The 72,089-nt window shown below is 44.5% G+C and overlaps 4 protein-coding genes and 1 pseudogene across 4 annotated transcripts; 2 read left to right on the top strand and 3 right to left on the bottom strand.

The window, feature by feature from the left end:
* The first annotated feature begins 13,728 nt into the window (after window positions 1-13,728).
* Window positions 13,729-15,388, top strand: LOC123185915 (uncharacterized). The gene has a single exon (XM_044597724.1). It carries the CDS (start codon window positions 13,925-13,927, stop codon window positions 15,338-15,340), a length of 1,416 nt encoding a protein of 471 aa, XP_044453659.1. The 5' UTR covers window positions 13,729-13,924; the 3' UTR covers window positions 15,341-15,388.
* Window positions 15,389-34,736: 19,348 nt separating this feature from the next.
* LOC123190188 (protein CELLULOSE SYNTHASE INTERACTIVE 1) lies at window positions 34,737-36,763 on the top strand. The gene has a single exon (XM_044602784.1). The coding sequence runs from the start codon at window positions 34,916-34,918 to the stop codon at window positions 36,515-36,517; it is 1,602 nt and encodes a 533-aa protein (XP_044458719.1). The 5' UTR covers window positions 34,737-34,915; the 3' UTR covers window positions 36,518-36,763.
* Window positions 36,764-40,158: 3,395 nt separating this feature from the next.
* Window positions 40,159-43,004, bottom strand: LOC123191845 (uncharacterized). Its single transcript, XM_044604421.1, is given in 3 exon segments — window positions 40,159-40,653; window positions 40,836-41,430; window positions 42,310-43,004. Coding segments are annotated over 3 exon segments (1,326 nt in total). The 5' UTR covers window positions 42,546-43,004.
* A 1,816-nt stretch (window positions 43,005-44,820) lies between these two features.
* Window positions 44,821-46,219, bottom strand: LOC123191844 (uncharacterized; annotated as a pseudogene).
* A 4,663-nt stretch (window positions 46,220-50,882) lies between these two features.
* Window positions 50,883-52,043, bottom strand: LOC123191843 (uncharacterized). The gene has a single exon (XM_044604420.1). It carries the CDS (start codon window positions 52,041-52,043, stop codon window positions 50,883-50,885), a length of 1,161 nt encoding a protein of 386 aa, XP_044460355.1.
* Between the last annotated feature and the right edge of the window lie 20,046 nt (window positions 52,044-72,089).

The following is a 72,089-nucleotide window of genomic DNA, read 5'->3' as shown; positions in this document are numbered from 1 at the left end:
GGGAGACATGTAGACATGACCGAGATCGCTCTCTGGTCAATAACCAACAGCGGGATCTGGATACCCATGTTGGCTCCCACATGCTCCTCGATGATCTCATCGGATGAACCACTATGTCGAGGATTCAAGCAACCCCGTATACAATTCCCTTCGTCAATCGGTATGTTACTTGCCCGAGATTCGATCGTCGGTATCCCAATACCTCGTTCAATCTCGTTACCGGCAAGTCACTTTACTCGTACCGTAATGCATGATCCCGTGACCAGACACTTGGTCACTTTGAGCTCATTATGATGATGCATTACCGAGTGGGCCCAGTGATACCTCTCCGTCATACGGAGTGACAAATCCCAGTCTTGATCCGTGTCAACCCAACAGACACTTTCGGAGATACCCGTAGTATACCTTTATAGTCACCCAGTTACGTTGTGACGTTTGGCACACCCAAAGCACTCCTACGGTATCCGGGAGTTACACGATCTCATGGTCTAAGGAAAAGATACTTGACATTGGAAAACTCTAGCAAACGAACTATACGATCTTATGCTATGTTTAGGATTGGGTCTTGTCCATCACATCATTCTCCTAATGATGTGATCTCGTTATCAATGACATCCAGTGTCCATAGTCAGGAAACCATGACTATCTGTTGATCAACGAGCTAGTCAACTAGAGGCTTACTAGGGACATGTTGGTGTATTTTATTCACACATGTATTATGATTTCCGGATAACACAATTATAGCATGAATAAAGACAATTATCATGAACAAGGAAATATAATAATAATGCTTTTATTATTGCCTCTAGGGCATATTTCCAACAACATGATGCCTGGCCTTGACGACCCTGACGGGAAACAGCTCGAAACAAAAACAGAGGATATTTGCGTGATACAGGATTCAAAACCTTCGGGAGATTATATAATGAATTTTTACCGACCAAATTACGTGTCGTCTAAGAAAACGGAGTCCGGAGAGCGCACGAGGTGCCCACGAGGTAGGGGCGCGCCCAGTAGGGCAGGGCGCGCCCTCCACCCTCGTGGAGGCCTCGTGTCCTTCCCGGACTGCTTCTTATTTTTCTATTTTTTTAAATATTCCAAAATGGAGAAATATTGCCTTAAAAACTGTTTTGGAGTCGGTTTACTTACCGTACCACATACCTATTCCTTTCCGAAGTCTGAAACGTTTCGGAAAGTGTCCTTTATGTATTCCTCCAGGGTTACGGTTTCAATAACATTGGTTTCAACATTTATGGGATTACCTGAGATATAATGTTTGATTCTTTGACCATTCACCACCTTCGGATTTGTGCCTTCGAAGTTGTTGATTTTTATGGCACCGGAACAATAGACCTCCTTGATAACGTAAGGACCTTCCCATTTAGAGAGAAGTTTTCCTGCAAAAAAATCTTAAACGAGAGTTGTATAGCAATACATAATCACCTACATTAAACTCCCGCTTTTGTATCCTTTTATCATGCCATCTTTTAACTTTTTCTTTAAACAACTTGGCATTTTCGTAGGCTTGGGTTCTCCATTCATCGAGTGAGCTAATATCAAATAACCTCTTCTCACCGGCATGTTTAAAATCATAATTGAGCTCTTTAATAGCCCAATATGCCTTGTGTTCTAGTTCGAGAGGTAAGTGACATGTTTTTCCATAAACCATTTTATACGGAGACATACCCATAGGATTTTTATATGCAGTTCCATGGGCCCATAATGCATCATCAAGTTTCTTGGACCTATTCTTTCTAGACCTATTGACAGTCTTTTGCAAAATTAATTTGAGCTCTCTATTACTCAATTCTACTTGACCACTAGACTGAGGGTGATAAGGGGATGCCATTCTATGATTAACATCATACTTAGCAAGCATTTTACGGAAAGCACCATGAATATAATGTGAACCACCATCAGTCATTAAATATCTAGGGACTCCAAATCTTGGAAAAATAACTTCTTTAAGCATTTTAATAGAAGTGTTATGATCAGCACTACTAGTTGGAATAGCTTCTACCCACTTAGTAACGTAATCAACAACAACTAAAATATGTGTATATCCATTAGAGACAGGAAAAGGTCCCATATAGTCAAAGCCCCAAACATCAAATGGTTCAATAACGAGGGAATAGTTCATAGGCATTTCTTGATGTCTACTAATATTACCAATTCTTTGACATTCATCACAAGATAAGACAAACTTACGGGCATCTTTGAAGAGAGTAGGCCAATAAAAACCAGATTGCAATACCTTATGTGCAGTTCTATCTCCAGCATGGTGTCCTCCATAAGCTTCAGAGTGACACTTGCTTAGGATCTGTTCCTGTTCATGCTCAGGTACACAACGTCTAATAACACCATCTACTCCTTCTTTTTAAAGATGTGGGTCGTCCCAAAAGTAATGTCTCAAATCATAGAAGAACTTTTTCTTTTGTTGGTATGTGAAACTACGTGGTATGAATTTGGCAACAATGTAATTAGCATAATCAGCATACCATGGAGCACTATGAGAAGCATTTATGACATTTAATTGCTCATCAGGAAAGCTATCATCAATAGGTAGTGGGTCATCAAGCACATTTTCTAACCTAGACAAGTTGTCTGCAACGGGGTTCTCAGCTCCCTTTCTATCAACAATATGTAAATCAAATTCTTGTAGCAAGAGAACCCATGTAATAAGTCTAGGTTTAGCATCTTTCTTTTCCATAAGATATTTAATAGCAGCATGATCAGTGTGAATAGTTACTTTAGAATCAACAATATAAGGCCTGAACTTATCACAAGCAAATACAACTGCTAAGAATTCTTTTTCAGTAGTAGCATAATTTCTTTGAGCATTGTCTAGGGTTTTACTAGCATATTGAATAACGTTTAATTTCTTATCAACTCTTTGCCCTAGAACAACACCTACAGCATAATCACTAGCATCACACATAATTTCAAAGGGTAAATTCCAATCAGGTGGCTGAACAATAGGTGCAGAGATCAATGCTTTCTTAAGTATTTCAAATGCTTCTACACAATCATCATCAAAGACAAATGGTATATCTTTTTGTAATAAATTAGTCAGAGGCCGAGAGATTTTTGAGAAGTCCTTAATGAACCTCCTATAAAATCCGGCGTGACCAAGGAAACTTCTTATACCTTTGATGTCCTTGGGGTATGGCATCTTTTCAATAGCATCAACCTTGGCTTTATCAACTTCAATACCTCTTTCAGAAACTTTATGCCCCAAGACAATACCTTCATTAACCATAAAGTGGCACTTTTCCCAATTCAAGACAAGATTAGTTTCTTCATATCTCTGCAAAACTCAATCAAGGTTGCTCAAGCAATCATCAAAAGAAGATCCATAGACGGAGAAATCGTCCATGAAAACCTAACAAATCTTTTCACAAAAGTCAGAGAATATAGCTATCATGCATCTTTGAAAGGTAGCAGGTGCATTACATAAACCAAAAGGCATACGTCTATAAGCAAAAGTACCAAAAGGGAAAGTAAAAGTAGTCTTTGATTGATCCTTGGCTGACACAGGTATTTGAGAGAAACCAGAATAACCATCTAGAAAGAAAAAATGTGTATGTTTGGATAATTGTTCTAGCATTTGATCGATAAAAGGTAAGGGGTAATGATCCTTTTTAGTGGCCTTATTTAATTTGTGGAAATAAATTGCCATCCTATAACCTATAATAATTCTTTGAGGAATCAATTCATCTTTATCATTAGGAACGACAGTAATACCTCCCGTCTTAGGGACACAATGGACAGGACTTACCCACTGACTATCATCAACGGGATAGATTATACCTGCCTCAAGGAGCTTTAGTATTTCCTTTCTTACCACTTCTTTCATTTTAGGATTCAGCCGTCGTTGATGATCACGAACTGGTTTAGCATCTTCTTCCAAATTTATTTTATGTTGACATGGAGTGGGACTAATGCCCTTAAGATCATCAAGAGTATACCAAATAGCAGCACGGTGCTTCTTCAGAGTTTTCAATAATCTCTCTTCCTCATGCTCTGAAAGGTTAGCACTAATAACAGGATATATCTTTTTCTCATCAAAATAAGCATATTTAAGAGTATCAGGCAATGGTTTAAGCTCAAACACGGGATCACCCTTGGGTGGAGGAGGATCCCCTAGGATTTCAACAGGCAAATTGTGTTTCAGAATAGGTTCCTGTTTAAAGAATACTTCATCTATTTCCCTTCTTTCATTCATAAACATATCATTTTCATGGTCTAGCAAATATTGTTCTAAAGGATCACTAGGAGGTATGGCAATAGAAGCAAGACCAATAATTTCATCCTTACTAGGTAATTCTTCTTCGCGGTGTTGTCTACTAAATTTAGAGAAATTAAATTCATGAGACATATCATCTAAACCGATAGTAACAACATCCTTTTTGCAATCTATCTTAGCATTAACAGTGTTTAAGAAGGGTCTACCAAATATAATGGGACAAAAGCTATCTTGTGGGGAACCAAGAACAAGAAAATCAGCAGGATATTTAGTTTTCCCACACAAGACTTCAACATCTCTAACAATTCCCATTGGTGAAATAGTATCTCTATTGGCAAGTTTAATTGTGACATCAATATCTTCTATCTCAGCAGGTGCAATATCGTGCATAATTTCTTTGTATAAGTTGTAAGGTATTGCACTAGCACTAGCACCCATATCACATAAGCCATGATAACAATGGTCTCCTATTTTAACAGAAATAACAGGCATGCCTACCATAGGTCTGTTTTTATCTTTAGCACAAGGTTTAGCAATTCTAGCAGTCTCATCAAGGAAATGGATAACATGCCCATCAATATTATCAGACAAGAGATCTTTAACAATAGCAATATCAGGTTCAACTTTAATTTGCTCAGGAGGTGTATAAGTTTTAATATTACTTTTATGAACCACAGTTAAAGCTTTAGCATGATCCTTTATCCTAACAGGGAAAGGTGGTTTCTCAACATAAGAAGTAGGAACAATAGGATCATTATAAGTGATAGTCTTTTCTTCAACTTTAATAGGTGCAACTACTTTTACTTCTATGGGAGGATGATATTTAAACCACTTCTCCTTGGGGAGATCAACATAAGTAGCAAAAAATTCACAGAAAGAAGCTACTATCTCAGAGTCAAGTCCATATTTAGTGCTAAATTTATGAAAAACATCGGTATCCATAAAAGATTTAACATAATCAAACTTAGGTGTCATACCTGACTCCTTACCTTCGTCGAGGTCCCAATCTTCATAGTTGCGTTTAATTCTTTCCAATAAATCCCATTTGAATTCAATAGTCTTCGTCATAAAAGAGCCAGCACAAGAAGTATCGAGCATGGTGCGATTGTTATCAGAAAGCCGAGCATATAAATTTTGAATAATCATCTCTCTTGATAGCTCATGATTGGGGCATGAATATAACATTGATTTAAGCCTCCCCCAAGCTTGAGTGATGCTTTCTCCTTCGCGAGGCCAAAAATTATATATATAATTTCAATCGTTTATAGTTCCATGACCCCGTATCATCATATAGCCTATACCATGTCAATGCATCTTCCTTCAAAGATAAATGGAAGACCTTCTTCTTAATAACATCTCCGGGTACACCTACAAGCTTAAATAATCCACAAACTTTATCCACATATATTAGGTGCTCATCAGGATGCGTTGTTCCGTCTCCTACAAAAGGATTAGCTAGAAGTTTTTCTATCATACCCGAAGGAATTTCAAAGCAAACATTTTCTTTTTCAGTAGGTTCAGTAGGTTGAGGAGCAACTCTTTGCTCTACTGGCCGGTGCGAAGATACCCCGAACAAGCCCCTCAGAGGATTACTTTCCATAGTAACAAGTGACAGTAAATTTCAGCACACTATATAAATTTTCCTTACCAAATTCCACCTACCAAAGGCTCTTCACTCCCCGGCAACGGTGCCAGAAAAGAGGCCTGATGACCCACAAGTATAGGGGGTCTATTGTAACACCCCAGATGTAACTTTCCCAATTTGTACTCCAACTCTTGCCGTTTCCGGCGTTAAGTTATATTTATTTCCTCGGATTCGGGTTTTTGTCTCCGTGTGTTGTTTTCGTTGTCATGCACCTCATATCATGTCATCATGTGCATTGCATTTGCATACGTGTTCATCTCATGCATTCGAGCATTTTCCCCGTTGTCCGTTTTGCATTCCGGCGCTTTGTTCTCCTCCGGTGGTCATTTCTAGCTTTCTTTCGTGTGTAGGGATTAAACATTTCCGGATTGGACCGAGACTTGCCATGCGGCCTTGGTTTACTACTGGTAGACCGCCTGTCAAGTTTCGTATCATTTGGACTTCGTTTGATACTCCAACGGTTAACCGAGGGACCGAAAAGGCCTCGTGTGTGTTGCAGTACAACACCCCTCCAATTTGGTCCAAAACCCACCAAACTTTGCTCCATCATCTAGAGCGTTCGATCACGATCGCGTGGCCGAAAACCGCACCTCATTTGGACTCTCCTAGCTCCCTCTATGCCTATTTAAACACCCCCCTCGAAAATTCACGGATCCCCTCTCGAAACCCTAAAAAAATCCCTCTCCGCCGCCGCCGAACGTGTCCGGACGAGCCGGACAACGTCCGGATTCCGCCGCCGCCTACCGCGATCCGCCACGTGTCCCCCGCCGTCCACCTCCGCGCGCGGCCCGCCCGGCCCGCGTAGAGCCCCCGCGGCCCAGAGGAGGCGCGCCGCCCGCCGCCCTTCTCCTCCCCGACGCCGTTCGCCGCGCCGCCGCCAACCTTCTCCGCGCCGCCGTGGGCCGCCAGCGCCGCCATCACCGCTTTCATCGCCGGCGCCGCCCGCGGGAGGCCTCGACTTCGTTGCCCGAGCCGGCGCCGCCCCGTCCGCGCCCGGCCACGACCCCGCCGCCTCGTCCCGGCCTTCCCGCGCCCTAGCTCCGCCCGGCCGCCATCGTCTTCGTCAACTCCGGCGGGAGCGCCGCCGCCTCGAAGTCCGTGCACGATCCGATCCAGATCCGCTGCTACAGTAAACCCGAGCGAGGGTTGACTTTCTCTCCACTCCCCTTAAATTTTGGCATTTTTCATCGCGGTATATCTCTGCATCCGTAGCTCCGATTTGGACATATAGCATATCAAAATATTCGCCTCAGAGAGTGCATCATTTCGTTCCATTACATCATTTTCATTTGAGCTCATCTTGATGCCCGAAATGCTGTTAGAAGGGGGCTTCGTGAGTTAATTGTCAGATCTGCTACTTCATCTTAGACTTTTGTCATTTTTGCCATGATCATTGTGTGCATGATATGCCCATGAGTTGTACATATGTTTTGTTAAGGGTTTTGTCATCTTTCCAGAGGTGCAACCCATGTATTTTTGTGATGTGTGTGGTGCCTAGTGCAAGCTTGCAAAGTGAGGCACCCAGTAAATCTGTTTTCAGGGACTTAGTATTTTCACTAAGTCCTGGGATTGTTTAGTTCATGATGCCATATGTTCATGTTGTTTCCTAGTGATCCGTGCCTCTTTTGAGGATGATCAGTAAAGGAGTTTTGTTCATCTTGTAGTGCTCTATCCATCCATGTCTTTGTTTGCAATTATGGAGCACCCTAGCTTGAGTCAATTGAGCTCTACTTTTGCTTCGTTGTGAATCTGGGTGGATCGTCAACTTGTTTGCGATTTTGCCGATGTTATTGTAGTTGATCCGTGCATGCTATGCCATTGTTCTTGCCATGTCTAGCTTGCATTTTGTGCCTTCTTAATGGATGTATGCTTGCCTTGCCATGACTTGCTCCGTAGTGAGTGCATCGAACTCGTTTACATGCCTTCGTGAGTTATATTTCAGCATGTGCCAGTTTTCACCAAGTCTGAAAACTGATTATGTTTTTGCTATGTTCGTGTGCTTGTTAGTATATTTTGTGATCCCTTTTGGCTCAAGGTCACTAAGAGACTTTTGTTAAGCTTGGTGAGTAGCTCCATGGCATATTCTTCTTTGTCATAATCAGGTCCTGTAGCATGTTGTTTTATTGCTCCGAAGAGGGCTTCATGATCTGAAATTTCAGACAAGTGTTAATTTCACTAAGTCTGAGATCTGTTTACCGTTTGCGTTTTTGCCATGCTTGTTTGAACCTGTTAATGGATGAATTGGTCGTAGCTCAGTGCTAGTCTTTTGTTAAGCATCTTGAATGCTTCCCTTTCATGTATTTTGTTGCCATGTTTGGGTGTTGTAGCATGTTCATTTCATTGCATTTAGATGCCTACTTGCTGTAAATCGCAGACCGGTGCCAATTTTGAATCGCTTGCCATTTCCAAACCGTAACTCCGATTCGGGCGTTCTTTATATCGTTTTCAAGCGATTTCATCTCATCTTTCCAGTGGCACACTTGGATTTCCAAGTTGAGGCCAGGTTCATGCATTTCCTGTCATATCTTGCATTTTGCATCCCGCATCGCATCCCGCATAGCATACCATCTTTGCATCTTATTGTTTGTCCTTGCACGTGGTTGATTGTATTCTTGTTGATTGTTTGTCTTGTTTGGGTAGAGCCGGGAGACGAGTTTGCTAACGAGGAGCCCGTTGAGTTTGCTTTTGAGGATCCAGTCAACTCTGACAGCTTTGCAGGCAAGATGATCATACCCTCGAAATCACTACTATCTTTGCTATGCTAGTTTGCTAGCTCTTTGCTATGCCAATGCTACGATGCCTACCATTTGCTTGTCAACCTCCCAAATTGCCATGTCAAACCTCTAACCCACCATGTCCTAGCAAACCGTTGATTGGCTATGTTACCGCTTTGCTCAGCCCCTCTTATAGCGTTGCTAGTTGCAGGTGAAGATTGGAGGCGTTCCTTGTTGGAACATTTATTTACTTGTTGGGATATCATCATATTATCTTGTTATCTTAATGCATCTATATACTTGTTAAAGGGTGGAAGGCTCGGCCTCTCGCCTAGTGTTTTGTTCCACTCTTGCCCCCCTAGTTTCCGTCATATCGGTGTTATGTTCCCGGATTTTGCGTTCCTTACGCGGTTGAGTTATAATGGGAACCCCTTGATAGTTCACCTTGATTAAAGCTTTTCCAGCAATGCCCAACCTTGGTTTTACCATTTGCCACCTAGCCTCTTTTTCCCTTGGGTTTCCGGAGCCCGAGGGTCATCTTATTTTAGCCCCCCCCCCCCCGGGCCAGTGCTCCTCTGAGTGTTGGTCCGAACTAGAGTCCTGTGCAGCGCCCCCTCGGGGAAACTCGAGGTTTGGTTTTAGTTGTATGGAGAGCTCATCTGAGTGTGCCCTGAGAACGAGATATGTGCAGCTCCTATCGGGATTTGTCGGCACATTCGGGCGGTGTTGCTGGTCTTGTTTTAACCTGTCGAGATGTCTTGTTGTACCGGGATACCGAGTCTGATCGGAATGTCTCGGGTGGAGGTCTATTCCTTCGTTGACCGTGAGAGCTTGTCATGGGCTAAGTTGGGACTCCCCTGCAGGGATTGAACTTTCGAAAGCCGTGCCCACGGTTATGGGCAGATGGGAATTTGTTAATGTCCGGTTGTAGATAATTTGAACCTTAATTTAATTAAAATGAATCAACCGTGTGTGTTACCGTGATGGCCTCTTCTCGGCGGAGTTCGGGAAGTGGACACGGTGTTGGAGTAATGTTTGCGCAGGTTGCTCTCTAGTTTCTCGCTCACGCTTTGCCTCCTCTTCTCGCTCTCTTTTGCGAATAAGTTAGCCACCATATATGCTAGTCGCTTGCTGCAGCTCCACATATATTTACCTTACCCTTCCTATAAGCTTAAATAGTCTTGATCGCGAGGGTGCGAGATTGCTGAGTCCCTGTGGCTCACAGATTACTATTACACCAGATGCAGGTCCAGGTGATTCCGCTCCAGGTGACGCGTATGAGCTCAAGTGGGAGTTTGACGAGGACTCTCAGTGCTACTATGTTTCTTTTCCTGATAATCAGTAGTGGTGCCCAGTTGGGGGTGATTGGGACCGTGTCGCATGTTGGGTTTTCTTTTATTTTGGCGCCGTAGTCGGGCCATGAGTGTTTGGTTGATGTATGTTATTTATGTACTTGATTGACGTGGCGACTGTAAGCCAACTATGTTATCCCTTTTATTCATCTATATTACATGGGATGTTTGTGATGATTGCCTGACTTGTGACATATGCCTTCAATGCGATTATGCCTCTAAGTCGTGCCTCGACACGTGGGAGATATACTCGCATCGAGGGTGTTACATCTATCGTTTTCCTTTCGATAAGTAAGAGTGTCGAACCCAACGAGGAGCAGAAGGAAATGATAAGCGGTTTCCAGCAAGATATTCTCTACAAATACTGAAATAAGTGGTAACAGATGGTTTTGTGATAGGATGATTTGTAACGAGCAACAAGTAACAAAAGTAAATAAAGTGCAGCAAGGTGGCCCAATCCTTTTTGTAGCAAAGGACAAGCCTGGACAAACTCTTATATAGAGAAAAGCGCTCCCGAGGACACATGGGAATATCGTCAAGCTAGTTTTCATCACGTTCATATGATTCGCGTTCGGTACTTTGATAATTTGGTATGTGGGTGGACCGGTGCTTGGGTACTGTCCTTACTTGGACAAGCATCCCACTTATGATTAACCTCTATTGTAAGCATCCACAACTACAACAAAGGTATTAAGGTAAACCTAACCATAGCATGAAACATATGGATCCAAATCAGCCCCTTACGAAGCAACGCATAAACTAGATTTAAGCTTCTGTCACTCTAGCAACCCATCATCTACTTATTACTTCCCAATGCCTTCCTCTAGGCCCAAATAATGGTGAAGTGTTATGTAGTCGATGTTCACATAACACCACTAGAGGAGAGACAACATATATCTCATCAAAATATCGAACGAATACCAAATTCACATGACTACTAATAGCAAGACTTCTCCCATGTCCTCAGGAACAAACATAATTACTCACAAAGCATAATCATGTTTATAATCAGAGGGGTATTAATATGCATATAGGATCTAAACATATGATCTTTCACCAAATAAACCAACTAGCATCAACTACAAGGAGTAATTAACACTACTAGCAACCTACTAGTACCAATCCCGGACTTGGAGACAAGAATTGGATACAAGAGATGAACTAGGGTTTTGAGAGGAGATGGTGCTGGTGAAGATGTTGATGGAGATTGCCCTCTCCCGATGATAGGAGCGTTGGTGATGACAATGGCGATGATTTCCCCCTCCTGGAGGGAAGTTTCCCCGGCAGAACAGCTCTGCCAGAGCCCTAGATTGGATCCGCCAAGGTTCCGCCTCGTGACGGCGGAGTTTCGTCCGAGAAGATGGCTTATGATTTTTTTCTCATCGAAAGACTCCATATAGCAGAAGATGGCCATCGGAGGGCCACCAGGGGGGCCACGAGGTAGGGGGCGCGCCCAGGGGGTAGGGCGCGCCCCCCACCCTCGTGGGCAGGGTGTGCCCCCCCTGATGAACTTCTTGCGCTCAGTATTTTTTATATATTCTGAAAACGTCTTCCGTGAAGTTTCGGGACTTTTGGAGCTGTGCAGAATAGATCTCTAATATTTGCTCCTTTTCCAGCCCAGAATCCCAGCTGCCGACATTCTCCCTGTTTATGTAAACTTTGTAAAATAAGAGAGAATAGGCATAAGTATTGTGACATGATGTGTAATAACAGCCCATAATACAATAAATATCGATATAAAAGCATGATGCAAAATGGACGTATCAGTAGGCGCGCGCGAATCCACCCACCCGCGTGCGAGACCTGGCCTATCCCACGTCACCCATGATTGCTCCAGTCAATAAATTTCTCACCGAACAGAGACACCACCCACACTGCGAACCTGGGCACGTGATGAACAAAGGCCAACCTGTCATCGACCTGAGCCGAAAAGTGCAGCATGCAGAAAAATGAGTGGTCGGATTTTTGACAGCGCTGTAACAGATCACGAGCGAGGCATCGTGCGAGGCGGAATCACCACACGACGCAGATAGCTCAGGTATGTGGGTAGCATAGCGAGGTTTATAGGGTAGATTGGCTTGATTTCTTCCATAAATAACTCATTTTCCATGGAAGCAAAATAAAGATAGGTATTTGAATCCTTTGTATTCATTAGTCATTAGTAGCAGTATCGCAGTGAATATCTTGATTCTTATGAAATATCTCGATTTAAACTCAGGTTTGATGAGCGTAAAAATAACACTCAACACACTAGCACATATATTCAGGATTACACAATGACCTCCAAACTTGTTACAATCTGAGTGTAGATCAAATGATTAGGTTTCTTGTGGTGGAACCGGCCTACCTGGTTTCAACTCCTAGACCTGGCATTGGTGCTCGTATTTTTTTAATTAATTTCAGTCCTTCCGGCAATGTTCATTCAGTGGAGGAGACGTTGTCGTCGACTACGGAAGTGTATGTGGTGACTTCATATTGTGTCGGCTCAATATCTCGAAGATGCTCCTAGGGATAAAGTGTGCATGTGTGCATTCATAAGGGCGAGCGTGTATACACGTATATGCGCATCTATGTTGTACTGTATTAAAAAGACCTCCATGCTTATTTTCCAAGCATTGTCAGTTTGAAACTTCGAGGATCATGAAATCCCAAACAACCACGCTTCTTTGGTACACAAAGTTTCCGCCAACAAAACCAGTAAATCTTCCTTTCGTTAGCATCATCGCCCCAATACCACAAAAATGCATCCATGATTTCCTTACATCTGTTTTTCGGAAGCTTGAATACAAACCTTCGTTGCCCTGCTCCGGCGAGGGAGTGGCCATGAGGATGACGCGTCTTCGACTCGTTTCAGTGTTAGTCATTGCTAGGTGGTATAAGGATCTAAATATAATTTTTATTATTTTTCATTGTATTGTTATAATTGAAGGTGATTAGATTGAGAGTTTTCCTGCAAAAATAACCTTTTTGAATAGTTAGCTTCAATCGTGGATGTAACGTGCCCATTGCTTGAGAGACAGTTTTTCCTGATGTTAATGGTGATATTGGAAGATTAAATTTGTCTAGGTATGGTTCTTCAGATCTTGCTTCGTCAGATCGGTTTTGGATTTTTTTTTCTCTTGGTCGCCGCGAGGAGGATTGTTCTCGCAATATCTATCCCGACTGCTACGTCCTCGACAATGGTGATTTGTACTATCGGCTTCCAGCGACTTCGACCTGGTTGTTCGATTTTTTGTCCCTCGAATACTGATGTTGGTACTCTTGTCGACGTTGGTTGATTACTTTATGGCGCCATGCATGCATCACAGCCTTGGCATTGCGGCTTAAATTAAAACATTGGGAGAATCCTTGTTGGTATTTACATGTCTGTGGTTTGATACTTTTGTTATGTTCCTATGGTTGCCTTCAAAAAAGTATAAAATTATGTCATGGAAGAAGGAAGAGTTTGAAAATCTCAAAGATTTGCTCGTTTTTTTTAGACTTTTTTTTTAATCGCTGGAGTCAGCTCATGTATCTCTATCATGTACAATTTGCTACTACAATATATCATGGTATTTATTGTCTAAAAAAGCTTTCAATTGTTTAAAACAAAGAAAAAATTATGGCTTCTCAGTATAAGATTAGCTTGCGTTTGTTTAAAAAGAGAAAAAAAACTGGTGGCCAACTGCTGGGAAGGAAGCAAATGTTGATAACTTGATCTCTTGGAACTGTATCCAGACTTTCCAGGGCTTTGCTAACTGACATGCACGATATATATCGTCCGTGGTTTATTTAGTTGTGTGTAGATACATTTACACGTTTGAAATCAAATATCTCAAACGGTGATTGACTCTTGATACGCACGGGTCGTCGTAAGCTGATCCTTTCCTTCGAGCTAGTCGTCTACTAGCTAGGTCGTGCAAGGTACCGGCCGCCGGCATCGACAAATCTATACGCAGATCGATTAATCGATGCGTAACGGAGATCGATGACCAATGCGTGCTTACGCCGCGCCGGCGGCGAAATCGCGGACGACATCCTCCGCGACGTCTTCGGGCGCCTGCCGAGCTACCAGGACCTCCTCCGCTGCGCAGCCACGTGCAAGCGATGGCGCCGCCTCGTCACCGACCCGGCCTTCCTCCGACGCATCGGCCTCTGGCCGCAGACGGCGCGCCACCCATCCATCCTCGCCGGGGTCTTCTACCAGAACGCGTGCCCCGCCGGTAAGCCCCGCCCGAAACACGGACACCCTCCGGAATTCTTGAACCTTCAGCTTGGCGGAGCACATAGTGATACTACCTTCAACTCGTTCGTCCATGGTGCGCATCTCACCTTTGCCTCGCTGGTCGACAACGACGATGGTCTCTTCGACTTGGCGAGGCCACTCGCATCGCGCCGTGGTCTTCTTCTCGTGAGCATCCTGCTGCCTACCATGTTCCACGACATGCGCGGTACAGGCGCCCGTGATAAGATCCAGCTGGCGGTATGCCGTCCTGTGGTCGACAAGCAGCGCAGTCTTCTTCCATTGCTTTCCTTCGACCTAACTGGATCTTTGGACTGGCACCTCACCGGCTGCGCACTCCTTACCGACGAGGACCGTGGTGTCATTGATTCTTTGGATCAACCACGACAACGGTCGTGGTTTCAAGTGCTCTTGACCTACACCGGCGACAATGGGATCATATATGTCTACATGTACTCCTCTGCCACGGATACTTGGAGCACGCCCACCAAGTTTTGCCAGGCTTCACAACTCATCAGGTGTGGACCATTCGCCGGCGTTGTCACCCATAACACCGTGCACTGGTTGTACAAGGACGAGACTAGTTTCTACACGCTCAATGTAAACGCTATCACCACGGATGTCTCTCTGACCAAGATCCCAATCCACGTCGAAGCTTGTCGGCAGTGGGGGCGGGTGTTGTTTCCGTGTGTCTCCGGGGAAGGAAAGCTTTCGTTCGTGAGTATGCGGAACCATGGCATATTAGTGCTCTGGACCAAGCAAGAACAAGATGACGGCGGCTATGGCCGTGAGGCTAGCTCGGGAGGGTGGTTGGGCTCCGACCTGATAAATCTAGGAAGCAAGGACGAAATAAACAATGTCTTCTACGCAGAGAGGAGAGGTGCCATGCTCATCGAGCGGTGTGGTGGTTCCTTTTTCACCATTGATCTCAAGAGCAAGGAGAAGGCGTCCATTGATATCAAGGGCGAGGAAATGGAGCCTCACAAGGGATATTGCAGGTTTCCAATGTATGATTGTAGTAGTACTTGGTGTAACGGAGTCTATGGTAGAAGACGGTTCGATTTCATCACACCAGTATTGTACGAGATGGATTGGGTGTTTGACCGTGGCATGCTCTCCACCTCTGATCAGAGGCAAGATGAAGACGGTTTAAGTCAATAATTTGTAATGAACATGTACCTAGCTACTACATGCAGAGTTTAGTAGTTCTTTCAGGGTAGATGTGATGATTCCATTTGTATTCACTCTGACTATTCTATTTGGCTCAAATAGACTATTCTATTTTGCTCAGTATATAACTGAATTTTGCGTGTCCGTAAAATAACTGAGTATGTTTATCTTGAAACCCGTGCTACAATGTCAACTTTTTTTTTCTGAGTTGACGCAACAATGTCAACTCAAAACAGAATGTCATGAAGGAACATCACTTCGTTTGTGTCTTTTTTGTGATGCAACACACGTACATGGGAGCAAAACTGAGCATGGAGCCGCACATATACGTTTTCCTGAGCTCGACGTGTTGCTTGTCTCTACAAAAAAGGTTGCGTTGTTGCCTAATAGACAGGTCGCACCAATGCCCTCAGAATAAAAGTAATTTTTGTAATCCAATAATCGATCTTGGTTAGGATGATTAACTACATTCGAATAATTAAACATTTCACAAATTAACCCGTCAATTTTGGATGCAATCTGGGATTTTTCTTGTGAAGTTTTGGAAAGAAATTGGAATGGAATAATATAGATGTATACAAAGGAAAAAATTCTCTATTGATGCAAACGTTGTACCTAGAGGATATGGATAGAGGAAGAGGGAAAAATAAAATAAAATAAATAAAAAATAAATCCAAAAAATAAGTCGAAGAGCCCAGATTCCAAATGAAGAAATGGAAACTCGCACTCCATCAGACTCTGATCTCTCCCCAGATAAAAAGAACAACTATCATCTCCTCTCGTCTCTTGAAGCTTGCGTGCATCCCGCCTTTGTATCCTTCTCATGTTCCTTCTTATGTTGCCTGCTAAGTAAGTTAACCGGATGTGGTTCTAGGCTTATTATGTTGATGAAGTATTGTCCAAAAGTTTTTGTTTATGAAGGACTACTCCTAAGGGAAATAATTAGGGAAGCGCTATGCATCGGTTGGATGATAATCTAAAAAGATCGCCCGCCTCGGCAGCCATTGGATGGAGCCCGAATACTCGTCTGATCTCTACCAAGCCTTTGCAACAATGCAAGTCTTGCGCTCGGCCCTAGGAGTCTTGTTGCAATCTTTCCCCGAACCATTTTTTCCTTTGAAACAAGACCAAGGATGCGCTCGGCCCTCTACAGCAGGAACCCTGCTGCAATCTCCCCGAACCATTTTTGGCTCGTGGCCGTGTCCGTTGCCGTTGCAACAAAACCCTTGTTGCAAACTTTCATTGCAATGGGATCGTTATTGCAAAAGCATCTATGGCCTATCTTTCGTCATTGCAGCAAGACCCTTCTTGTAAACCTTTGTTGCAACATGGCCCTGGTTGTAAAATATCTTCGGCAGTGCTCGTCACCACTGCAAGAAGACACTTCTTGCAAACCTTCGTTGCAACGAAACCGTTGTTGCAAAAGCATCTCTCACTCACAGTTGTGCCCGTCGGCATTGCAAGATGCCGCCCGGTTTACAACAAAGACGAACGAGGGGCACCTCCGCCTTGCAGCACCCCCGCAAGACCACGCTTGGAGGAGGGGCACATCTTATCGTGTTTTTCTAGAGGGGTATACCTGGCCAGCCGTTGGGTCGGGCCAGGCGTAACAAAGCCCGAAGCAGAAAACCTAGGCTCGGGCCAGCTGTCGGGCCTAGTTTTCAGGCCCAAGCCCGGCAAGCCGGTGAAAAAGCCCGCCGGGCCTCTTCCCTAAGACGCAAATATGGCAAGCCAAGGCCCGATCCAGCCCGGCATGTCCTTCAGGGTCAAAACATAGGCCCAGGTTCGGCCCGCGGGCAAGACCGGGCCGGGTCAGATCGGGTATCCCATGGCCAGGTAGCTAGAGGGGCACTAGGACTGGAGTGGTTGCTTGCCATGGCGAGAGGCACACATGGGAGGGGCCAGCTAGAAAAAGGCACACAAGCATCAGAATCAGGAGTTGGTTGTTAGGCCATGGCGAAGCTAGGGAGGCGAGTGCTCCTATAGGCGTCGTGTGAGGGTTGGTGGGGAGATAACGATGCGAAGGGGGTGAATAAGGTTGCAAATTGGGACGTGTGGGAGGTTGGCACATGGATGAGGTGTCAAATGAGGAACTCATGATCTTGCTTCAATCTGACAGCCACACACTCACCGAGGTTAGCGTCGTATCAGGCGGCTGATGTGATTTAATACGTTAGGGAAATCAAGATAAGATGGATATTTTATTGATACTGCATCGTAAGACATTTTTGTAGCAAAAGTAGCACTCCTAATATTTTATTGATAATGCATCGTAAGACATTTTATTGATAGTGTATCGTAAGATATTTTTGTAACAAAAGTAGTACTGCTAATATTTTATTAATAATGCATCATAAGACATTTTATTGATGATGCATCGTAATACATGGAGTAGTAGAGACTCGTATTGTGTTATTTCACTAATATAAGATGGCGTTTGGTTTTGGCCAGGGGGAATTTTTGTGAAGTTCGTTTCACCAAAGATTTGACCAACATTGACAAGAAAATTAAACTAGAATGGACAAAAGAGCATAGGCATGCTAATATTTTAGTATGTGATTCAATCAAATCCCCATAATTATATTCACCATATGTTTGATAATTGTCTTTATGGGATCCCTGGGTAATAAGATCACTTAACTTTTGCTAGTGTCGTCACTATTTTCAATCATTTACAAGACATGCACTTGTCTATCAATTTAGTAATTTCCTGTGTGTTGTGATCAATGTTGCAACAATAGGACAACAACAAGTCAGAGCAAGTAAAGCAAGTAGAGCATCTATGTCCCAACATGTGTGGCATTTAGCAATAGGCTTTGTAAGAGCAACACTGGTAGAATCGGCATATGTTCCATCACTCCATAATAACCGTTAACATGAAGGCTAGAGGGCCAAAACTTTACTCTAGTGGATTCTCCATACCTCCCTCTATCTCCATAATTTTAGGAGGGAGTTCCAAAAACAGGGTGCGAGCTTTATGTTCAAGGTTGTGAGGGTGCATTCCTGTGCACTTCAAATCCAACTATTTTGTTTTCACTGAACTTTAGTTCCTTCGTCCTTTTTTCATACAATCATAAAAATAGGATTGAGTTCCACTATCAAGGGATAATAGAACAAGAAACAAAAATATAGCATCCAGGTGGAAAGCTTCAACCAACAGGTTTTAAGATCTTACATCGCAGTCAATGCCTACTAAGGCTGGCAAGCAAATAAGCTAAAATAGATTAACAAAAAATAAGAACATTCAACAACATCCCAAAAGCAGACGTCTGGACAAACAAAAGTTTGTTCCAAAAGCATGTGAACAAACTTTTATACTTAAGAGCATAGTAATCATGATTTCTTAATCTTCATCCATCTCCTAGGTTGCATCCCTTACTTCTTCATTGTTGTCATCGCCGGCATCTCCAGTGATCAGCAGAATAGATCCTCCTCGTTCCCTTCTTCCATCATCATGTTGTTCCAGAGCAGTCCTGAGCAGAGATAGTAGCACCATGCTTCAACTGTTGGGGAACGTTGCATGGGAAACAAAAAATTTCCTACACTCACCAAGATCAATCTAGGAGATGAACATCTACGAGAGGAGAGATTGCATCTACATACCCTTGTAGATCGCTAAGCAGAAGTGTTAAGATGATGTAGTCGAACGTCTTCGCGATCCAATCACGATTCGTCCCGCGAACTCCCGATCCAAGCACTGAATGGACGGCACCTTCACGTTCAACACACGTACGTCTTGATGACGCCTTCACCTCCTCGATCCAGCGAGCGATGGTGAAGTAGTAGTTCAAGTCCTCCGGCAGCACGACAGCGTGGTGACGGTGGTGATGGTGGAACCTCACCAGAGCTTCGCTAAGCACTACGGAGAGGAAGAGGGCTACGAGGGAGAGAGGGCAGCGTCGTGGCATAAATGGGTACGGCTGCCCTCCCTCTACCCCTCTATATATAAGGGGAAGGGGGAGGAGAAGGCGCCCTAGGGTTTCCCTAGGGGGGCGGCCACAAGGGCAACCCTAGATGGGTTTTGGGTGGCCCCCTAGGGGGAGGCAGCCCTAGGGGGCGCACCACCCTTCCTGGCCTCGTAGGATGGGGTGAGGGGGCGCACATCCCTTTAGTGGGCTGGTGTGCCCCCTCCTCATGGCCCATGAGGCTCCTCGACGCTTGGGGCCCCCGAAACCCCTTTTGGTCATCCTGGCATAACCCGGTGCCCCCTGGAACACTTCCGGACTCCGATACCCTTCGTCCTATATATAAATCTTCACCTTCGGACCATTCTGGAGTTCCTTGTCATGTCCAGGGTCTCATCTAGGACTCCGAACAACCTTCGGTCATCACAAAAACAACTCAACTATACTTATATCGTCACCAAATATTAAGTGTGTAGACCCTGCGGGTTCAAGAACTATGCAGACATGACCGAGACACCTCCACGGTCAATAACCAATAGCGGTTCCTACATATTCTACGAAGATCTTTATCGGTCGAACCTGGATGTCAAGGATTCAGCTAATCCCGTATGTAGTTCCCTTTGTCTATCGGTATGTTACTTGCCCGAGATTCGATCGTCGGTATCTCCATACCTAGTTCAATCTCGTTACCGGTAAGTCTCTTTACTCGTTTCGCAATACAAGATCCCGTGGCTAACCCATTAGTCACATTGCTTGCAAGATCATTGTGATGTTGTATTACCGAGCGAGCCCTGGGATACCTATCCATCATACGGAGTGACAAATCCTAGTCTTGATCCATGCCAACTTAACAGATGAAAGAACATGCGGTGCCCCCATGTTTGGTTTTGGTAATTGATGACAATCTCTATGGACTAACGGTTACCTTGAGTTATATTTGAAGGTTTTGTCCATAGGCTTTTCTTGGAGTACATGTGTTGGTTTCAAGGAGAGTTTATGTCGACCAAGGTGCTATTCAAGGAATTATCCAAAGATTGGTCATGTGAGTGTTGAGCTTATTGCAAGCATGTCTTCAAGAAGAAAATTGTGTGATCATTCATGTCTACCTTCAAGACATCATCCAAATGAAGAGAATTGGAAAGATTCAAGGTTGATCAAGATTAAATCAAGAATGAATCAAGTTGATCAACTCACAAAGCGCAGAATATGTACCGAGAGGGATCAAATGATCCCATGGTATGGTAAGCATTGTCAATTTCGCTTTGTGTACTAACCCATGGTCTTCGTGAGAGTTCTTTGTGGGGTTAGGTTGCGGTGTGCAAGTTCAAATGGAGCATCATGAAGAGATCAAATGCTTGAATCTTGCCGTCCATTGTGGTGACAATGGACCCGTGAAGATGTGCGGAAGAGTGGCTCACCCATAGTGGAGTATGGGGGAGCAATCAACTAGTCTTCATCGAGCCAACACAATCAAGAAAGGTGGTCCAACTTGAGGAAGTCAAGATCGTCATCATCTAGCTCAAATGGATTATGTGCAAGAAAAAGGTTTGCCCTTGATAGGTTTTCCATTTTACCGGTCTCATAGTGGTGGTTGGAAGACCGGGTTATAGGATCGATTGGCGTACTATCAAGGGGGGCTCTCGATTGGGTAGCTTGATCGTATCGTTCGTAGAGAGCTCAAACCATTGCATCCTTGCATCATCTTTCTTGGTTCTTATTTGGTTCTCTTTGTGGGTATTAGAGCTTATGGTTATCTTGATGACAAGCTCGAGTTCATCGAAAACGGAGTTCACATGCATCTTCTATGATGTTTTCGATGTTGGAGGTTATGCCCGTTCTTCTCTGTTGGATGTTTCACTCCTCTATTTGTTAGGCATACCTCCCCTTGCCCGTTCTTCTCTGTTGGAGGTTATGCCCGTTCTTCTTTGTTGGAGGTTATGCCCGTTCTTCGCTGTTTTGATGCTACTCGTCGTCTTGTATCCAACAAGCTTGAGTTTGCTCAATTCGGAGCTCTTATGAAGAAGTTATGGCAGTTCTGATTTTCTCACCGCGGTAGTACCGCTTATAGCGTCAAGCGGTAGTACCGCTCTACTACCGCCTCGAGTTTGGATCCTGCACTTTTCGTGTCGGGTTTAGCAGTAGTTGCACGACAGTAAGGCACGGTAGTACCGCTCCGGTCGGGCGGTAGTACCGCTACTGCATTACTGCTGCCGTACTCTGCTCTGCCTTGCCTCTTTTGATCCCGTGTTCTGCTCCTCCAGCGGTAGTACCGCTGGGGTGAGCGGTAGTACCGCTTATATGCAGTACTACCGCCCCAAGGTTCATGTTTTGTTGCTCCTTTTCCCTGCTTCTTCCATCCGAGCGGTAGTACCGCTCGTGTGCGGGTTGAGCACATAACAGTTGGATTTTACCCCTTCTATAAAAGGGGGTCTTCTTCCCCAATTAACCTTATCCTTTGAGCTCGTGTTCTTCCCCCATTGTTGACTTTCTTCGAGCTTGCTAACTCTCAATCCCTCCATGGATTATTGCTAGTTTTTGAGGGAAAAGAGAGAGGAGATCTAGATCCACATTTCCACCAATCACTTTCTCCTCTATGTGAGGGGAACCCCTTCGATCTAGATCTTGGAGTTCTTGGTGTTATCCTTCTTGTTCTTCCTCTCATTTTCCTCCCTAGCATTAGTTGATTCGGTGGAATTTGAGAGAGAAGGACCTGGGCACTCCGTGTGCCCTTGCCATTGTATTTGGTGCATCGATTTGAGTTCTCCACGGTGATATGTGGAAGTTACAAGTTGAGAAGCTTATTACTCTTGGGTGCTTGGTACCCTTGAGCTTGTTCCTCTTGGGTGCTTGGGCGCCCTAGACGGTTGTTGGTGTTCGGAGCTCAATCATTGTGGTGTAAAGTTTCGGGCAAGCGTCAGGGTCTCCAATTAGGTTGTGGAGATCGACTCGAGCAATTTGACGGGTTCCAGTGACTGCCTCCAAGGGTTGCCAAAGTGTACGGGTTCGGTGACCGCCCCCAAGGGTTGTCATTTGTACGGGTTCGGTGACCGCCCTCAAAGGTCCCTTAGTGGAATCACGGCATCTTGCATTATGCGAGGGCGTGAGGAGATTACGATGGCCCTAGTGGCTTCTTGGGGAGCATTGTACCTCCACACCGCTCCAAACGGAGATTAGCATCCGCAAGGGTGTGAACTTCAGGATACATCGTCGTCTCCGCATGCCTCGGTTATCTCTTACCCGAGCCCTTTTACTTATGCACTTTACTTTGTGTTAGCCCCCATATTGTTTCTTGTCATATATCTTGCTATCACATAGTTGCTTATCTTGCTTAGCTTAAGTTGTTGGTGCACATAGGTGAGCCTAGTTGTTTTAGGTTTTGTGCTTGACAAATTAACCGCTAGGTTTATTCCGCATTTGTTCAAGCCTAAACCGTAATTATTTTAAGACGCCTATTCACCCCCCTCCCTCTAGGCGACATCCACAGTCTTTCAACAGACACCCTCGGAGATACCTGTAGAGCACCTTTATAGTCACCTAATTACGTTGCTACGTTTGGTACACACAAGGTACTCCTCTGGTGTCAGTGAGTTGCATGATCTCATGGTCATAGGAACATATACTTGACATGCAGAAAATAATAGCAATAAACTTGATACGATCATATGCTACTTACATAGGTTGGGTCTTCTTCATCACATCATTCTCCTAATCATGTGATCTCATTATCAAATGACAACGCATGTCTATGACTAGGAAACCATAGCTATCTTTGATCAACGAGCTAGTCTAGTAGAGACTTACTAGGGACATTTTGTTGTCTATGTATCCACACATGCATTTGAGTTTCCGGTCAATACAATTATAACATGGATAATAAACGATTATCATGAATAAGGAAACATAATAATAACCACTTTATTATTGTGTCTAGGGATATTTCCAACGTCAACATTGCTCGGTCTTCATCATTTTGCAGAGCTCCCGAATAGTTCATGAAAGAAACAACATAGCAGATAAATTCAGCGGGTGATCTTAATAATTTAAATTCAAAACAAGATCTATTTCTGAGCTTCCAAATCGCCCAACATATCGTTGTCAAGCCAACATTTTGGAGATTTCTACTTTGAGGTAGAAAACGAGGAATCCATTCAAAAGAAGCTCCTTTTTTCCTCGGTCCATTCATGTTTAATAGTGTTGCAACTCATACCACTCCCACATGCACTGAAATGCACTAACAAGCCACCTGAAACCTGCCAATTAATGCCGGCTGATGCGTGGTAAGCTTCACCCTCTTCTCTAACTTGCCTCGGTCGATGAAGGTACCCCGTGCGCCCCTGTGCTCGCACGTCGGCCGGGGTGACCACCGCCTGCCCGCATGCATGTCTCGCCCACGCGATGACCACCCAATTGAGATCGCATAGAGGCGTACGACTAGGGTGCGTGCCATACCAAGTTACCAACTACCGACTCGTTTTAAACCAAGCACCGTGTGAGACCTTTCGCTAACGGGATTGCTAAATCTCTGTCAGTCTCAGTCAATACTATATTCGTGAGATCTCACGTGAAAATCCGTTCAAAATTTTCTTTTAGACTTTTTCTTTTTTTACATGTTTTCTCACTTGACTGAGAGACTTGGCTAAGTCTCAATCGACTGAGATCTAGCCACATCCTTTCGCTAAATTAAAAAAATAGTCTTGCTAAATCTCAACCGAGTGAGACTTGGTTATGTCTCAGTTGACGTTATATTCATGGGAATACATTGGGATTTGTGTAAAATTTTCTTTTCAGATTTTTCTTTTCCTTTTTTATATGATATGTCACTTGACTGAGATTTGGTTAAATGTCAATCGACTAAGATCTAGAACTGGTTTCTTTGCGGTACGGTTCCTATCACTGTGAATGGACACACCAATTTGGAGAAAAAGAAAGACACTGCGCTTTGGTAGGAAGATCAGCTATTAATCCTATGTCACAATTGTGTGTGTTGGTTCATTCATCGTGTTAAACATTGTAACAAGTTATTGTAAACGTGCACATGCACCCGTATGTCACGCACGCCTAGCTCGTCCCTCTGTTTGTAGGACACTCCAAGTCTTATCTGTAGGGATAGATAGAGTTGGTTAAATATTCTATCTGTTTAAGTTTCTGCCTTTCCTTTTGTTTTTGTCTCCTATTTTAAACCGATGGTGTAACACCTACTAGGGGTTTTCCTCTGGAGGGTTGAGACGATTCACCACGTTTTACACAACGCACATGTTGTATGAGTCACAATCTTATGTGATGTATGTGTTCATTGCACACGCTCTAATGTAAGCAACCATGTGAAACGCAATAAGCAAATTCACATTTCCTATCCAATAAGTCACATCAGCCAGGGCGCCCATATATCTCGCATTCAACGAGTCTAGCTTCCAACTCGCTGAAGGGGCAAGCGAGATGGGTCGGCTCACATGCGCGGGATGCCACAACCTCTTTTTTCCTGATTTTTTCTACATTTCCTATTTTTAGTTATTTGCTTTATTTTTGCACTTTTTTCCTTTAAAATATTATACATACATATATATATATATATATATATATATATATATATATATATATATATATATATAGGGTCACGCTATTCGTCATCCTGGGTGAGGAAGAGTTATTCTTCACCCCCCTCTATTTTACCATCAATGCCCCGTATTTTTACGTTCCGTAAGTTTTATCTTATTTCCGACGTAAAAAAGACCGTAAGAAAATATATAATCGTTGTAAAAAATATTTTATGTTATGTAAAATTACAAACGTAAAAACATAGTGTAAAATACACATAAAGTGCAAATTTTCTTGTCTTATGACCTATATTTTTATTTTCTTATGCCAAATTTTACATAATAAATCTATAGGGATGTAACTATTTAAATTGCAAACGTAATTTAATTACGAAATAATCGTAAGATTACCTCGGGTGAAGAATAACTTATTCTGCATCCTGGGTGATGAATAATAACACTATATATATATATATATGTATGTATATATATATATATATATATATATATATATATATATATATATGACAAATTTTATCTACAAGCAGTGGTTGTTACCTCCTACTTATTTGACTGCCACGTGTCTCCAAGTCTGTGCAAGCCAAATGGGTTAGCTGATCGCACAAGGATCCATTAGCTCAACTAGCAAACTAGATAATTCAATTAAGTAATTAAATAATTGTCGTACGTAACAACCTACAACAACCTGCTAATTTCTTGGCGGCGTGCATGCATGTCACTTGAATGGATAAGTGCATGGTAGGTCCACTCTATACTCCTTGAAAAATTAGACTATCCTACTTCAGAATGAGTATATAGTATATGTATATTATCCATTAAGAATTAGGAGCGTGTACTTTTTTTGTATGACATATTTTTTTCAATTTCCCTAAACTTACTATGGTGTGTTTGTACATGACGTGCAAATTAATAAATGTAAACCTTCATAAGAGAGGGAGCATATTCACTCAATAAGGGAGAGAAAATTCAGAAATATTTTTTCATAGAAAGTTGTATGGAGTATATATACATGCAAAATGTAGTATGGAGTTTTAAAATAGTATGGAGTATATGATATTTTTACAAAGACTGGAGCATATCCACGCATGAATAATAAGTATGTGTATATGAACTTTTTATTGAGTATCGAGATTACAGAATAACCTTTTGGGGTCTATATACTGTAGTTTTCTTAGAGAAGGAGTTTATAGTATATATTTTGTCGAGTATGGAGTATGAAGGATGAAGTATGTAGTATGGAGTATGGAGTATGGAGTATGGAGTTTGGAGTATGGAGTGTGAAGTATGGAGTATTATTGTTGGAGTAACACGTTATGAATTACATTTTCGTCCTTCTAAAAAGAATATGGAGTATATCGTTATTAATATATATATGATCTTTTTAGAGTATGAAATATACAGTATGAACTATAAAGTATTTAGTTCATGTATCATCAAGCCACGTCCATGTCGAAATTTAATCAATACAGTTGCAATGATCACAAATAAAATAGTTTTTTTGTAGCAGCCATGCAAAAGTATGTAAGAGGAGAGGTAATAATATGAAGTATAGATATACAAGAGTATGTTGAACGTCATTACAAGATGCAGCTGATCAACAGATGAAGTACATGGCATGTACGACATGATGCAGATGTGATGTCAATATGTTATGCATGTATGGTGCATCATGGAGAGTAGCAAGCATCAATCTCTGGCTTTATTCGTATAGCTGACTAGCACGACATCCGTTCTGTCCGGCCGGGGTTCATGATCGGCTGGCCGTTCGGCGATGATGTTTCTTTGTGCCGGAGGAAAGAAAAATGAGAACTGCCTACGCCATCGTGAGGACGCCGGCAAAGTCAGAACTAGTGTATAGTTTTCGTGGTCGTTGCCATCGTCCACCATCTTGGAGCAGCCATGTCGGCGCAACTCTTCGTCGTCATTGGCCGCCACCCGCCACCAAGCCGGAGAAGTAATCTATCATTGCTAGTTGTTGGTGCCGAGCATGATAATCAACCATAGGTTGTCACCGTGCTAGAGATGAAGCCATACATCGTCGTCTCCATGTCACGCGGGAGCAGGCAGCGTTCGCTGTAATGAATCATAGTACCATGTACACATGGCGGCAGGTGACTACAGAAGCCTCTCGCAAAAAAAAGGTGACTACAGAAGCTAGAAAAAATAAGAAAACAATCAAGAATCTGTTAAAAAGAAACCAATTAAGAACAGTATGAATGCTTTGATGATGCATGGATCTGTTAAAACATGTATCCGAGCTCCTCCTCCTGATCCAGTTGGCTGCAGTTAACATCAGCGGCCAAAACAAAATTTGTTTAGAATGAGGGACAAAAGAAGATCATTTATCCGTGCATGTATGCGGCCGGCCGGTCAGATCAATATCTAAAAGCTAGCAAGGTTGTTCGATGGTAGTTATATACCTAGCCAAATTATGGGATAAGCTCACGATCAGTACGCCGTGGATAAGTACCAATTAATCTAATATAAATATAATTAATAATAATACCAAACGGGTCGGTGGAATCTAGTCTAACCCTCTATGATTCTGTGGTGATCTAAGAAAAAAACACACTCAGATCTAATGGTGGATTCTTAGGTGGTAGTTACCACTAGGTGGTAGAATCCATTTTCCCTAAACATTTGAAAAATTTAAACAGAATTTCAAAGATATTAATCAAGCATTCGAAAATGTTGAACATATATAATTTTTTTATCATGTATTAAAAAACCATGAACTTTTTTTATCACGTATGTAAACTTTTTAATCAAGAATTCGAACAAAAACTGAACAAGCGTTCGAAAAATGTTGAACAAGCTTATGGTAAATATTAAATGTGTATAGGAAAAAGGTTGACCATGTATTGAAAAAACGATGAATTTTTTTATCATGTATATAAAAATGTTAATGAAAAAATGTAGAAAAAGTGTTTGACAATTTTTAATCAAGTATTTGGAAAATTTTAAATGTATATAGAAAAAATGTTGACCATTTATCCAGAAATTGTTAATATTTTTATTTGAAAATTGCTAATCAGGAATTTTAAAGAATTCATACAAAAAATGTTGACCCTGTATTAAAAAATTCTTGCAATTGACAAATATTAATCAAGCATTTGAAAAAGTTTAAACTGTGTATAGAAAAGTTTTTGACCATATGTTCAAAAAAATTAATTTATATTGAAAAAATGTTAAACATGTATTAGAAAAATATTGTGACATATACAAAAAATGTAGAATGAAAAGTAAAATAAAAAAGAAACAAAAAAATGAAAACAAAAAAATTAAGAAGGAAAATGAAAAATAAAACCGGAGAAACAAATGAAAAAAGTGAAAAACAAATGGACAATAAAAAAGAAAAGAAAGAAAAGAAAACGAAAAATAAAAAATGAAGAAAACCGAAGGAAAGAAAAACCTATGGAATACCAGCTCTTTTCCTGTCAATTAGGTCGCTCTCTTGAATCCATTATCAACCGCATGCTAGGAGATTGTGGGATCGACTCCTGCTCACTCCGCTTTTCCTACCCCATTTTCTCTTTCAAGTGCATGTTAAATGGCCGACCTGATTACTGCAGCGCTTCAGCGAGAGATCATTCCACCTTGCTGAATCTGAGATATATCCAGGCAACTTTATAGCATTCGCTTGTAGTTAGAGGCTCCCAGGGAAGATCAGTAGTTAGATAGGGGGTCCTATACGGCGCGCAGGTCACTCGGCGCGCACACCGCTCCTGCGCTGGGCGTTCTTATGGGTCCGCCTATTTTTCGGGTTTTTTCATTTCGTGTTTTCTTTCTTTTTATCTTTTTCCTTTTTTATATTTTTCCTTTATCTTCTCTCTTTTTTCTTCCTTAATTTTCCACTTTTTTGCAATTTTCTTTTCAAAATCCAAACATTTTTTTGTTCATCGAATTCAAAAAAAATCATCAATGCAAAAAAATGTTCAACAATTCAGAAAATGTTCATCAAATTCAATTTTTTGTTCATCGAATTTAAAAAATGGTCATCAAATTCAAAATTTATTCATTGAATTCAAAAAAATTACATCAGATTCAAATTAGTTCATCCATTTTGAAAAAAAATCTTGAATACTAATTTTGTTAACCAAGTTCAAAAAATGCTCATCAAATTCAAAAATTGTTCATCAAATACAAAAAAATGTTCACCATTATTAAAAAGTACTCATAAAAAGTTGTTCATCAAAATAAAAATTGTTCACTAAAACTTACAAAATGTTCATTCTTTTGAAATCGTGAACATTATTGAATTCAAGAACTGTTTTTGACAATTCACGATTCATAATTTTTTGAATTTAGAACCTTTTTCTAAACCTAAATTGTTTTAAAATGTAAAAAAAGAAAAAGAAAACAAAAAACAAAAAATGCGGGGTTGTTCCGTGTCATGGGACACACAGGTTGCCAAATAGGACCTCCCATAGTTAGAGGCTCCCAGGAAATATCAATCGGTGCCTACCAACAGTCCAGGTTCAGGATGAGCAGTAGCCCATGATAAGCCTAAATTACCTAAATGCTACATCGTGCAGCTGCACAATTTGGGCCTGGGAGCGCACGCTCAATCCATCACATGACAGGGACATACGTCTAATACAAGACAGAGAAAATGACAATTAATGCGTCCGCACTTAAAAACGGTTGTAGGTTTACGAACTAATTCATGTCTCTTTCGTGCATTAAATGTCGTTTCACAAAATTTCAAAAGGTTATAACTTTTGAATGGATCCTCGAAATTGTGATGCGTTTTCACCGTTAGGTTTCTTGCGACTAGATCTTCAAAACTAGATATCATATGGATATATTTCGTTGATTTTCTTTTAAAAGCCAACTTTGATGCTAGATGAGGCAACTTGAGTGTTAAACAGAAGCAACTTGCTTTGCATGATGTGTAACAGTGAATTTACATAACAAGTATTCCATGGACAATTTAGAAACCCTGGTAGACAAGTTTTCACCATATATAGGCAATTGAGCATCATTGGTGGGCAACTTTGGCATTACATGGAGGCAACTTTCAGTATTAAAGGAAGCAACTCATGTTATGAAGGTGCATACAACATATATTATGCATGTACGGTCCTATTTATTACCTATCCATGATTTGCAAAAGTAGTTAAAACATCTATCCTAAGTTTGTCTACCATGGTTATGAAGTTGTCCATAGAACAATGTGTGGACTAAATTAGAATTTATATTATAAAACAAATAAGATAAGAAACTTCACTCCATGAAAAGCAAATGGTTATCAATGATAGGCAACTCACTAGCAACAACGAACAACTTTGAAACAAAGATAGGTAACATCACATCACTTTTCATAAGCAACTTTCTTTTTATGAGGGACAACTTTAGTGCTACAAATAGGCAACTTCACTGCATTTTGTGCCCTGGTTATTTGTCTAATATTCTCCAAACTTGCTCACTATAACTTCTAAGTTGCCTACTATTGATGCTCATATATCGTCGTTTCTAAATTCCCATAATACTATCGATTCATATACTATTGATAGTCAGTTGTCTGACATTTGTAGTTATTTGCCTATAGTTGCTTGGCATTCCTAATTAGTTGTCTACCAATGATGCCTAGTTGCATGTCATTGCTGCTTAGTTGCCTATAATACTATGAAATGTTGTCCATCCTCGTTACTCAAGTTGGCTATACTCCACATCATAGTGTTAGCATACTCACTATTTATGATAGGCAACTTAGAGCTCAACTTGGTAGTCGCGGTAACCAATTTAGAAGAATTTTTGTTGCTAGAATGTCATACTAGGAAAAAAAAGAAGTTGCTCTCATATAGCTCTAAAGTTGCCTCAATATCACCCAAAGTTGCTTAAAAAAATATTTGTCGAAACCTACCCATATGAGATCTAGTTTTGAAAAACTCGTCCGCGAGAAACCCAACGGTGAAAACGGATCTGAATTTCGACACATGAATCAAAAATTGCAACTTATAATTTTTTTAAATCCCAAATAAATGCACGTAGGACAAGATCGTAGCTGACTTCCTTACTAGAATGAAGATGTCATGTACTTTCCTTGGATTTATATGGTTTCAGACTCACGTGGGATGGGACGTGGTGGGGACACTAATTTGCTTCTTCTAGAAAGTGGCAGTCTATTTTTTTCTCATATTGACATGTGCTCGCCGGCCCCAGCTAGCGCATGGGCGCTGACTAGCCATGTCCTCTAAATTACATATAATCTTATAAAAGATGATGAGCCTAAATCAGATGGTCAGCGACGTCGAAACGTTGTGAGCAATATTGAATTCATGCTGCAACTAACTTATTCAAAAGTCCAAACTGATGGAGGGAGGTGGGCAATATACTTCAACACTCCCCTCGCATCTAGACTTATTTTGTTCTTAGACGTGGGATTTATATAGGCCGCAGAATCATTTTTACTAATACTGGCGTTGGTAGGGTCTTAAACTCAAGACCTCTTGACTCGGATACCATATTAAATTCATGATGCAATCAACTAATTCAAAAGTCTGAACTGATGAAAAGAGATGGACAATATACTCCAACAATCAAAACCACTGTTTCGTAAACTAATCGTGCAACGGGTGCTTCATCAGTGATCACGCTAGCCCAGTAATCAAAGCTTGCAGGGTCAAACCCATTGGCTCAGGCAGTCAATTAAGAACCCTTGTTCCACCCCAAACTGAATAATTATACCACTATTCTTCTATTGCATATTTTAAACTCTAAATAAACTCTTCGTCAGCCATGACATATTGACGTGTCGTCACCTCTTCGTGCATTCTGGGCGAGCCAGCAAACAGGCCGATTTTGCATCACTTCACAGTTCACTTCCGAACAAACAAAGTATGTGCAAAAACAAATTTCCCATACACGACACGTGAACCACACATCCAAGGAAACAGCTTCAAAGCAGAAATCTTTGCAGCTCCCGACTTTCTCCCGTCTTTTCCTTGTCCTCACCTCACCTCGCCATCTTTCTGCCTGGATGGCAAGCAGTTGGCCTACCCCTCTATCATGTCTTCCGGAGATTAAAATACGCATGCATGCATGTTCGCCCATGAAAAGGACGAAGCCGCGTTGCTTGTAGGGCCAGTAATGGCGGAAGCTGTTGCATGTCAGGATACTGTAGAATACGTGGGGTGCTGGTTGCTGAATGACAGTGAAGTATCACTGTATTGCAACGAGCCAAAGCTTGTATTGCTTCAGAAGCAAAACAGTGCACGCCAGTCATCCCTCATCCCTAGTGTAGAGTAACCAGTTTTTGACGTGGTCAGGCAAATCTAAATATGTCACACCTTTGTGTTAACAAAAAGGGAAAAGCTTACCGTCGTCCGGCGGTTCGTAGTGGCCGCATCCGTCACCTCCGTCGCATAGCACGCGTCCAAATGAATGCTTGCATGTCGTCCTCTATCGAACACCGTTTCGAAACAGAGGCTATATTTTAAAAACAAATGCAGTGTTGCAATGGTCTACGACGGGTCTAGTTTTGCAACAAAACATTTATTGCGGAATTTTTTTGTAACACGACCTCGGTTATAGAAAAAAGTTGCAACAAAATCCTAGTTGCAATTTTTTTTGTAACAAAATAGCCGTTGCAAAAAAAATCTGCAACAAGACTTATGTTACAAAAATAATTCTGCAACAAGACATGTGTTGCAGTTCTGGAGGCGCGCTCGGCTCGCTTGGTGTGGCAAACCCGATGGCTCGCGAGCAATCTGATCTTTTAAAGATATCAGCCGGTGGACACGTAGCACGCCCCTCACAAAAAATGATTTTGTATCTCAGAATAACTATGCGCTCTAGCTAAGAATAAATATTCTAGTAGGTCCAGTGACTTAACTGCCCATGTTAAGAATTTTATTTGGTAAGCATTTATTGGCTTACCAAAAAAATTACTCCCTCCGTAAACACATATAAGAGCGTTTAGATCAATAAACTAGTGATCTAAACGTTCTTATATTTCTTTATAGGGAGTATTTGGTAAATTAATAAGAGGTGGGACGGTTGATCCGGTTTTTGGGAAAAAATGATCAGAAAAACAGGAGATGAAAGAAAAAAAATCAAACAGGAAGAGGAAAGGAGAGGAAGGGAAAACACATGTAAGGTTAGACGAAGGATGAAGGACGAGCGGATAACGAAGCCCTGCATTTTTTTCCAAGTAGGAGATTTTAAGAAATGGCATACTACATCGCCGGGCTTACAACCCACCCTCTTTGAACAATCATAGATCTATGTTGAGATCTAGTGTCTCTGGTCACCATTCTCCGACTTCAAACTCAAAAGATTGTATTTTCTGTTTGTGCTACCACTTCCATGTTCGTGAGATGCAACTTCCAAACTACAGTTCCGAAGTCTTCAATTGTCAACATGGCGCCACCCCCATCACTCAATCACTTCTTGTATTTCAACTGATTTCAGTTTCAATTTATCACTGGAATTACTCAACCTGCACATACGTCTAAACTGTTAATTCATGTTGATATACTTTGAGTGGCAGGCTGGGAAGACAATCTTCTAGATGGTTCTTGAAATTTCAACTCAAAAAAAGAATAATTAAGCAACATGAAACAATGTTTGGTTTTAAGCCCATGTGATACTGTGAGTATTAAAAAATGCGACCATGGCTACCATATGCCTCACGAGGCAATGGCACCCGAGGTCCATGAACTTGTTTGGCCGAATTTTTTGAGAGAAGTGCGTATTTCAAACGCCAACTCTTGACCTAGTCTAATCTACAAACCTCAAATATAATACCATCTAATAATCAACTTCGAACTCTTAAAACCGGCCACGATTCAACCCTCTCCTTCATGTTTACCGGTTTTGACCCAGTTGACCAATTCCAACTCGTTTACCATCCAGTCAGCAAGCCACGTCAGGAAAAAAATCATAGAAATCGGAGAAAAATCTATAATATCAAAAAAAATATTGTCAATATTTTTTCCCAAATTTTGGAAAGAAAAAATAAATTTTGTCAAAATTCAAATTTCCTGAGAATTGGGAAACATTAAGAAAACAATGCTACGCATTCTATGGAAGTTTCAAAATTTTAATCATAAAATAAAAGAAATTATCATCAAATTACATCTTCTAGGAATTTTTTCCCTGTTTTTTAACTAATATTTTTCTGGAAAACTTGATTTTTTTTCATTGACGTGGCTTGTTGAGGGGGTTGAAATATGCACTTCTTTCGCACATTTTTGGTTTGTGAACTAGTTGATTGAAATGAAAGGGACGACTCCTTAAACTTGTCATTCTGGTTCAAATTCATTAAAATCACCTCGGTCAACTCTCAAAGGCATGGCTTTACTCACAAAAAAACTAAAATGATAAGTTCCACACTTGTGGCATGAAGCGCTCGTCCTGGCGTTTTTTAGAATCAAAGTTGACATAGAAAAGCAAACAACAAAATTGAAATTTGGCATCGAAAAGAAGTTGACATACTAGACAAGTAAAGTTGTCATCCTCACGTCACTAAACTTGTCATCAAAGACGTTCAAAGTTGCAATGCTTTCGTGCCACACTTATTAGGGTCAGGAAAAAAAACCTAAGAGAAAACAATGTACTCCTAGTCTGAACTAGTTAATATGTACGTGCAATGCACGTCAATTTAGAAGTATATTAAGTGCATGCGGATATTAAGTAGGATATTATTTACGTGTGATTACGTGATTAGCACTATATTTGGCATGAAATTAACTGCACGCTAAACGTGTTGACCGCTCGACATTGAAGCAGTCTAGGTCGTTGGATTGACATAATTTGATGGCCGAGATTAATTGGATCTGTTTTTTGTCTATTTATATTGGTATATAAATATAGATATAGATGGCGTCTCTTGGATCTTCGATTTAGGAGCCACATACTGACATACTGCAGAGTAGACAGACCTTCAGCTCAAGGTCTGACTGCAATATTGGACGATGGCTAACAGTAGAATGAGCAGTCGTGTAGACTTCTAGAAGTGTAGCAAAGAGTAGTTGGCTCCGCTAGTGGCGCGCAGATCCAGCGCAATTTCGCACTAGACGCGCCCAGCATTTCGGCATTTCAGTTCCCTCCCCAGTCCCCTCTCCCATTCCGTCTCCGCCTCCCCTCCAGTCCACCACGCCATGCAACCGCCGCCGCCCACCGGCGACGCGCTCGCGGAGTGCCTCCGCCTCCTGGCCGACCTCCCCGCCGCGGCCGCCTCCTCCCCGGCCTTCCGCCGCCACTGGCCCTCCATCTCCGCCTCCGTCTCCTCGCTCTCCGCCTCGCTCTCCCACCCCGCCTTCCCGCCCTCCGCGCCGCTGCTCTCCCCCCTCGCCTCCGCCCTCGGGGCCCTCCTCTCCGTCTGCGGCGGCCCTGCCCTCGGCCACCTCCACACCGTCTCGCTCCTCTCCTCGTCCGCCGCCTCGCTCTCCCAGCTCGCGGCCGACGCGCGCCTGCTCGTCTCCCCGTCCCCCGCCGGGGGCGAAGGCGGCGGCTCCGACAGCCTGCTCCCCCGCCTCCGGCTCGGCTCCGCCGTCTCCCGCGCCGCCGCGCTCGACTCGCTCGCCGAGTCCGTCGGGTCCCTCCCGGCGTCGCACTCCGCCGCCGCCGTCTCCGCGGTCGCCGCGATGCTCGACTCCGGCGACCTCCTCCCGGCCTCCCGCGACAAGGCCGTGTCCGTGCTCGCCGCCTTCGCGTCCTCCGACGCCGGCTGCCTGTTCCTGGCCCAGGAGTCGGGCACCGTCGTGCCCCACCTCTGCCGCGCGCTCGAGTCCGGCGGTGCCAGCGCGGAGCAGGCGTGCGTCGCCCTGGAGCCGCTCACCGCCTCGTCGCGGGACGCGGCGGCGGCCGTCTCGGCGCGCGGCGGCGTGGCCGCGCTCCTCGTGGCCTGCGCCGCCGGCACCCCGGCGTCGCAGGCCGCCGCCGCGGGCGTGCTCCGGAACATCGCCGCGTTCCCGGACCTGCTCCCCGCGTTCCGCGACGAGGGCGCGCTCCCGCTGATCGTGCAGCTCGTCTCGCTCGGCACTCCGCGGACGCAGGAGCTCGCGCTCGGCTGCCTCCAGAACTTGACGGCCAGCGACGACGACGAGGGGCAGAGGCTCAAGGTCGAGGCTTTCCAGGAAGGCGCGCTCGGCTGCGTGAAAGACTTCCTGGAGTCCTGCCGCGGCGACGCGCCGGGCCTCGCGCCGGCGTTCGGGCTCCTCCGCAACATGGCCACCTTCCGCTACATCGCCGAGATAGCCGTGTCCGCCGGCTTCGTGAGCCACGTCCTGGCCGCGCTGGGCAGCGACAGGGCGAGCACCCGGACAGAGGCCGCCATGGCGCTGGCGGAGCTGTGCAGCGTGAGCAGCAGCAGCAAGGCGAGGAATGAGGCCGGGGGCGCGATGCCGAGGCTGATCTGGATGCTGGAGGCCAAGGCCGTGGGCGAGAGGGACGCCGCGGCGAGGGCGCTGGCCACACTCGTCGTCGCGGCAAGCAGCCACCGGAAGGCGTTCAAGAAGGACGAGATGGGCATCGTGAACGCGGTCCAGCTGCTGGACCCGGCCGTCCGGGGCGCCGACAAGCGGTTCCCCGTTTCCCTTCTGCTGGCCGTGGCGCAGTCCCGGCGGTGCCGGAAGCAGATGGTGGCCGCGGGCGCGTGCGGGTTCCTGCAGGAGCTCCTGGCCGCGGAGGTGGACGGCGCCAAGAAGCTCTCCGAGTGCCTCGGCCGGGGCAAGATGCTCGGCGTGTTCCCCCGGACATAACATGCCGGCGCCGGCGATCATTGCCTGAGCCTTGTACGTATGCGCTTCAACCCACGGTTCTCCTTCTCTGTATGAAGGAATCTCTGTATATGTTGTTGTGTTTCATAATTCATAGCTTAGATTGAGACGAAGACGACGAGTGCTTCAGCGAGTGTGGTTAAACCCAATAAGAACACGGCCAAGATTGTAACTAATCTCTGATGTGAGCTTGCGAAGAAATGAACCGAATCAGTTGTTGTTTTGTCATCTGCGACTAACCGACGAGCAAAACACCTCTGGAGCACACGATTCTGATCTCCGAACACTGTCATTGTCTAGGCACCGTCCAATGAAACCAAGCGTATAGCACCGGCCGGCAACCGCGACATCACGAATTGTAATCAGTATTTGCTGCCAACGGTTGTGGTTAGGCTCATCCATCCTGCTGGCTGCTGCGCGTTGGAGGTCAGGTCAGCAGTCGGCAGTCCTGCAGTAGGTTGTTTTGGGTGGTTATTACGAGCTGATTGCTAGGGGGGTGTACGCTAGAGGACGGGCTCATCACTGATAATTCAATGGAGCGTGTAGACTGATATGGTACCTGCTACCTACTGACTACCGAGAGGAGGAAATGGGTCAAGCTCGTGGTTGCGCATACACATATGCTGCAACTACAACTACAGGTTGGCAGAGGCCGCAATAACTTGTAAAGATGGGAGTAGATGCGTGCACGGTTCTTCAGTACCCCTACCCACTCCCCCATGTCTCCCTTTCCTGACTGCGATCCCCGGTACCACAACTGTTCCGAATTACCCGTGGCGGATATGGATGTATCTAGATGTATTTTAGTTTTAGATACATCTATTTTTGCAACAAGTAATTTGGAACGGAGGGAGTACGTACCAGTACACAATCCTTTAACCAAGTAGAGGGTTAAAAGTAAAAGAAAACATAGGAAATATGGGGCCTGATGGGATAAACACGCAAACAGTCTGGCGCATTCATGAGCCGGTCAGATTCAGATTTGGGCGTGCCGTCTGAAGAGCAATTTTGCTTGCAGCGACTAATCATGCAGGAAAGAATCTACATTATAATCCATGCATGCATAAGCCTGGTCTCTCTCCATGCTGCTCAACTGTTGACAACAAGGCAACGCAATGTGATGCGCAGTTGGGCGGTCACATGGATGGACCTGGCCGTGGTTCGGTGGGGGTGGTAGGGGCAGGTCATTTGCTGTGTGCGAGGGGAATGATCCACAGTGCGGGACAGCAGGGGCTTGGGTCTTCGGGGGAGGGCAGAACATGGCATGTTCTCGCCTGTGGATTAGAGAATGATGCCACCGAACCTTCCCTGAGATGGATCTCGCTGTTGCCTTTTGGCGCACAATCATGTCATGTGCCCCCAATAACATGTATACATTTTTCTTTCCTTCGATAAAGAGCATGTCATGTGCCCATCCGTGCTCCCGCGTACGTGGCTTGATTTGATTGGAACAAAATAAGGCTCGGTTCCACCCCCTTAAAATCAGGAGATGATTATATTAGAAAAAAAATGAGAAAAGATAACCGTAGAATGAAGTGGGAGCATGGATGGGACCATGTGAAGGAAGCAGGCAAACCGGATCTATGTATCTAACATCATCGGATTGTTTACGGGGTTCAGAGCTCCAGGTACTCCGGCCGACATGTCAAATGTCTCTAACATCCTTCATACAAAAGTGTGGAAATGGCTCCTGTTTTCAGAACCCCGAGCAAACTTTACGGCGTCTTTACAGCGGCAACACTATTTTCAGACAACCTTCTTCGCGATGCACCATTTCGTCAGTCCTTTCTTCCTCCTATTCATCAGACTCAAGGGCCGTGCCGCAATCCCGTTTCTTCTCTCGTACTCCCTCTATTTCAAAATAGATGGCTCAACTTTATATCAATTTTAGTACAAAGTCAGTACAAAGTTGGGTCATCTATTTAGGAACGGAGGGAGTACCTCACTACTGAAGACATGTGGTTCATGGCTATTCTATTCTGAGTTGACAACGCTGCACCGGATTTCTAGATGAAAAAGATCATAGTATATATTTCAATTTTACTGCATCAAATAGAGCCATCAGAGTGAACACAGATAAATTACTAACACATGTACCCAGAAAGAAACAACAGAATGTTCTTCCGGTGCATCCTTTTGCACTCAATCCCGCGCCCACGATCCATCAACACACACACGTACATGTCCATCACAAATTCATGAATGAATCTGCCCTCATGCATGTCGCCTCCCGACAACGGGAGTGGACCAATCCACCTCGTACAACACAGGCTTGTTATACCCACACATTTTCAGGCCGTGGTGCAATCCACTACACCAGCTACTACTACATAGGTTCGCTGGAATAGCACACCTGTAGAGCAATTTGATAAAATAGCACACCTTTCCTGAGACTTTGCTCTGATAGCACACTTTTCTTTTTTTAGATAAAATAGCACACCTTTGATTGGTAGTTGTACAAAATAGCACAAATCTACCTTCTTCCTACTTCTACACGTACGGGCCCATATGACATATTTTATAGGACGAAATTGCCCCTGGTTCTGGTTCTGATTGAAACGAACTAACCAGTGCGCAGCCGCCTCACCGTGCCTCCTGCCCGGATCGCCATCACCTCGCCGCGCCTCCTCCCCCAGTGCGCTGCCAACTCGCCTGCTTCCTCCCCGTGTGCTGCCAGTTCTTGCACCGTCGCCGTTACCTTGCCATGGTTCCTCGACGAAGCACGGTCAGGTCGCCGTGTCTTCTACACCGCGGCACCACCACGCCATGCCTCCTCCCCCACACGCTGCCTGTTCCTGTGGAGGAGGCGTCTTCGTCGGCCACCACCTTGCCAGTCTAGCGGGTCCTGTCCAGGTTGCTTGCTGGCCGCGTTGGAGGCCTGACTGGAGCATGTGTGTCGCTGCTAGCCTGTACGTGCTGGCTGGAACCTGCTGTAACTGCTCGCTGCTCTACTTGCTATCTCTAACAGTAGGTGCTCACTGAAGAAGATAGCATATGGCTCAAAATACTAGTGCCACACATAGACACACTAAAAGCTTTGATATGTATCTGCTTCTGCAGTCACAAGAGAATACGAACGCTTCATTTTTCTGAGGATGCGGATGCCTCTTGGTGTAATCAGAATACAGATTGGATGGATGTAACATGTTTTCATGTACAGTTGCGGATGCCTCTTGCTGTAATCAAAATACAGATTGGATGGATGTAACATGTATTGATGTACAGTTCTGTTGATATGGACATGATCAAAATTTCGACAGTTATAATCATCTCAACAAGATGTGGAGCGTCGGGAGATGAGAAAAAATTGGATGAGGCAGAGGCGGGAGAACCGGCAGCACGTGCACAGGAGGCACGGCGAGGTGGCGGTGCAATGGTGAAAGAGGAACGGTGAGATAACGGCGCTCCAGGCAGGAGGCGCGGCGAGGCGGCGGTGGATTGGTTCGTTTGTCTGTCCGCCTCCTGCGATTTTGATCGTATCGATCGACCAGGAGCCAGGTGAAACGATGGATGGGCAATTTCGTCCTAAACAATATGTCATATGGGCCCGTACGTGGAGAAGTAGCAAAAAGATATATTTGTGCTATTTTGTACAGCTACCAATTAAAGGTGTGCTATTTTATCTAATAACAAGAAAAATGTGCTATTGAAGCAAAGTCCCAGGAAAGGTGTGCTATTTTATCAAAATGCTCAAACCTGTATGTGCCCTTGAAATGCTCCGTTTCCTCGCCCTTGAGATCAATGGATGCCTTCTTCTTACTCTTGAGATCAATGGTGAAAAATGCACCGCGCCGCTTGACGAGCAGCGCAGCTCTCCTCTCGGCGAAGAAGACGAGGTTTATTTTCTCCTCGCTTCCGAGATTTATCAGGTCGGAGCGCAACCACCCTCCCTTGCCATTCTCGTGGCCATTATCATCGTCATCTTGTCCTTGCTTGGTCCAAAGCTCTAGCACGCCATGGTTTCGTATACTGACTAACGAAAACCTTCCGTTTTCATTGACACATGGACACGGTGGTCGGCACTGCTCACCGGCATGGACATTGATAGGGATCTTGGTGAAAGAAAAATGTGTCGTGGCAGCGCATGCATTGAGCGTGTAGAAACTTGTCTCGTCCATGTACACAGTGGCGGAGCTTCTTGGAGTGCAACCTGGGCCACCGCCCCCCAGCCCGTGAAGAAATCCCTCACTACCCTTAGGTATTTGGGCCATAAGAACAGGAAAATAAGCCCACACCTCATAATTTAGCCCCCCCTCAACTCATTGCCCCTCCAGAATTTTGGCCCAAGCAACCAGTGCATGTACAACCAGTGCGCGGTGCCACGGGCAACGACACCAGCAAACGGTCCACACCTGGCGAGGTATGAAGTCGGTTGACACCTGGCGGGCGGGCTCCAACTGTCTGTGGAAGAGGAGTACGTGTAGACATACAAGATGCCGCTGCGGCCGGTGTAGGTCAAGAGCACCTGAAACGCCGGTTGTCATCATCGTCGCCGATCCGAATCGTCAAGGACACCATGATCCTCGTCGGTAAGAAGCGCGCAGCCGGTTAGATGCCAGTCCAAGTCCAAGTCCAAGTCTCTGTCCAAGTACCCATATCCATGGTTCGTGGGGAAGGAAAGCGGCGGTAGAAGTCTGCGCTGCCTGTCGATCAGAGGGCGGCATACCACCAGATGGAGCTCTTCACGGACTTCATGGCTGTGGTAGCAGTCGACCCGGGTAGGCGGCATGATGCGCACGAGGAGAAGGCCGCGTCGCGATGCGAGTGGTCTTGCCAGGTTGAAGAGCCCGTCGTCGTTGGGGACGACGGAGTCGAAGGTGAGATGGGCGCCGCTGGCCTGAAGGCTCAGGAAGCTCGGAGGGCTGGAGTGTGGATTTTTTCTAACTGCTTGCGCGCTCATATCTTGTCCATCCATCAAGCATGCATGCATGTCAAATCAGTACATCCATCAAGCATGCATGCAGGTCAAATCAGTTGACCCTATGGTCGGGTACAAAGAATCTCACTAGCCTTTTCAGCCTCATGTACTAATTAGCTATTGCACCATATTAGTAGAGAAACTTCTATGTAAATTGTGCAAAATTTAAATTCATTTATGTATTTGAGTTTATCATAACCAGCTCTACGAAACAAGTCCAATATCGATATGTTTCTAACAAAGTTCCATAAACTTTTCATAAAAGTTCAAACAAGTTGTTCATAAAATTCTTCAGGTCCAAATACATTTTTGGAAAAGTTCTTTAGTATTTCTTACAAAGTGCAGACCCAATATTTAGAAAGTTCTTCAACTCCTGGTTCTACTTATTTAGAACATTACAATAAAAATTATAAGTTCTTCATTGTTTCCAGTAAAGTTCCTCACTAAAAACACTAATAGGCTACTATAAAATTGTATTTCAATTTCGGTTAACAAAAATGTGTTTAAAATTTATGCAAGACTGATCTTGTTCTAAAGATCTTAACGCCGGAAGATCAAATATATAAAAAAATTCAAAAACAAAAATCTTATTTTTAAGATATGAACCATCTAAACTGTCAAAAGGAAACTAAAAGTAATGAGTTTTGAGGAGAGAGGAAAGATGTTGTATGCATGCATGTGTTCATGTTGGCATGCATGTGTCAGTGAGCAGAAAAAAGGACAGGAAGAGGGGCCATGCGCATGCAAAGGGTGTGGATTCGTATGGAGCAGCAAGCGGTAGAGATACTAGTTACACGCACAACCGGTTAGACAAAGCCTTATTGGGGAGGGCTGTCATTCAGGGGCAGGTGCTTGCTGGTTGGGTACGCGTTCTGAGAAGATCCCGACGAGGACTGACGGGCGGCGCGCCGTCTCCGGCCAGACGCCGACGCGTCGGAGGAAGGCCGGGTCGGTGACGATGTGGAGCCATCGCTTGCAGGTGGCTGCGCAGCGGAGTAGGTCCTGCAAGCCCGGCAGGCGCGCGAAGACCTCGCGAAGGATGTCGTCGTCCGCGATCTCGCCGCCGGCGTGGCGTACGCGTGCGCGCGCCATCGATCGATCTGCTTGGCGACGGATCGATCTGTGTGTTTGTTTGTCGAGGCGGCGGGTAACTTCCACGGGAGTGCCTAGCTAGTAAAGCGGACTCCACAAAAACAATCGGCTTAGGACTTGTACAATGGGATATGCTTAGGGAGGTGCTTAGAAAAATAAACCGGGTTTTTCTGAAGCACCGGTGCCTATTTCTATAGGAGAGACGCTTAGTTAAACGTCTACCCTGTATAAATAAGCACCGGTGCTTAAAGAAATCCTGATTTATTTTTCTAAACACTTCTCCTAAACACCTCCCATTGTACAAGGCCTTACGGTGGCCCGTATCAATCCTGGACTGAGATTTGAAGCGTATATAAGGTGGGTTATCTATCTACTAGTACTGCACGGGCTAAATAATCATGTACACGTACTGTAGTACTAACTCTGGTTTGGACTGCCAAAACGTTTTAATTTAGGAACAGAGGGTGTATATAGCAAGTCCAACCGAGAGAGATGGCAAGTTATCAACAACAGTATTGAACAATGACGTAATCACTAGTCAGAGATAGACGGTACTACTACGTTGTCATGAAACTAGTCAGTCCTTTATCACAGGAATATTTCCTTTTATTCATTTCTTGTACATAATTTCTAATTTATATACATTGAGAAAATAGTGAAGAACAATCATTCTACCTTCTACGGTCCTTTGGTTAAAAAAAAAACAGTTGATGAACATCAAACAGATTTAACCCAATGGGAATTTAGCTATGGTTTCCATGAGCATTACCTAAAACAGTTAAACCGAATAAACCACATGCACCAATGCACTCACAAAGGACTCTACCTAAGGATCAGGTGCAAAACAAGCGATCAAATGAAAATAAGTATCTCACCAAAATATATATACAAAGATCAAATTTCACGTCCACAAGCATTGAAACTAGAGATTAAGAAAGCAAATTGGATTGTACTACTAGATCAGGTCAACCTCATTTGTCTAAGGTAAAGAAAACAATTTACCAAAGTTTAGCCTGAAAAGATTGATGTGTCCTGCATGCAAAAGATCAAACAACTTATCAGACCGTTCTTCATCACAATTCAAAAGTTAAGATAAAATTTTGCTCGGAAGCCACTAATCCAGGAGTTTTGTTGTGCTCACCTCCTCTTCGGAGAAAGGGAGCGTTGGTTTTCAATGCCTGAAACCTAGGGAATATCCTCGATGCAAGACTCGTCAGGAGAGAGAAGTTACCTTCTCAAGGAGCCATGAAAACACTTCTATAGTACTCACTCCGTAAAGAAATATAAAAGCATGGTGATTTAAACGCTCTTATATATCTTTACAGAGGGAGTATTTTGCTATGTACATCTTGAGCTGCGCTTGATTCCCAATCATGCCTTCTCGTTTGGTTGGAGACGGTACATGCTTAGTGCCCTAGGCAAAACAATTAATCGCATTAGTATCAACCAACCTTCACATGTTGGTTGAGATGTATTCCAATCAGGGTCATTTAGAAAAATTGTTCACAAACTCTATATACCATCAATATATCAGTACACCGCAGAGAGGACGATCTACCTGTGCATTTTGAAACCGACCCGAAACACATATTTACCTTACCGAACTATGCATGTTGTAGTTACTGAAAAAACATATTTATTATGGAACCGAATGCTGCACATAAGAGAATGACGCGTGCGGTTCAGGAACCAAGTTGCTAGGTCCATCACGAAGTTTCAATTATTCTGAGAAAATAGAACCATACGTTGGAATGTGAACGGAGTTGGTAAAACATCATATGAGGTTTCAGCTATTCTGAGGCAAACATAACCCCTATAATTCAGATGGAATCGACACACATAGCCAAAGAGCAATGGAATGTTCTTCCGCTACATTCTTTTGGCGATGACCCAACATCGAGCGATTCATCAACACATCTCAAAATTAGCTACATGGATGTATACCATTAAATCATGCATGATATCCATGAATAATACCGTATACTTTTATTAATCTCTTGCTCTTCTCCCGCCTTGGACCCGGCCTAGCGAGAAAAGGCATGGGTCAAATACGCAGTCCATCTCGTACAGCACAGGTGTGGCAAAATTACATTGTTATTGCACATCTAAATGACTCAAACAAATTTTTAGAAAAAGACAAAAGAAAATGCTTACACGAATTTTAGCGTAAAATCAATGACATAAGATTTAGATGTGCAATATATAGAGCACATCTTGATGTGCTTTAGCAAAACTGTTTATTAATCTCTTGCTATTCTCCCGCCTTGGACCCGGCCTAGGAGATAAGGCATGGGTCAACTACGCAGTCCATCTCATACAGCACAGGGGTGGTAAAATTACAGTGTGTTTGAAATATACTACTGCACCAAGTACTAGTACAAAAAGTCCATCTCACATACTTGGTCGCGTCACGTCTCGATTTCTTGTCCTTGAGCTCAACCGACATTTTCTCCTTACTCCTGAGCTCGATAGTGAAGAAATCGCCACCCTGCTGGACAAGTAAGGCGCCTCTTTTCTCTGCGAAGAAGACGAAGTCTATTCTCTTGTCACCCAGATTCGCCAAGTCGGAGTGTAGCCAGTCAACCTCATGGCCATTGTCATGGCTACCAGCATCCTGTTCTTGCTTGGTCCAAAGCTCTAGCATGCCATGTTCCCGTATATTGACAAACGAGATACGTCCGCCTTCCTCGACGGTGCATAGTAATGGCGGATATAGACCGCCATGGCGGAATTCGATTGGTATCTTGGTCAAAGAGGCGTGTGCCGTGGCGCTGCTTAAACCGACTGCGTAGAAGCTTGTACTGTCTCTGTACAGCCAATACGCAGTGCCGCCGCCGCCGCCGTGGGTGACAACGCCAGCGCCGGCCCGCACCTAGTAAGATCTGGAGCTCGGCAACACTCGGTAGGCACGCTCCAAACACGCAAGGACGAGGAGTAGGAGCATGTGTACATAAGTCCGTCCTCATCCGTGTAAATCAGAAGAACTTGGAACGTAGATTGGCGCCGGTCGTCCGAGTTTGCACAGCCAGTGTCGCCATTGTCTGCGCTTGTGAGAAGCGCCCAGCCAACTGCATCTCTAACCAGGGACCTAGGGCTTGGTTGGAAGGGCGGCTCTGGGAGAAGATGTGTGCCCCGCCTGTCGATCAGAGGGCGGCACACCGCTAGATGGAGCTTCTCACGGTCAGGCAGCAAGACGCGCACGAGGAGGAAACCGCGGCGCGACATCAGTGGCCTCGCCAGGTTGAAGAGCCCATCGTCGTTGCCGACGAACGAGTTGAACGTCAGGTGCGCGCCGCCGGCCCCAAGGCTTAAGAACTGCGGAGGGGTAGACGGTTTCCTCTTCAAGGGATGCACCGGTGTTCCGGGCTCTTTTCTCTGGGAGAATATCCCGACGAGGACGGACGGGCGGCGCGCCGTCTGCGGCCAGAGGCCGACCTGCCGAAGAAAGGCCCGATCCGTGATGAGCCGGTACCATCGCTTGCAGGTCGCCGCGCACCGGAGAAGGTCCTGGTAGCCGGGCAAGCGCGCGAAGACTTCGCGGAGGACGTCGTCAGCGATTCCGGCGCCGGCGTGGCGTACGCGTGCCCTGGCCATGCTGATCCGCTAGGTAGATCTGGATCTGCAGATCACGACGTACACCCGACCGATCGGCCCATCCTACGTAGAATCGCGTGTGTGTCGTGGGCCGGCACGTACGGCTCCTGTACGGGCGGCTCAACGCGTTCTAATCTCAATCGGTACATATTCGGTTCCATCCCCTGGTCTGTCAGGTGCACGAAAGATTGGGCAGGGGAATTTGGCGCAGCACAAGGCGGCGTCCATGGCAATGCACGATCACCAGAAAATACTGTAAAATATTACACCAAGTCAACAGAGCTCATTGGACACGATGTGTTTTGGCAAAACCCACCTCGCTCTATGATCTAGCGGTGTCAGTGCACAAGTCAACAAAGCTCACATTGTGGAAAAAATGGTATCCTTCCCCTGAAAAAATATACTAGTAAAATAGCAACACATGTACAAGGCTCATTCGCAGATAAGATTTGTTATATAAACAGTAGAACTTTCGATATATCATGCATGTAGTACTATGAAATCATTAGAAGGCCCTGAATTAATCTCCTCTTATCTTACCTCGAAGATGAGATGTGAAAACATACAACAACTAATTAAATACAAAATCCATCTCGTAGAGCACCTGTGGACCGTATCGGCATTTTGTGCTCGCGTGTACGCCCCAACTATAACAATCGGTACTACTACTACTACTACAATGTTCTGTTTTAAACACCTTTGTGCTCCTTACATGCTCTATTTCCTCTTCATCGAGGTTTATCGACGATTTTTCCTTACTCTTGAGGTCAATTGTGAAGAAGGCATTGCCTTGCTTGATGAGCAAAGCACCCTTGCTCTCTGCAAAGAAAACAAGATCTATCTTTTCTTCGCTCCCAAGATCCGCGAGCTGAGAGTGTAGCCATCCGTCGTCACACTCATAGTCAAGATCACAGCCATCTTGTTGTTTCTTGGTCCAAAGCTCTAGCACGCCATGGTGTTGGAAATTAACAAACGAAAGCCTTCCTTCTCCGGCAATGCATGGAAACGGCCGTCGCGGCCGAGGCCGCTGCTCGCTCTTGTTAATTTTGATCGGAATCCTAGTAAATAACTCATGTGATGTGGCGCAACTTATGCCGAGGGTGTAGAAGTTATCCCTGTCTCTGTACAACTAGTATGCGGTGTCGCCAACAACGACACCCGCGCGCGGTCCACATTTACGGAACTCGGAAGCCTCGCAATATTTGATGGGCGTGTTCCAGCTATTAGTGACGGAGGAGTATGTGCACGCACGCACGTATCCACAATCCCCTCTATAAGTCAAGATCACTTGAAATGTTGGCTTCTGCTGCTGCTGGTCCATGTTACCACCAACGTCATGATCAGCGTCGGTGAGAATTGCACAGCCAGTTAGCTTACGCGCACGGCTCTGCCGTCCAATCATAATATCATATTGAAGGGAGGTGGTGGAAGAAGACGTGTGTCCCATCTGTCAATCAGAGGGCGGCATACAGCAAGATGAAGCTCACGGTATAAGGCCTGCAGTACGTAGTTTATAAGGCCGTGTGCAGTCCTGGTCAGCGTTGGTCATCTCCACGATCGACTCAGACACGGATCGCTCAAGAGGTCACGAGTCACGGCCAAAGGGGTAGCCGAATCAAGGATGGAATATGAGTTTACCTGGTCATTAGAGGATTGATTAGGAATCTACCTGGAGAGGTCGATACTCGATAGAGTCAGTACGCCGACCGGCTGAGGCCTCCTTTGGTTCATAGGGTAGGAGAATCATAGGAATAGGAAAGTTATAGGAAATGAGATGACATGCTTCTCAAATCCTATGAGTAGGAATAGGAAATGAGATGTCCTTTGTTTCACATCATAGGATTTTTTCCATTGAATCTAGCCTAATGTTTATTTTCCTATGAAATGTGAAGGATAGGAAGAATTCCTTCATAGGAATAGGATTCTATTCCTATAAACCAAAGGGCACTAAAGGAATTTTTCCTACAGAAATCCTATCCTATGAAATCCCTACAAAATTCCTCCAAACCAAAAGAGGCCTGAGCTTCAAAACACTGGGTAGCAATTCTGGCTTCTGAGAAAATTATTACAGTTCAAAACAGTGAGTAGCAATTCTAAGAAAAATATTAGCAAGACATTTACGCAGCACGTTCTGGTACCTGCAGTTCAAACGTGAATACGCCTTCTCTGAGATAACTTTTGACCTTCCTCCTCGCCGCCACGGCCGGCCGGGGAGGTTAATATCACCGCGGTGTAGCAAAATCTTTTAGATCAGTTATTATGAATTTACCGCCTCTAAACTTACCTCCCAGCTTAGAAGAGGTGAATGATCCTCAAAAACAAAAAAGCTTAGAAGAGGTGAAGAACATACAGCTACTAACTAAACACAAAATCCATCTCAGAGCACAGGTGAAATGCTTTGACATATCCCACCGGGATGCCCGCCGTGTTAAACATCATTGCTATGTAGTTACGCACGCGGCCGCACATCTAAAGACGCAGCCCCCGCCTCCTCCACCTCCTCTAAAAAAACAGCTAGGGTTTCTGCCTCTCGCCGGCGCCGACGCAGGCCCGCCTCGTCTCCGGTGGCCCTAGGACCATGGAGGCGTGGTGGATCCTGCCAAGAGCCGGCGGGAGGACTTCATTTTTAGTCCTTTCTTTCAGTTTTATTAGTATTTGTGTTCTGCTCAGGAAGGCGAAACAACGGCGGCTCTCTGAAAATGGAATAAAGGTCTCTCCGCCTAGCCTCCGTTTTAGCGGCGCCTCTAGCATTGTTGATGGGCATGTGGAGATGTGTCTCCGGCGGTTCTATCTTTGGTGGATTTGCTCGGATATCGTTGGTGTTCTGCACGCTCGTGTGTCTTTGGATTGGATCCTTCCGATCTATGTTATTCTTATCCGCGGCGGTTGTTGTTCTGGTGCGCTGGCCCTATGGGGCCTTAGCACGACGAATTCCCGACTGTCTACTACAACAAGTTGTGCCTGACTCCGGCGATGGAGGGGCGATGACGGCGGCGCGCCTTTGGCACGCTTCAGTGCTTGTAGTCGCCGCTAGGCAGTCTACGGATCTGGTGTAATTTCTATTATTTCTCGTGTTCGTTGTACTGTCATGATTGAAAATAAATAGATCGGAAGATTTTTCGCAAAAAAAACATCATTGCTATGTGCGTGTATGTTTTTTGTTGTTGTTGAGGATTGGTATGTGCGGGTATGTGATAGGAGCCTTTTTTTTAACGCAAGTCACTCACATACACTTATCCCTATGAACACATGCGTGCACACCCTACTCATATAAGTCCTTTTTTTTGTTAGGAATACTCTAGTTTCAATATCACATTTTTCATTGGTGGCCAAACAGGTCACAGTAATTAAAACTACAGTAACTAAAAAAAACTGTGGTGTTATCAAAATACTTTGAAAATACTTTGCTATCAAACAGGGCCTTAGTCGTTGATCAATTTAGGAGTATTTTCTTTTGCTCACTTTCTATACATAACTTTATTTGTATATATAGAGAAAATACCAAAGAATGATCGTTCTATCTGGTGGTGGTGTCAACCACGAAGGAAATAACATAACACATAGTAGGAAATGGCAAAAGTTAGAGTTACAATTAAGGAATGTTACATCCGGGGCGTTACATCCGGTGCGCTGGTCCTATGGGGCCTTAGCACGACGACTCCCCAACTGTCTACTACAACAAGTTGTGCTTGACTCCGACGATGGAGGGGCGATGACGGTGGCGCGCCTTCGGCTCGCTTCAATACTTGTAGTCGTCGCTTAACGGTCTACGGATCTAGTGTAAATTTTATTATTTCTGGTGTTTGTTGTACTATCATGATTGAAAATAAATAGATCAGAAATTTTTTCGCAAAAAAAACATCATTGCTATCTGCGTGTAAGTTTTTTTGGTTGAGGATTGATATGTGCGTGTACGTAATAGGAGCCTTTTTTTAAACGCAGTACAACCAAAGTCGCTCACATACACTCATTTCTATAAATACACGCGTGTACACCCTACCCATATAAGCCTTTTTTTTGTTGGGAATACTCTAGTTTCAATACCACATTTTTCCATTGGTGGCCAAACAGGTCACAGGAACTAAAACTACAATAACTAAAAAAAAGTGGTGTTATCAAAGTACTCTGAAGATACTTTGCTATCAAATAGGGCCTTAGTCGTTGATCAATTTAGGAGTATTTCCTTTTGCTCACTTTCTGTACATAACTTTATTTATATATGTAGAGAAAATACCGAAGAATGATCGTTCTATCTTCTACGGTCCTTGGGTAAAAATAATCAGTAGAGTAATATCGAACAGGTTTAACACATCGGGAATTTAGCAATGATTTCTGCGTGAACATTACTCAGAACAGATAAACCGAGTAAACCACATGCATGCACCGATGCATCCACAAAGGAGAAATGGAGCGTTCTTCCGCTACATTCTTTTGGCGATGATCCAACATCGAGCGATTCATCGACGCATACACCCGATGGATCGACCCATCTTAAAATTAGCTACCTGTATACCAATAAATCATGCATGACATCCATTAATAATACTGTATACCTTTATTAATCTCTAGCTCTTATCCTGCCTTGGAGGCTAGCGATGGCGAGAACACACAGTCCGTCTCATACAACACAGGAGTGTTAAAATCCCACGGTTCGTGAAACTTACTACCACACTAAGTACTACTACAACATGCCGTTGGAACCATTCCATGCTCGCGGCATGTCTCGCTTTCTTGTCTTTGACTTCAATCAACATTTTTTTCCTTACTCGTGAGGTCGATAGTGAAGAAATCACCAGCCTGCTCCACAAGTAAAGCGTCTCTTTTCTCTGCAAAGAAGACAAGGTTTATTTTCTTGTTACCCAGATCTGCCAACTGAGAGTGTAGCCAGTCAGTCTCACAACCACGATCATGTTTACCAGCATCTTGCTGTTTTTGCTTTGTCCAAAGCTCTAGCATGCCATGTTCTCTTATGTTAACAAACGAGATACTTCCATCTTGGACAGTGCATAGTAATGGCGGTCGCGGCCATGGATCGCCATGGTGGAATTCGATTGGAATCTTGGTCAAAGAGGCATGTGTGGTGGCGCTGCTTACGCTGAAGATGTGGAAACTTGTCTTGTCTCCGTGCAACCAATGTGCGGTGCCGCCGCGGGTCACAACGCCAGCACGCGGGCCACGCCTAGTGAGACCTGAAGGTAGCCGACCACACATGGTGGGTGCGCTCCAAACACCCCTGTCGGAGGAGTACATGCATGTGTACACAAGTCCGTCCTCATCGACGTAAATCAGAAGAACTTGGAACGTAGAGTGGCGCCGGTCGTCCGAATTTGCATAGCCGTCGTCGCCATTGTCTGCGCTTGTGAGAAGCGCCCAGCCAACTGTATCTCTATCCAGGGACGTGGGGCTTGGGTCCAAGGGAGGCTCTGGGAGAAGATGCGTGTCCCGCCTCTCGATCAGCGGGCGGCACACTGCTAGACGGAGCTTCTTATGGCCAGGCAGCAAGGCGCGCACGACGAGGAAACCACGGCGCGACGCCAGTGGCCTCGCGAGGTTGAAGAGCCCATCGTCGTTGTGGACGAACGAGTTGAATGTGAGGTGCGCGCCGCCGGCCCCAAGGCTTAGGAACTCCGGAGGGGTACAGGGTTTCCTCTTCAAGGGCTTCATCGATGTTCTGGGCTGTGATCTCTGGGAGAATATCCCTACGAGGACGGACGGGCGGCGCGCCGTCTCCGGCCAGAGGCCGACCTGCCGAAGAAAGGCCGGGTCCGTGATGAGGCCGAACCATCGCTTGCACGTCGCCGCGCACCGGAGAATGTCCTGGTAGCCCGGCAGGCGCGCGAAGACTTCCAGGAGGATGTCGTCGCCGATTTCGCCGCCGGCGTGGCGTACGCGTGCCCTGGCCATGCTGATCCGCTAGGTAGATCTGGATCTGCAGATCACGACATACACCCGACCGATCGGCCCATCCTACGTAGAATCGCGTGTGTGTCGTGGGCCGGCACGTACGGCTCGTCTACGCGTTGCAATCAAAGTCGGTACGTTATCGGTTCCATCTCGTGATTTTTCGTCAGACCCATGCTTGCCCTAAACTTTGGTGCATACCCTAATTTTTTGAAGTCAAACTTCTTAAACTTTGGTTAGACAAAATTATCAACATTTATGGTATCAATTCAATACCATTACATTCATCATGAAGTATACTTTCATATGATATATGCTTGATATTATAAATGTTCATAATTTTCTACAAAAATTGATCGAAGTTTATGACTTCTGAAAAATATTACATGGACTGTAAATTTGCAATTAGGGGCTAATTTACTCTTTCCCTTCTCCCGCGCCACCCTCGTCCCCCCGGCCCCCTGCACCGCGCCTGTCCTCCATCTCATCCGCGAGGAGGCGCTGAACGAGGGAGGGCGTGGAGGTTGGCAGATGGCGGGGGGCAAGCGCCATCGCCCCAGGCGTCTTCCTGCCCCCCCCACTCCCTTCCATGAACATTCGCTCAGATCTTCCACCTGACCTTGCTGAGCTCTGCTTCAACTGCCTCAGCGAGGAGCACGTCGCCGCCATGTGCACAAACGAGCGGGTGTGCCTCCGCTGCCGACGACCAGGGCACATCGCCCGGGAGTGCACCAACCCTCGCTCTCGCTCACCGTCGTCGGCCAATTTGCGGCCAATCAGTGAGCGGCTCGGCGCCCGTGTCGGGCCTTCATCATCGCCACCGCCTCTGTGCTCGCCTCCTGAGCAGCGGGTCACGCCGGCGCATGCTCGCCTGGGACCTGCGGTCCTTGCGGCCGGCAGGGCTCCCTCGAAGCACGGCCGCCCGGTGGCTGGGGCTAGTGAGCAGCAGCGGCGTGGGGCGCCGACACATGCTCGCTTGGGCCCTGCAGTGGTCTCCACTGGCAGGGTGCCCTCGGAGCGTGCGCCGGACGCGGCGTCGGAGGTGGGTGAGACCAGCAGGAGGGCAAGGCCAGGCTCGCCGTCTGCCAGGCCGAGTGTGGAGTGCTGCATCATCCCACGTTCACCGGAGGTGGTCGCTGCAGAGGATGCCCTGCGATGGAGTCTGGTTGCGTTCACCATGGCCGGCCGGCCAAGGACATCGTTGAGCGCGGTGACTGCTGCGGTGGAGGCTGCTGTCCCGGAGGCCGCAGATGCTTTCTCGGTTCATCGTTTCTGGCCTGCTGATTTCCTCCTAGTGTTTGCTTCAAGAGTGGCGTGAGACATCGTGGACAACGCCGGCGAGGTGCAGGGCCGTGGCTTCTCCTTGAGGCTCTCACCTTGGAACAGACAGCTACAAGCCACTCGCCGGCCGTTTCACTACAGAATTCGCATCAACATGGAAGGTGTTCCCCCGCATGTGTGGAGTCGTTCGACAGCGCAGATCATCCTTGGCTCTTCGGCTTGGGTTGAGCGTCTGGGCACACAGACGGCTAACCGGGCAGATTTGGGCAATTTCGAGACCTACGCGTGGACAGATGACCCCTCCCTGGTGCCCAAGGAGAAGCTCATCCTGGTCGAGGAGCCGGATGAGGCAATGGAGGTGGAGCTTGCGGACGGCCTGGTCTTGCCGGCGGACGCGTTAGTGCCACTGGAGAAGGCCATGCTGGAGTACAAGGTCATGGTACACTTGGTGCATACGAAGAATACTGTGCAAAGCTCAGGTCCATCCTCGGGCGATGAAGGCGACGATGATGATGACTTCGATCATCCCATGGCTGATCCTGACGGGCCAGGTGGAGCACGCCACACCAGGCGCCGTTTCTCGTACACGAGGGGAGTGCAGGACGGTGGCAACTGGCGACAAAGGCCGTTGGCAAGAAGGGGAGATGCGTCAGGGCACAGGAGGATTGCCGTCGACCTGCCCGTGTCGGTGACACCGTGGACGTTCCGGTGGTTGAGACGCTCACGACGAGGACAGCTGAGGAGACTACAGTGCTCGCAGCTGCCGCCGGCGTGGAGGACAGCGGATCGTTCCCTGTTGCCGGCGTACGGGAGTGTGAACGGGCTGGTACGCGGATGGCGGCACCGGAACGCGTACAGCTCCAGGACGTGGCTGATGTGGAAAGGGCATAGGCCCCGCTCATGGTGGCCCTGGATCACGTGTCGCCCCAGGGTGTGGCTGACATAGAAAGGACGGAGGGCCCGCTTCTGATCTCTAGCCCACCTTTGACCAGAGTGGATGGGGAGCCGCTTGCTGGGATGCTTCCAGAGGAGAGGAGCCCAACTGGCATACTCACGCCTATTTTTGCTACAGGCAGGGCCGGACCAAGAAGGATAGAGACTGGTGATAGTTTTGTGGCAGGAGATAAGGACAAGGACGGAATCGATCAGGCAGCCACCGAAGCAAGGCTGCTACTCACGCCTGACCAATGCTCAAAAAGCAATCACCTAGTGATGACACCGGATAGAGACGGGATGTTTCCAAATTCAAATCATACGAGGACTCCTCTCAATTCCCTCCATTGTGGGGATAGCAGCTGGTCCAAGCAGAACACAGCTAGCATGGCAGGCGGCAGGGGCAACGCGATGGACACTTTCCTGGTTTCTCTCTCGGGATCGGAATCCACAACCGATCAGGGATTGGAGACAAGGTCGATAGACTGCTCCATTGCTCAGCTACGGACGCAGTACAGGAAGAGAATAACGCCAGTCCTCTCGCGACCCAGCGTGGTCAGAAACAAGCGGCGAAGGAGGACCCCACCCTCAACTGTTCGACGCAGCCTCAGGATCAATGGGCACTTAACAAGTGGCGGCTCAATCAAGACGCAACAACGCACTCTCATGATGCAGCTTGGCATTGCCCGGGAAGGCGAGATGATTGGCGACGAGGCCATGCAGGCCTACCTGCAACTGTTCTCAAGACCATTACAACAGTCACACATAGCTGCTATCGTGGGCCTATTTGGTTGGCAGGCGGACGTACTACCACTAGGAAGGGCGACGGAGGACGTAGTACTCTAGGGCTATAAGCTCGGGGTTGTACGCTGGTAGGCCTTTCATATGGCTGATCCAAGCAAGGTGATTGTGGTGTGGAATGTGCGCGGGGTGAACAACCCGGCAAAACGAAATGCAATAAAAACATAATTTCGAGCTCGGGCGCTGATACAAGCCAAGTTCTATAATGAAAAATTTCCACTAGTATATGAAAGTGACAAAACAAGAGACTCTTTATCATAAAAATCATGGTGCTACTTTGAAGCACAAGTGTGGAAAAAGGATAGTAGCATTGTCTCTTTTTTTATTTGGCTTCTCTTTTTTTGGCCTTTATTTTTTTATTTGGGACAATGATCTATTAATGATGATCATCACACTTCTATTTATTTACAACTCAATAATTACAACTCGATATTAGAACAAAATATGACTCTATATGAATGCCTCCGGCGGTGTACCGGGATATGCAATGAATCAAGAGTTAGATGTATGAAAGAATTATGAACGGTGGCTTTGCCACAAATACGATGTCAACTACATGATTATGCAAAGCAATATGACAATGATGATGTGTGTCATAATAAACGAAACGGTGGAAAGTTGCATGGCAATATATCTCGAAATGGTTATGGAAATGCCATAATAGATAGGTATGGTGGCTGTTTTGAGGAAGATATAAGGAGGTTTATGTGTGATAGAGCGTATCATATCACGGGGTTTGGATGCACCGGCGAAGTTTGCTCCAACTCTCAAGGTGAGAAAGGGCAATGCACGGTACCGAAGAGGCTAGCAAGGATGGAAGGGTAAGAGTGCGTATAATCCATGGACTCAACATTAGTCATAAAGAACTCACATACAGGGCGGAGACAGGATTTAGGCATAGGGGGGGGGGGCAAACGGCCACAAAGCCAGCAAATATTATGCCTCGCATACTGCCCAATAGTTTATACTCAAGTATCATTCGTATGAAACTTAGCTTGGACACATAAGTTTTCTTTTTGGTAGCTGGAGCGTGTGTAGTGGTAGCTAATATTGGCCAATAATTCCACATACGCGCCAAAAAGACGAAGTTGATAATCAAATTACTATAAAATACGACATGAAACGACATGCTAATAAACATCGTCATATGGAAATTTAAGATATACGAACAAAAATAATCATGTATTATCACATGGTTGGCTTTTAACTTGCATTTATATATGTTTGAATGAGAAATCATCACTGGTTGTATAGGAAATTTTATCGTTTAGTTAGCAAAAATTGATCAAGGTTGCTAGAATACATACCTAGAGAACCAAATCCGCTCCTCCTGATGCCCTTTGCCCCTTTGCTGCTAGGTCCAAGTATATCGGCTAGTCATCATTGGCGGGCATATGCCATAACCATAATTGTTTACGGATGCTTGACCAAGCTTTCAAACTATTGCGGGTGCCTCGGCTAATTCGTTGGCCGTAGCATGAAGAATTGGTGGGTGAAGCGACCCGCGTTGCCGTATGAATCATATCTTTAGATCAAAGACTAGAAGCAGGCTCTTTTGCAAAAAAAGAAGAAGACCAGAAGCAGGCTGCGAAGGCATAGGACAGTAGGGCTCAGCCCTATATGCTCGCACACGCTAGTCACAGAGATTTGTTTTTTAGGCTAATCACAGAGATAATTCCCACCGCCAGGAGATTTAGCGGAGGCCCATGTTGCAATCCGTCTTGGCATGATAGAAAACAATTAATTTGTGGGCTTTGTACGTGGATCGTTTTTCTTTTCTTCCAGTATTCACGTAAGGATAGGGGGGCCGACAACGTTGTGCGTGCAAATCCTATCGCTAATTAACCACTGATACATGATGTTCGCTCGATCGTTGGGGGGGGGGGCTGGCCCCTGCTCGTCCCCCCTTGGCTCCGCCACTGCTCACATACTTATTGCAAAAATCTACAAGTCATCAAAAATCTCGGCACTACGCACATGCTCCTAGGGGGATAGATTAGTAGGAAAAGACCATTGCTCGCCCCCGACCGCCACTCATAAGGAAGACAATCAAATAACACCTCATGTTTTAAATTTGTTGCATAACGTTTACCATACGTGCATGCTACGGGACTTGCAAACTTTAACTCAAGCATTTCTCAATTTCACAACTACTCAACTAGCACGACTTTGATATTATTACCTCCATATCTCAAAACAATAATCAACTATCAAACTTCTCTTAGTATTCAACCACACTCATAAGAGAATTTTATTATTCTTGAATACCTAGCATATTAGGATTTTAAGCAAATTACCATGCTATTTAAGACTCTCAAAATAATCTAAGTGAAGCATGAGAGTTCATCTATTTCTTTAAAATAAAACTACCACCATGCTCTAAAAGGTATAAGTGAAGCACTAGAGCAAATGACAAACTACTCCGAAAGATATAAGTGAAGATCAATGAATAGTTGAATGATTATGCAACTATGTGAAGACTCTCTAACATTTAATAATTTCAGATCTTGGTATTTTATTCAAACAGCAAGCAAAGCAAAACAAAAATGACATTATAAAAATAGCAAACATCATGTGAAGAAGCAAAAACTTAGGATCAACCGAAACTAACCGATAATTGTTGAAGAAGAAAGGTGGGATGCCAACCGGGGCATCCCAAGCTTAGATGCTTGAAACTTCTTGAAATATTATCTTGGGGTGCCTTGGGCATCCCCAAGCTTGAGCTTTTGTGTCTCCTTAATTCCTCTCATATCAAGGTCTCCCTAAATCTCAAAAGCTTCATCCACACAAAACTCAACAAAGACTCGTGAGATAAGTTAGTATAAACCATTGCAAAAACCTTATCATACTCTACTGTAGAAAATCACAAAAATTATTATTCAACATTGCATACTAAATGCCTCTGCATATTAAATTGTCCTATCCTCAAATAGAATCATGAAAGAAGCAAACATATGCAAACAATGCAAACATAACAGCAATCTGCCTAAACAGGACAGTCTGTAAAGAATGCAACAACATCCATACTTCCCTAGCTCCAAAAATTATGAAAGAAAATTCCCACTGTAGTAAATTTATTAGAGCTTAATATGCAAAAGGTTTCAACATTTTATCACATTCTGAATTTTTTAGAAAATTATTGCAACAACGGTAAACTTTCTGTTTTCAAACAACAACATGTGGACTTCTAAAATAGGCATAGTAATGGCTATCAATGCCACTTTTATTGAAATAAAAGATGCAAAACATTGTTCTAAATAACAGCAAGAAAATCCTAACAAAATAAATTGAGGCTCCAAGCAAAACACATATCATGTGGTGAATAAAAATATAGCTCCAAGTAAAGTTACCGATGAACGAAGACGAAAGAGGGGATGCCCCGGAGGGGCATCCCCAAGCTTAGGCTCTTGGCTATCCTTGAATATTACCTTGGGGTGTCTTGGGCATCCCCAAGCTTAGGCTCTTTCCACTCCTTATTCCATAGTCCATCGAATCCTTACCCAAAACTTGAAAACTTCACAACACAAAACTTAACAGAAAACTCGTAAGCTCCGTTATCGAAAGAAAACAAAACACCACTTCAAGGTACTGTAATGTGTTCGACGCGATTTTGTCGTAATTTTACACTTGTCAAGTATGTCTCATATGAAATTACTACATACTTACAAGCGCGTACATGGCAGTGACAAAGATGTTGATTTCTTTGGAAATAGATGATTCAGGCGGTGGAGCATTATTTATGCCCACACGTACGTGACCTAATCAACTTGATTATCTAACTACTAGCAAGGTATGCATGCAAAAGAGCCATGCATGGCTACGTGTGCTAGGAAGAATGTACTAATATGAGCATAGACATGAAAGCACCCAAAGGCATTGTTTAAGGTGAAAATATATTTATTAAAGAAATGTGATCATGGCCTGATAATTACTCGTAAATGCCCATGCTCTTGGCTTACGTACAAATATAAGTGTTCATGCATGCTTTGCTATACATGATCCCAAGCCAAATCAATCAACTGAGATTGTACGGGCGGTCTGGCTCGTGTGTGGTTTTTGTTGAGCCGCACCAGGCCAACTGATACGGCGGATTCTCATAGCTGGCCAGATAAGATAAGTATGCTCCAAACTAAGCCGCAAAAGAAGCAACGGCCTAACAACTTGGAGGGCGCTCGCAGTAGCTATCCATTCCCACACCTCTGCCTATATATACGCATGCCCATGCGTCAGATCAAAGGGGGCACGCACTATATGGCTGGCCGTCAGGCCGCTCACACACGCACGCGGCGGCCGCCGCTAAGCTGCACACAGAAGAGGAAGAAGGCCATGGTGTTTAGGCCCCGCACAACTCCCATCTCATTCCTAGCTATACAACACCTCAATTCTTTTCCCCGATCTATACACACACGAGGAGTTCAACATACATAAAATCTCTCCCGTTCTTTTCGTCAAGCTGGCCGGCCGACTGGCTGTACGTCTCCACGCAACCTCAGGTAATCAAGGTGAGGTTTATGTTTGTTGTATACAGGTACAAGGAGCAGGCAGAAGCCGGCGGCAAGCACGCATGGAGAGGCCGCCGAAAGTCTGGCCCTTGCCCTTGTGAAGATTGGATCGCCTATCTAAAAATAAACAGCATGCATGCGCTACGCGGAGAGTACGTGCCGGTCATTGGAGACGACACTCGTGTGATCCCGTCGCCGCCGCCGGAGATGACTGCACCGACACCGCCGGAGATCGTTTACACCAAGCCATTCATTTTCAGGTGTCATGTTCTTGGCTGGAGACGACTCGGGAGCCGCCGGAGCTCGCCAACGACGCAGCCCAACCACTAGCCCCGACGCTGTTCTAACATGGCAGTCTACATGTCCCCGGCGAACAGGTTACGATGCACAGGTCACAACGAACAGGTCACCGGCGCACAGGTCCATGGCGTTCCAATCGCGGTGCACAGGTTTGATGTCTTGCTTCCCGGATGTGACGGGGGGCGAAGATACACGGCCGCGCGGCCGCCAGGCTGCATGCACACATAAGGCTGGCCGCAAGGCCGCTCGCACGCACACACACACGGACACCTATAGATCGATTGTGCTATGCCTTTCTTTCATATTTTCTCACAAGCAATCTCTTCCACCGCATTCACAAGGTGATGGTAAGATCAGTAAGAAAAGGTATATACTTTCTTGTATTTTTCTTGTCCATCGATGAACAGGTGACATGCTGGAGACGAACAGGTCCTGCAATGGAAAGCGATAAGATTATGAGCACGACATCGAGCCTTATATGGCCATGTTCGTCGAGATGAGAAATATACCATCTCGCGCCCATTTTTGCAGGTCATGTGGAGGGTCTGCCCTTGTGATGAAAGATGAACATGTCTTACGTGCGGCAACCCCGCCGAGAGAAAAGCCGATGAGATCGAACATGGCATGGGAGCCTATACGGCCATGCCTGTAAATGAAATAGAAACCACGTCCTTGGGGGAGGAGAGCCAGGAGACGCGTCGGCATCGGCGGCATCGAGAAGCTCCCAGCAGAGACACATACGGGGCGCCCGGAGGGAAGCGGTCACACAGAGGCAGCGACCACACACGCCGACGGAGGCCACGGGCACCCCGGCGACAGACCATGCGCTGCGCCTCGGTGCACTTGTAGGCCGCAGACGATGGGCCGGCGTCCGCGATGACAACGGACGTCCGCCGGCGAGGCGTTCTCGCTGTTAGAAATAAATCTTTAGTATTAACATAATAGGATCTTGATCTCTAGATTAAAACACCTCTTCTGTAGAATATTGGAAACTAACCATGATTTTTCAGAGACCATCAGGGGCTCCATGCAGCTGCCGTGAGCCTCCAGCGGAGTGGAGTTTGTTGGGGAAGAAGCAGCAGCATGGAGATGGACGTGCAGAGTGCTGGATGCCGCCGACACTACCCTCCTGGTGGCCGGCAGTGGTGGACGGTCTTCTGGACCCTTGGCGCTTCTTTAGGATCGGCAGTTGAGGTTCTGTGTGTTTGTAATCGTCATCCATACATGGGACATATACCTCCTTTTATGTATAAGCGCTAGGGAACAGGGACCGGACCAAAACGTTGGTTTGGCACCTCCGATCATGGTGCATCTTTACGTTAGGTAAGGAGACTTTGTCTCTCCCTGATTTCTCTCAGTTTGTTACACTGAGATCAATTCCAACATTCTCCCCCTGATCGTAAGGTTAACAAACATCATAAGCCCACTTTTATTATAGAAATAATATACCAAAGTAAGATGTTGCAATGACCAATGAAATTTCATTGAACCTCAATAATTATAGTATACCATTCTATCTTGAAATGGATATCATTTTACTTAAAGGGAGTTGGTTCATTTGACGGTCCTAAATTCCAGGATCAAAAGGCTTTCTAAACCCATGCTAACAACATGATCATACAATTGGGTGGTAAGCCTTTGATAAACGGATCCGTAAAACATTCAAACATACTCATACTCTCAACTTCAATAGCTTGATCCTGGATTCTATCTTTCACAACACTAAATATATTGTCAATGGTTTTGGCAACACCATTTAACTTGTTGTTACTCGCATAGAAAACTGCGATTCATATTGCAGTATGTGGTTACAAAATGTTGTCTACCACCATAATTTTGGGAATAAATTTCTTGACATACAACCTGCCCAATAGCCTCTTAACATGCCACATAATTAAGTGCATTATTTCTAATGCCATCAGCGTCATTATGGAGCTTTTCCACGGTATAGCTCCATATGCGAGAGTGAGGATGTAACATGACGTGGAAACTTTAATATCTACTCATCTCGCAGAAACAATGTCTAAATAACCTAGGATAACCAGGTTATCAGACTTCTCATCAGTGAGCATGTAAACTTTATTGTCTTGCATATCTGCAAGACTTTTGATGGCTTTTCCAGTGGTCCATTTTTGGACTTACTTGTATATTTGCCAATTTTCCCGATCACAAATAAGGGCATGTTCATACTTGAATACACATGTTGCTTCTGACAGCTGAAGCATAAGGAACCACATTATTTGATCAGTTCATAATGGTTCCTTGGACACTAAAATGTCCGCCTTTATTGCCCTTAACTTTAGCAGCAGGTGAGATAGAGTACTACCACATAATATTTTCTTCCGTACTCTACCGAAGTATGTCGTCATAAGAGAACTTATACTCCTTTTGGACCTATATCTTGATGAAGCCCGATACAAATAAAGTATAAGGCATCACCAAGTTCCTTTTATGTCAATAGAAGGTAGAAATTTCTTGGCCCGCCAAAAAATATTCCAACTTCACATTTAGTGAACTTACTCCCCTTTGTCCCAACGCTCGTCTTATTTCACAATTGAATTTCCTGAGGCAACATACCTTATGTTAACTTCATCTATTTGACAAAACCCGATGGTTGAGTCATATATACACTATTAATTAGTCAACACAAGAGCATGTTATAATCATAACACAAGCATCATAACAACTTAATGAGGAAACTCTATTGAGTTCCATACATCATTAGAGCTCACTATCAGGCAAGCCTCTAAGATGATCATTAACACACATTATCAATCACACGGAAATTGTGAAGTCTCAACATTAAGTGTTGCAATATGCATTCTTCTCACCTTCCCTGATGCATATGAACAAAGATCTAATGGAGTTATCCTTAAGATTCTTGCTCATACTCTCCAGGTTCCCTGATGATCACTTTATTTAAAAGATGGAAAACATACCCAAAAACTTAATAATAATCATTTTAGTTCTAAACCACAACACCGTCGGGCTGAAGATGGAAAAGAACTTAATGAACTGTTATTATAAATGAAATATAACCACGAGCCACATGATACTAACAAACTTGCCACTTGAGTGAAATGTGACATATAATTATAAATGACGTTGGTCAAATATATAATCAACATGTTACATCATGATGGTCATTACACCAGCAACCTTGTCACTTTAGCATTCATGTGTGCTTCATAATGCTCATAAGGGATTACACATTAACATAATAAAGGGAGTGATTTTTCGTTCATTCTTCTAAATAAGACTTGTTGCATCTTAATTAGAGAACCAAAATTAGTGTGTGCTTTTCATACATTCTCCAACCAGGACTTCTCGTTGGAATTGTGTTTTTCGACCACATTTCGAGGGGGAGAATGGAAGTCTTTTTAATATGAGATATCACGTTCACTTCTCCTACTTATATCATATAAAGCTAAGAAAAATATGTGCGTTAATTCTCTAATTAAGATGGAACCAACGAGAAGTCCTGGTTGGAGAATGTATGAAAAGCACACACTAATTTTGGTTCTCTAATTAAGATGCAACAAGTCCTATTTAGAAGAATGAACGAAAAATCACTCCCTTTATTATGTTAATGTGTAATCCCTTATGAGCATTATGAAGCACACATGAATGCTAAAGTGACAAGGTTTCTGGTGTAATGACCATCATGATGTAACATGTTGATTATATATTTGACCAACGTCATTTATAATTATATGTCACATTTCACTCAAGTGGCAAGTTTGTTAGTATCATGTGGCTCGTGGTTATATTTCATTTATAATAACAGTTCATTAAGTTCTTTTCCATCTTCAGCCCGACGGTGTTGTGGTTTAGAACTAAAATGATTATTATTAAGTTTTTGGGTATGTTTTCCATCTTTTAAATAAAGTGATCATCAGGGAACCTGGAGAGTATGAGCAAGTTATACCATATCACTTAATCTTTACAAATGATTCATTCAGTGAAAACATAACTTGTCTCACCCTAGAATGGGACTAACATTACATAATTGGAGATGACTTAATACAAAATCATGTCATCTGTTCGAGAGACAAAGTTAAGGTTCTCCAATAACTGGAACATGAACAAACATCATCAATAGATGAAGAATGAAGTTATCTCCAAAAGCTAGTGGAATAAATCCAATAGTTTTGACTTTAATATCCTTTGCATTAGTAATATGCATGATGGCAAATGCATCTTGAGATCTCCCCCAATGTCTGCCTTATCAGCATGATTAACATCCTTCAACCTTAGTGGCAAAGAAAACACTGGGAGATTCCTCCATGTGCAAAATTTATTTACATAAGGTTCATCTATGCCAAAACGGAAGTTTGGCATCATTATTAATGTTCATTGCTAAAAAAAGACACCATTATGAGCATCACAACAAAACATCAAGCATGAATTAACCATGCAATGAGATGAATCAAAGAGATGCTTAATTGTTATTCTGATCCATATTCATAAATGACACATGAAAATAATCAACGTTGGTCAGAATATCATCATATGCCATTATAACATTTTTCTTAGATCTCTAATCAAAACTTCCCGTTGGTTCCATTTTGACTAGAGAGTCATAAAGCACATAATTATGAGCAAGAACTTTGGCTAAATTAATAGCTAAATTACCATAAAGAAACAACATAAAACCATGTTTGCCATCATACACAATGATACCTTTTGTCACGCAAGTTGACACTGATAATAATAGTGAACTTAAGTGTCAAAATTATCATAAAAATTTCTCAAAGACATAAATGAAAATGGCATAGAATTAACACAAAAATATAAATGTCTTTGCCACTGAGTAAACATTGATATTAACATTCACAGTGAAAATGACATTAACATTATCATAAGGATATCATAATATTTTCCCCAAAAACAATTATATAAAATTTGGACATAAGCTTACACAAGGATTCACCAAATAATAATATTTGGTAAATTATAACGGTAAGATAAAAGGCAACACGTACTTTGGATAGATTTCATAAAAAAAAGTCATATAATGACTAGGATTTTGCATATCACATAAAGTTCTTTAAACAAAATTTCTTTGTTTAGATAATCAACCATAATTTTATCAATACCATTATGGTCCATTTAAGCTTATTTCAATAGTGCATGTTTTAATTCTACAAAAGAAATGAACCAACATAATCTTTAGTATTTGTCAACGAGCACACTAGCTCAACATTATTAGATGCACCGTGAGGTACGGAAAAACCACACCACGCGACCATTTAGTGACGATCACATCATTAAAAAATGCCATAAGTATGGCATCAACGTAAAATTCACACTCAATGAAAATTTTCAAATAAAATTTTCAGAAAATTCAATGAGTGATTCACATTAATTTCTTCATTGAAATGACACCGAAAATATGATCATCATAAAAGGTGTCATTAAGATGGCATCAACATTAATGTCACATTAAATTTCCAAATAAAATTCCCTTTGGCACAACTTTATTCAGAAAATTATAAACATAATTATAGGCAAATTCTAATATATTAGTGCATAAGCATAATTATAAACTTAACAAGTGCACTAAACCTTCATAAAATGCCCATAACAACCCACGACGTTCTATTAACAAAATCTTATCATCATTGAAGGATTCCATAAAATGACATAAATCTTAATTGCTTAAAAGATGACATAAGCAAAATCTTTAACACATTTTCTGGCAGCTCTTAAATTTATTATACAGTGGATAGCCAAAACAAAAAACTTAAATGCACTGCCAAAAAATACAGAAAACTGCCACAAAAAATTGGCCCAAAAATACCCACGGCTACCCATAGTAAGCCCAGTAGCATAGCAGCTACACGTAAAATAAAACAAACTTTTCTGGTCGGCTGAGGCAACTTGGGCCACAGTCCGGCCGTGAAAACAGCCCATATGGCGCCCGATGGCCTGCTCGGAGCCGCGATTTCTTGTGAATCGTCCGATCGAAACGGACGGTCGGCATCGCTCGCGAACGGAATAAAATCGCCGCCCGAGCTAACCCTAGGTCATTTGACCTCCTCCTCCCCGGATTTCTCGCTCTCGCACAGAGCGGCGACAACAGCAGCGGCTCGATGAGCTCGCCAGCCATGGCGGCGCGGGAGCTCCGCTCGCCGGCCAAGCGTGCAGCGGATTGAATCCCGCGCGCTTTGCCATCGAACGAGGCCTCTGCGTCTGCCCGCGCCCGATGATTCGTACGGTGGGGAGGGATGCACCGGCCACCACCGATTTAGGGGGCGATGGCGACGTGCACGGCGATGGCCTCACACGCGCACATCCATAATAGCGGCGCTGGAGGCTCTAAACACTCGGCGCGTCGTCCTTTAGCAGCTCAGCGGCGGCCGATTCTTTCAGCGCATCGTCCCAGGAGACGACGGCGTCACCGGCGTCGGGATCCCGAAGGTACACCGGCGCGGCATCATGAGGTGTGCCCCAAAAGCTCTTCTTTTTCTCGATTACATCATTTTTTGGGTGCTGATTTGCGGAATTCCTAGTTCTAGGGTTTCAAATTGGGGATTTTCTGGAGTTTGCAATTCCCCCCTTCTGATTGCTTAAACAGGGCTAGTTGAAAGATCAACATAATGCGGAAGCATGGCTCAATTAGTCTAGCCGTTGAACATGATCATCATCATCGAATTAACACTAGCCAATAGCAATTAGAATCTTAACCGAAGCAATTAACCCTAAACATGGATCGTCAACTTAACAGAGAGTCTTATACTTTAATCATTAATCTTAAGCCTGCATAATTTGATCTTAACACATAATCCTAATGTGCTAACAGTAAAATGTTATAATCTAATCATGACCAATTAGCAGCATTAATACAAAAAGTTAGACCATGACATTAATAATTAAGATTTAACATGGTCTAGTTAGGGTTGTAAACAGAGATCAATCATGCTCTGATACCAATGTTAGAAATAATTCTTTAGTATTAACATAATAGGATCTTGATCTCTAGATTAAAACACCTCTTCTGTAGAATATTGGGAACTAACCATGATTTTTCAGAGACCATCAGGGGCTCCATGCAGCTGCCGTGAGCCTCCAGCAGAGTGGAGTTTGTTGGGGAAGAAGCAGCAGCATGGAGATGGACGTGCAGAGTGCTGGATGCCGCCGGCACTACCCTCCTAGTGGCCGGCAGTGGTGGACGGTCTTCTGGACCCTTGGCGCTTCTTTAGGATCGGCAGTTGAGGTTCTGTGTGTTTGTAATCGTCATCCATACATGGGACATATACCTCCTTTTATGTATAAGCGCTAGGGAACAGGGACCGGACCAAAACGTTGGTTTAGCACCTCCGATCATGGTGCATCTTTACGTTAGGTAAGGAGACTTTGTCTCTTCCTGATTTCTCTTAGTTTGTTACACTGAGATCAATTCCAACACTCGCCACACGCTACATCAACAATCAACCCAAGCATCCTTCTTTGTTAACGACATGTATAATTAATCTTCTCACTTTTCCTTTCTTTTCATCTCTCGTTTCAGTGAGGAGCGATGATGGAAAGCACGCCCCGGGGAAGGGAGAGGACCAGGAGGAGATGCGCCCCTGGCGGCTCCGTCGCAACGATGCAAGTAACCATGCAAGAAGACTAGCGAGAGGACGCCGCGGCGGCGGCAGTGGCACCTGTCCAAGCTTGACGACGGCGACGGCAACACACACGATGCCGTTGCGTGTCAAGTCAGGCTGGCTCTTGAGAAAGCGTGAAGACATCTCGAGATGCATGACCCATGCATGCAAGGGCACGTATGGTGCTCTTCTCTTCAATGACTCGTTCCTTTTCTTTCTTTCTATTCTTAATACACCAGATCGCATCAAGAGAAACATCAAGGGAGAACAGCCGAGGGAAGACCCGGAGGAAGGCCACCGTGAGATCACATCGGGGCACACCAGAGTAAGGAGAAGATGCGCCTGTGGCGGCAGCGTCGATGAACATGGCAGCCCCGCGACCGATCAGATGACCAGAAACGACGGCCGCCGAGATGGCGCAAGGCTTGCCGGCACGTCGGCTGTGGCAACCGCGCCACTCTGACCTCAAACAGGATCAAATATCGATGATGATGGCCAGACACAAGGAGGTTTCGCTGGAGGGACGCATGCCCAGAGAGAAGACCCGCTAGCACCACATCCATCCGTCACCGCCGCACTCGCCAGCGACCAAGCACCACATCCATCCGTCACCGCCGCACTCGCCGGCTACCAACGCACACATCCATCCATCAGGAGATCCATCCGTTCACAAGCGCACACATTCATCCATCACGTAGCACACATTCATCCATACCATCTATATCACTCACGCAACGCAAAGTTACAGGAGCGGCTTGAGTTGGACGCGATCGCATCTGGCCGAGGCGCTCGTTGGCTACACGCACCCGAAGCCAGGAGACGTAACGCACGGCGGAGGTCAACCGACTGGACGGCCATGGACGACAAGTTGATCTTACCGGCAGGTAAAATTACCAACTAACTCTCTCTTATCCCACATGCGTGAATGCAGAACACGGTCACGGTGGAGAAGTCGTCCATCCACACAAAGGAGGGCCTCGCCGAGGGCATGGAGACGACGCCGGCATGATGTACTTGTGCCATGTCTCCTTCCGCTCTTCACCGAGCCCATTATCCTCGCGTGCCACCTTCGACTCGGGAGCAGCCGGAGCTCGCCAACGACGTGGCCCAACCGCTAGCCCCGGTACTCTATCATGGCCCCGGCGAATAGGTCATGGTTTTAGGTCGCGACGTACAGGTCTCCGACTCTCCGGTGCACAGGTCCATCACGTCCCGGTCACGATAAACGGGCCTGGCGTATTGCTTTTCGGAGAAGACGGTGACGAAATCAGAGCTCGGCAGGCAGGTCCATGGCGAACCCAGGTCACCGGCGTACAGGTTTTGCATCACACTCTTGGAGGAGACGGCACGGTGGAACCGGAGTTCGCTGACGATGCAGCCCGAGACTCGCCTTTCCTTTCATGGTGTACAGATTCTCGACGGAACCAGCGTCCGCAAGACGAGCCTCCATGACCGGCTCCTCCTTCACGAGGCACGCGTCCCCGACGAACAGGTCAATGGAGTACATATCCTTCACCGAGCCGGAATTTGCAGCGACACAGTACAAGACCGGTCCCTCCTTCGAGAGGTGCACCTACCGTGGCGAACAGGTCCTTGGCATACAGGTCCACGACGTCGCCGGCGTACAGGTCACCCTTTGACGTAGCACCAGTCCAAGGCGACGCGGCCTCTACAACGCCACCTTTCCACGGCCTCGTGAGGCGGTCCCCTTTGCCTTGGCCGACCGCCAAATACTTGGTGTCTAGCCGAGACGAGGCGCCAACCACCTGGGCCATGCCAACGTGAGAGCGTGTCAGTTTTTACACAAACGCCAGTCTCTCCAAACCATTACTCCCGCAAGGCGTAGCCCCTTGAACACCCCGATGAAGTAACCGGTCGTCGAGAAGTCTAAGCTGAGCGCGACCCATGCTACCCCAACACCAACTACTCCAACACCGCCAAGACCGACGAGGCACGACGGCGAGGGCGGGCACGGCCACCGCTAAGGCCACGCCACTTGCGGCGCGTGTACCGACGAGGACACGGGCTCTGCCGCTGCCCACACACACATCACCATCATCATGCATGGAGGACGAGAAGCGAAGACAACGAAATCGACCACACAACTTAATCAGAGGTATCTCGCGGAGCAACCCGCGGGAGTAATTAACCGGGAGCCTTCCGAGGCCCCGGGAACCAGGAGACCGCAATCGCGAAGTCATATCGGCCGCTCTAGCAGGCCATGGAGCGCTTATGTAATGGAAGCTTGTAATTTTGTTTCTCAAATGAGAGATTAATAAAGTGCAAGTTTACCTATCTTTTATTTGTGTACTTAGTACACTGGCACGCCCGCATACTTATTTCCCTTGGCGCGTAGAGAGATAATAACACAATAACCATCATTGTTTGTTATTACTTTTCGTGTCAAACATAATGAACTAATTCTTTATTTATATTGATGTTAAACCTACTGTATTCCAACTTCTCTATGGTTTATAAACTATTTTACTAGCCATAGATTCATCAAAATAAGCAAACAACACAATGAAAACAGAATCTGTCAAAAACAGAACAGTCTGTAGTAATCTGGATCAAATGTATACTTCTGGAACTCATAAAATTCTCAAATAAATTGCTGGACCTGAGGAATTTATCTATTAATCATCTTAAAAAAGAATTAATTAAATATCACTCTCGAAATAGAAATGGCAGCAGTTCTAGTGAGTGCTAAAGTTTTTGTTTTTTACAGCATGATCATAAAGACTTCATCCAAGTCTTCCCAAAGGTTCTACTTGGCAGAAACACTAATTAAACACATAAAACCACATCTAAACAGAGGCTATATAAATTATTCATTACTAAACAGGAGCAAAAAGTAAGGAACAAAAATAAAATTGGGTTGCCTCCCAACAAGCGCTATCGTTTAACACCCCTAGCTAGGCATGATGATTTCAACGATGCTCACATAAAAGATAAGAATTGAAACATAAAGAAAGCATAATGAAGAATATGACTAGCACATTTAAATCTAACAATCTTTCTATGCATAGGGATTTTATGAGCAAACAACTTATGAGAACAATAATCAACTAGCATAGAAGGGCAAAACAAGCATAACTTCGAAATTTTAAGAACATAGAGAGGAAACTTGATATTATTGCAATTCCTACAAGCATATGTTCCTCCCTCATAATAATTTTCAGTAGCATCATGAATGAATTCAACAATATAACCAGCACCTAAAGCATTCTTTTCATGATCTACAAGCATAGAAATTTTACTACTCTCCACACAAACAAAATCCTTCTCATTCGGAATAGTGGGAGTATCATAAGAGACTTGAATACTATAAATTGTTTTCATATTAAAAGAGTAATGTTCAGAAAAAGGGGAACCATAATCATGACAAGTTTTATAAATATAATCACTACTTTTTATAGCATAAGTATCATCACAATAATCATCGTAGGTAGGAGGCATGCTATCATCATTATAAATATGCATATCAAAACTTGGGAGACTAAAAATATCATCTTCATTAAACGTAGCATCCCCAAGCTTGGGACCAACATTAATTGCAGCAAATATATTCTCAAATATGTCATCCTCGTCAAACATAGCTTCCCCAAGCTTGGGCCTTTTCATATCATAAGCATAATCACTCTCATCATTAATAGTATGGATAGCATCAATAGTATAGCAATTATTATATCCGTCCAAGCAAGTGCTAAAAAGATTTTCAAGATTATAAGAAGTATCATTATCTTCCCAATCATAATCATCACAACAAGCAATAGGCATAACGAGATCATCATCAAGTGTATCATCTTCATTTTTATGAGGCACAACAATAATAGGAGCAACTTTATTTGGGAGCGATACCTTTTTACCTCTTCCTTTTTCTTTTCTTCTTATTCACCTCATGTGTGGGTTCAATCCTCTTTTTGAAGCTCCTTATTAATGAGATTGGTTGAATAGAAGGCTCCTCCTCGTTACCTGATTCATCATAAGAAATAATATGAGGATATTGGGAAGTCTCTTCCCTTTCATTAGTATTCTCTTCATCTCCTATTTGTTTTCTTTTCTTTATGTAATTGGCAATATAAGGATTTTCAATGCAATTCACCGCACAATACATATAAATCTTCTCTAGATCAAAACCAAGAAGTTTATCGAGATTAAATTTTGGAATACCCTCAGTTATACGTTTCATTTCTTCATAACCTAAGAGCAAACTAAGTTCATTATGATGTGCAAGGGAAATCAAGTCATCACAATTTTTGGACACGATACGGTCATGAAACAATTTGCATTTGATATTTAAATGGCCATGTTCATTGCAAAGTTCGCAAATATGGGTAAGATATCTTAAATTTTCAGCACATTCATCTAGCTCTTCTTGCAACAATTTGGTTTCTAAGTACTTATGCCCCTTGCAATATCTATCTTCCCTATTTGGTGTGTACTTGCAAACATGCACTCCACAAAAATTGACATGTCTATAGGAGACATTTTCATCATAACTAGTGCAATCATCATTAGCATCATGGGTATTCAAAGAATTCATACTAACACCATTGCAATCATGCTCATCATTCAAAGATTTAGTGCCAAACATTTTATAGATTTCTTCTTCTAGTACTTGAGCACAATTTTCC

This window comes from Triticum aestivum, chromosome 2A (genome assembly GCF_018294505.1).
Source record: "Triticum aestivum cultivar Chinese Spring chromosome 2A, IWGSC CS RefSeq v2.1, whole genome shotgun sequence".
NCBI lineage: Eukaryota > Viridiplantae > Streptophyta > Magnoliopsida > Poales > Poaceae > Triticum > Triticum aestivum.
This window is presented reverse-complemented; position numbering and strand designations above follow the sequence as displayed.

What these genes read in the sequence shown, in the direction of transcription:
- LOC123185915 (XM_044597724.1), top strand. Translation starts at nt 13,925, where the DNA reads ATGACCAATGCGTGCTTACGCCGCGCCGGCGGCGAAATCGCGGACGAC.
- LOC123190188 (XM_044602784.1), top strand. Translation starts at nt 34,916, where the DNA reads ATGCAACCGCCGCCGCCCACCGGCGACGCGCTCGCGGAGTGCCTCCGC.
- LOC123191843 (XM_044604420.1), bottom strand. Translation starts at nt 52,043, where the DNA reads ATGGCCAGGGCACGCGTACGCCACGCCGGCGGCGAAATCGGCGACGAC.